Raw genomic sequence first — 72,089 nt, 5'->3', positions numbered from 1 at the left:
ATACCATCCTGACAATGAAATATTGATGAGAGACATGAAACATGGATTAAAAAGCTTACCAGCACGGTGTGGAGTCCTGCTCTCTTTGCGGATAGAATGTTCCTAGGGCTGTCATCAAAGAAAATCTACAAAAACAAACCCAAAAAATTCGACCTTAAATTCGTGCCAAAATTTACAAACTAACACCCAAGTTTCTACAAAATCAAAATCAAAATCAAAATAGAATAAAATCATGTAATAAGAAAAGAGGATCACCGTTCTTTGGGGATCAATATTGGCAATCCTTAGAGCTTCATCAAAGGCATCTATAGAGGGCTTGCAAAGGATAGGTGTTTTAGGCAACTGAGAGAGAGAAGATGGCTGAGATGAGAATTGAAGAATGTCAAAGGGCTCATTCCTCGAATGATTAATCTCTCTATCGTCTTCATCTTCGTCTTCATAGTTCTTAGAGGGATTCAAGGTCTCAAAACATATAATCCCTTCGAAACAATCCTCAACCCCAAGCATGTTTAGTGCTTTTACAGCATGGTTCTTATCTGCGTTTGTGAATATCTGTTGCACCAAGTAATGATCAGCCCTTAGAGAGAGGTGTTTGTTTTATAATCTATGCAACATTCTTAAGGCCCATTGTAATTTTCTTTTGAATGGAAATTCTCTAAGGTTTAATAGGCTTTATGAAAACAAAGTAAAATGGAGGTTCTATAATAAGGTTTAGGTTTATGAAAACAAAGTAAAAGCCTCATTGGAAAGTAAAATCAATTTTCAGCACTATGATTTCAAGCTCAAAAAGTGATACACATCATGATGTGAACACTCATTTTTAGAGCAAAATGGGGCCGTTTAGATAATATGTTATAATATACATTGTTTTTAAAGTTTGAAATTTTTTTTTTTTTTGTTTTTCTTTGACAATCATAATAGTCGAGACCAGATGATCGATTTGAAAGTTTTTTTTAATGCTGACAAGCTTCGATGAGTTTTAAGGTGAGAGACTTTATTATTTTGATAGGACTGCAACACTATCAAAGCATTTCGCTTTTTCTTTTTACCGTTTAGGGTAGAGACCATCGTCAAATTTGTCCTTTTTTCATCGATTGAGAAACACAACCAGCCTTGCGCTATTAAATTAGGACACGCGGTGGCGGTGCAGAGAAGAGGGGTCCAACCATCTTAATTTCATTTGTAAAATTTATTTTTCTAGCGAAGTAAGAAATAAGGTGTCATTATATTTAAAATTAAATATAATAACAAAGAAAAATTACTCACAAGTTTTCTCTGGGGCATGTTGAACAAGAGGTTTCTGAGGATGGGATCAGTCTTGAGATTGTGATATGGTAACCTTCCATGTACAAAACTGCAAAATTGAACAAATAAGATGAAGCAAAAAACAAAGAAGTAAATAAAAATCCAATTAAATAGTGTCATCTTAAAATTTTAAATAAAAAAATAAAATTGCTAAAAATTGTCAAAATACAAACCCGTGATAGTCGTCGTATTCGAATTCGTACTCGATAGCCTGCATAATAATAATAGGAAGCCATCTTCATCATTAGAGTCTTATCCCAACCATTTAAAAAATAATGATAAAAAATAACGAATTTTAATATAAAAGGCACAATATATTCAAAACCTCAAGAAAAGTTAATTTTATTTTGCAGTAGGGAGAAATTATAAAAGAAAAAGAAATTTCACCCTTAGGCCAGCCATGGTGGTTCCATAATTCTTGTAAAGTAGATCACACAAGGCAGGGACTTTCTCCTTCTCAATTCCAAGCTTCTTCACCATATAATCTGACAAAATACAAAAATAATCCAAAAAATAAATTAATGAAATTTAAAATTGGACAATGGAATTATAAGAAACAGGGTCCACATAATCTTAAAAAAAAAAAAAAAAAAAGATATGCCCTAAATAAGAAAAACAAAATCACAACTGGCTCCTAAATCAGGAATAATGGAGACCATAAAATCTAGAAAATAGCAAAGTTCATGCAAAAATAAGAAAAAGAAGAAATAAAATTTGAAAATTAAATATGGTGGCCTACCTCCAATGTTCTTGAGGACTTCCTTTGCCAAACCAGAGCTCATAGGATAGAGAGTGTCGTCCAGATCTAAAAAAATAAAACAAAATAAAATTTGTAATCAACGGAGAATAAAAATAATTCCATGAAAATCCAGAATTTACATAAAAATAAACATAAAATAAAAAAAAGGGGCTCACCGAAAAGGAGGCAATCGAATTTGGGCCCCTGCCCTTGTCTGTAACGATCTTCAAATTCCATTTCAATCTGAAAAAAAAAATGCCACAAAAAATGCCTAAATAAAATAGTTCCAAAATTAACTGTGCCTGCGATTATTTGTATTTTCTATTTTTTTATTTTTCTTCTTTTTCATTAAAGTAAGCCCAAAAAAGTTATTACCCACAATAAAGAAACAGAGCCTTTTTGCACTTTTCCATCAAAGAAAACTCAAAAAAGAAAAACACAACGTGAATATAACCCACCTTTTAGCAGAAACAACAGAAACAGTTGTCTTGAAATCAAACAAAAAAAATAAAGCGACTTTCCACAGAGCTTTCTAAGAACTAAAAAAGAAGCCTTTTAGCAAAAAAATATGAAATATTTCTTTTAATTGGGTCAACAAAAATAACGCCATTTTCCCCATGATAAAGTAGTTTTGAAAGTTTTATAGGAAAAATCAAAAAAAAGAAAGAAAGAAGGTGAAAAAAGAAGAGAGAATAGGTAGAAAATATCAGAATATGAAATAATAGACGCCATTTCCTGAAAAGAAACACCTCAACAAAGAATAGTAATCAAAGAAACTGCTTCGACATTGAAAAAGGATTCAACGTTCCCGCAAAAACCCGAAACATTCAAGCAAGCAGGATTGAGGTATCCAGATGAGGTGTATAAAAATCGTACAATACATTAAATGAATATAGCATTAGGGCAACAAGCTCTGCAACTTTAAGCACCAGATTTGATGGAAAATGGAGAAAGAGAGGGGAAAGAGCATATGTGGAAGAACCCGAATTTCTCAAAATGAAGAAAAACCGAAAAAGAAACGTAGGTATAAAATGGCTTCGCCATTTAACACAAGAACCTGCAACTTGCAGACATACCTTGGAGAGATCTCTAGAGAGAGAGTGGTGGAAACAGGGTAAAAGAGAGAGAGAGAGAGAGGGGTAGATCAGATAAAAAATGCAGAAGAAGGGCTGAATGTAAAGGAACGATGTGTATTTGAAGGCCAAACGGAAGAAGCTTGATGGCAAGCGAGCCCTTTTTATAGATGGAAACCGTTGGTCTGGAATTATTTAAACTTTTCCCCCAAAATTAATAAACAAAGACTTCGTTAATATAAAAAGGGATTACATTAAAACGTGAAATAAAAATAATAAAAAAATGAAATTAAATAATTCGTTGGGTGGGAAGGGGCAGATGCGTTTCCATCATTGGAATCCAATGAAAATGAAGTCTCTTAGGTTCACGGCTTTCCTGCCTCTCGGTTTTTTCCCTCTGTTCCCAAATTACCCTCTGAAATATTAAAAAATTATAAAATATACGGCAACTTATAGCCCCACGGAAAACGGGGTTTCAAATGGAGCAAAATTACAAACGAGGGTAGCGGACCTCAATGAATTGGAAAAAAAACCATGATGATGGGAACTCTATATTGCATTTGCTATTGGGTTTGTATAATTGGAGGTATTTTATTTTTTGATGAGGTTTCTATAAAGCTTAGGCTTTATGAAAAACAAAATAAAGGCTTACCTCAAATCTTCGTGTACTTTTGGCAACGGATTTCTGTAAGGCTTGAGCGGTAAGAAACACAAAATAAAATCTCACCTGAAATCCTTTGGTGCTTTTGAAAATGAAAATTTCTATGATGGCTTTAAATCAATTTCCAACACCGTTAATGAAATTCGTAATTAAAAAAATTGTACAGATTGTGCGGATCTATAAACACTTATTTTTAAGGTGCAATAAATAGTTCAGATTATTTGTTACAATATACACTATTTCTAAAGTTTGAAATCTTTTTATTTTCATAACCATAATGTTCAAGCTCATATGATCGATGTAAAAAATTTTTAATGCTTGAATTGTAATTTGGATTAATTATGAGGAGATACTTTACTTATTTTGATAGGATTACATCCCTATTAAACCATTAGCTTATAAAAAAATTCGAAATTTTTTTGCTTGAATTTGTGCGTGGTCAATAGCGTATACTCTCAACCTTTCGATTTCAAATCCAACAATCAAATAGCATACACTCTCAGCCTCCTGATTTCAAATGTAGCAACCTTAAACGATTGTTACTTCCATATTAAAAAGAAGGTAGTCTCATTGCATACATTGAACACAATTTTTATGTATGGGTTAGCGAGAGATTGCAGAGACCTACCGGTCTAATTTTATGGACGGTGGAGATTACAGGGTCAACTCCACCGTTCAACACTTTACCATCGAACTTTATTGGACGGTAGAGATTTCAAGGGCATACACCGTCAAAAGCAAAGCTGGAAGGGGTATACATGTAACAGTAATATAATAAGCCCCACTAGAAGCTGGGTTACTTTTGACACAACAGGGATTAAAGAGAGAGACCTGGGCATGGCACCCTAGACTACTTGTGTGGACATTCTTTTAATGTGGGAGTCTAAGATTTATCTTTTTAATTTTAACTTAATTACTTGTATTAAATATTTGAGCATGATTTATTTCAGCATATAAATAAAAAATGTAGATAGAAAAACTCCATATTTTAGATCATACTTTATTTTAGGGTCTGCTATATGAATCATGTTCTTCCATTCTTTTCTATCACGGGCCATACTTTCTGTAAGACTAAAATCACTATTTTTTTTTCTCACTACTTCCATCCATGCCTTTTTGAGCATTTCTCTCACCATTTTTATCTAAACTTAAGAGTAAATAAAAAATAAGAACCATGTTAGATGCCAGGGGGAACTTTCCTCTATTATGTATTTAGAAGTTTTATATTTTTTTGAAATCCTAATTCCTTATTACCAAATTTTAATCATTTTATTTTGAACAATTATGCATATTTGCTAATAATTGGTGCATTATTTGAAATCCACATGGCACGTAGGGATGGAGTCAAAGCACAAGTGGTTAGGGTGGTGGGTGGTAGGGATCCTTTTCCCCACTGGTCTATCTAAAAGAGAAAAATTTCAAATGTCACTTGCCTCTTTTGGTAAAGTATAAAACTGGTTTTTTGTTTATAGAGCACGTACAACATGCTCCAACAAGAACATGTACATTTCCCTCAGTCAAAAGACCTACTTGAAAAGATTTTTCCATATGAACCACCTAAAAGCACACTTGATTCATTTCAAAAGAAAAAGTTTTCTAGTCTCAAATCTCGTCATTTGCTCAATCTTGAGAGATTATTGTTTTCAAAGTGCATAGATTTTTCAATTGGAGCGTTTATACATTTAAATTTAAGATCCTAAAATTATTCCAAAATTGGGTTTTATTTGAGGGAGTAATGGACATATTTTTTTTTGGTGAGTAAGTGGAGAGAGGGCCCTTACCCTTGGTAAGAATTGAGCCTAGGACGTAGCATTGTAAACTGTCAAGCGCTAATCAATTAACACAGTTTACTCTTATGGGAGCATAAAATCTTTTGGCATCTCTACAGCGACTATGGTGTAATCTTATTATAGTTCCGGTTCGTCCACTGTGACTAAAATGCGATGGCCTGTCATTTCCATCATTTGGCGTTATGTTTATCGCCCTTTATCTACATGACAACGCCAGATATTTGGAATTGGCCTCTCTCTCTCTCTCTCTCTCTCTTTCTCTAATCCGGATTCTTCTAGGACCTCTTTTGTCCCTCCATGATGTATGTGTCTGATTCCTTGTATTTGCTTTTAGAGATGAGAAATTAGGTTGAGTTTGGAACTCATATGTATTATTCACCTAATATATTTTGCTTGTATTTGTACGCAATCACACGTGCATGTTTATCTAAAGCCCAGTCCGGGTGGATCATTGACTTTATTTGAAAATTGGTTTAATAGAGTTGCAGTGTCCTATTAAAATAAGTAAAGCCTCATTTTATAGCTGTTCGGAAATTATACTTCAGAGTATAATAAAGTCTTTCTTTCGATCATCTTTATTTGCATATTATGGTTGTGAAAAAAAAAGGGATTTCAAGCTCTAAAAATATAGTTATTGTAACAAATTATCTAGATTGTACATGTCACCTTAAAAATAGATGTGCAAGATCTTTAATATTTTTTGCATTTTGAATTTCATTATCGGTTTTGAAAATTGATTTTAGAGCCATCATGAAGATTTTTGTTGCCGAAAGTGCTTTTTGAAAAAAAATTTGAGGTGATGTTTTTTTTGTTTCTATAAAGCCTAGCCCTTATAGAAACCTCATCAATTTTATTTTCACTATACTCCTTGTGGAACACTTAGACAAGATGTTAGTCTTTTTCTCACTTTGGGAAAAATAAAATAAAAATTTGCTAAAGTTCGGCTACAAGAGTCACACGTGGCCAGCCCTATGAGGATCAAAGCCGAGGCTTGGTCAGGCCTGGCTCTGCTGTTGCCAGGCCTAGTCACATAGAAAAACTTTATTTCACATTGGCTCTTGATTTTAAAGTAATCAAGTTATTTAGTCCATCCAAGGCTGCCCTAAAATTGCGAAATATATTTATTTGTGAATTAAGGAAATGGGGAATTTGCTTACACATAAAATTCTATTCGAAATGACACATGTGAAACATGGCTTTTCTTAGTGAGTGAGCAAGCAATAGTATTAGGAACTGTCTCAGGTTTATCTAAATAGACTCAATGTCTATTAATTGATATGAATATACAAATTTGGCTTACAGATGACACTAATAGAAACTAAATCATAGACACTTAAACAATATACAGACTTACCATAAAATACAGGGCACAATATCCTAACCCTTCTCATATTTACTGATTACAATGTACACCTTCTATATTAACTGGATATACCACATGTATTTTTTTTTTACATAAGAGTGGTGCTTAACATATGCATCCTTTATGTCTATCCATATACATAAGGAATAAGTTTATATAATGGCGAGGCCCGAAACAATCAAATTAAGGTGCACCTCAAATCGGTAATCTCGACTTCAATTTTTGTAATGCAGTTTCTGAACCATCAAATTTTCAAGATTTTCAAATGTTCATGGATCAGCTTGATATACATTATTCTTGAAGCTTTAAATTTTATAATTAGAGATAAAAATAAATTTTCAAAACATAACAAAGATTTTCAATACTGAAACATTATCTTTCGATATTATTTGAAAATGCGCCTTACTTTGATTGTTTAGGGCGTCAGACTTAATACAAACCACACCCAATACATAATAGAGTCTCTTCATAACGGTGGTATTTGGAAAATAGGAAATGGGGTGCTCATATTTCAAGTTTAGTTGCGTTTAAAAACACCCTTTCGTGCCGTGTGTTGTTTTGTTTTAAGAGAAGTTTGTATCAAAACCACTCAAGAAATGAACTAGTTGGCATCTCATCATTTTCCTTTATTTTGTTTCAAAAACCATCTAAATATTCATAATCGCAAGTCACGGTAGTTGAAACTTTAAGCATGTTCTGACCAAGTTTAATAAAAAGAAAATCTTTTTATACTTCTCCGTCATATATATTTTATGAGTAATGATCATATAGGACTCTCCTTCACCCATGTATGTTGGACTCCAAAAGATCATCATTAAAGTTGATACAGATCTCTAAAAAAAGTTATAATATGGTGTGAGACTTGATTTTCTTAAAAATCCGTGTCAAATTTAATGGTGATCTTTTGGGTTCTTGCACACTTGTGTGGAGGAGGGTCATATAAGATCATTTCTCATATTTTATATACTTCCTCCTTCAACCAACCATCCGATATGATCAAGTTTAATAAAAGGGAAAACTTTCTAATTTATTTGAATGGATGGTTAAGGTGGCCCATTCACAATATCATGTTTATGCATTATTTTATTTTTAATCTTTTTTATATAAAATATTTTGGCACCAAATTTGGGGCATCCAATCATCTCTCAAACTTGCACCTGTAAAAAAATATAAAACAAATATTCTTGATAAAATAAAATGATCAAAATACCCCCGAAAGTTTTAAGGGTATTTTAATTATTTTATTTTTTTTAAAATATTTTTTAATATTTTTTTTAGGTGTACCTTATTGAGATGATGACACATACCAAATTTTATGTTCATATTATTTGTAGAAAAGAATTAAAATAAACTATTTTATAGCATCAAATATCACACAATCATAGGCTTGCTTCTGACATTTTAATACAAGTAACTTTAGCTTTCCATTTAAATTGGTAGCTTTCCATTTAAATTGGACGGCTAGATAGGAGGAGAAGTATATAAAATGTATATGGCTGGGAAGTACATAAAGTTTTCCCTTTTAGTAAAATATGAAATAATCGAGCTTAGGCCTAATTTATTAAAATTTAATTTTAAATATGGTTCGATAAATTTTCCTCCACTTTCCTCTACCCTTTTCGTTTGAAGTAGTGATTTAAAAACCACATAATCGGCACGGAATCTCCCGGTCTGACTTGGGAATTGTTCACCTAGTGCCTATCTTATCAATATATAGGAAATCGTCAAGGTCTAAAAGAGAACCAACTATTTACTGCCGTAAAACAACGTTTTGCTACAATAAAATGCTGATTCACCGATCCGGACCGGTTGTTGACGGATTCACTGTTTTTGCACGTGTTTTTCGCCAGTTCACAATTTTTTTCACACAGTAAAAAGTGATTCCGAATTATTTTTTACTATGTCCGATCTGAATCACCGATCCATTTTTTAAATCACTTGTTTGAAGACATGGTCTCTAGGGTAATGAAAAATGTGCTGTACTTAACAAGAAAACTGTAATTGCTAAAAGTGGAGCACAAGATATTCCCAAACCCTACTTCCTTAATTATATGAGGAACATTGAGCCAAGAGAAGGAGCGAATGGCGCTGAGGAACAAAAATGCGTCGTACTCCGGAGCAGGCGTACGAGCGCAGGGATAATTAAATGGAAGCTACTACTTAAAGAATTGGCCAAAAGATCACATGCTCCTGCGCGAGCATAGTTGTACTATATATAATTTGTATACATCATGTATGGATCCTATATTATATTATATCACTACTTAGTTGTCTTAGACAATGACATACAGGTCACAACTCATAACTGTCAGATAAGAAATTAGATTACAAATCAGATATAAAATTAGATTACAATCATATTGTTTTCTATACAAAATTTGAAAAGCCAAAAGATATTATACACCATCAGGAGTATACTGTTCATTCACTCCTTAGGGTAGAACCCTAGTTAATTTAGGACCCCAAATTTTGGGGATATAACATCTTCGGCTCAAACATTAACCTCAATATAAAAACCAAAAAAACAAAAAAAAATCCTAATTGCACATTCTACACACCTGAAAAAAAATAATGTTTCAACATTGAATAGATACTGTCCAATTTTTAGAGGGTGAGATCTAAGTGCTAGGAAACTTAAATTTCAAATTTTTATTTTGAGAATAATCATCGAGAGATTCTTAATATGGTTCCCAAAATTTAAAATTTAAAAAATCCTCAAAGTGTGTGCCCTATAGTATACATGCCCTTTGAAAAATGGAATTCTAGGCGAGACCATGGCATGCCCCTTTGAGTGAGAGAGGGAGAGACGCATCTCTTATTTGGGCATATCATAGCATGGCATACATGCTTCTATATCCTTGGGGGAATCTCTATGTCCTTAGAAAAGCAATCTGTTTGGAGCATGACAAAGTCTCATTTCTCCACTCTGCCTCTGGCCCGTGCAATGAATTATAACCTCACTTATTGATGACATTCCTCTAAATTACCCAAGCATTTCCGTTCCACCTAATAAAACAACCCAACCATCATTCTCTTGGAAATTTTAGGTCAATACTACAAAATTTAGGTATGTAAGCTTCATGATAAACCCTAAAATTTCCATATGAATCTCCAAATCAAAGAAAGCATATCCCTTTATCAAATAAATAGACGAAAGGAGCAGGCCATGGCTTTGGTGGTAGTACCATTGAGCCTCTTGATAAAGCCTCAAACTCTATTTTTACCAAGAGTGGGGGCCCAAATCCCTATTGATCACCCCCTCCCCCCCTCTCTATTTTTCAAACACAAATACATCTACACTTAGAAATAATAGTAATAATAATAATGCTGAAGATGATGCCAATGTTGTCGTTACAGAAGATCAAAAGGAGTGGATCTTTGCAATGACTAACACGACTCCTAGATTCGACTCTCGACCTTTTATGCTAGGTTTTGCCGGTCTCTTAGGAAAAAAAATTATAATAAAAACTCAATCAATTCAGTCTGATCTCTAAAGAGAGAGGCATTATAGTATTTTCCCCATTCTATAACTCTCAAAAAGAAAAAGAAAGAGACAAAAGGTCATTTTTATATAATCAAATGAAAAAAGAGGCTAGTTTTGTTGCTTCCATTGTTGTACTTGTGGTTCTAGAATTGAGAGAGGATATTTAATTGTGATTTGTGTCTCCCACCACCAATAATGTTGTGTGACGGGGTTTCTATGTCAACTATGACCGAACCCATTAAGAAATATTAAAGGGGTGGGGAATAATTGGCCCTCAAAGCTTATAAATTAGGAAAAGAGATTTATATAAGGTGTCAACCTTATACTGTACGAGTAAGATGCACCTAAAAAACCCACTAGAGAAGGTTGTTTCTATGCTGGAAAACCTTTAATCGATCATCTCGACCTCGAGATTTATAGACATGAAAAAAAAGGGATTTCTAGTCCTAAAAATAGTTAATCTTCTAACACATTATCTAGACCATCTATTTTCAAGATTTTCAAGTGTTTATAGATTTGCTTGATCATCAGTATTTTTGAAACTTTAAATTTTATAATTGGGCGTGACAATAAATTCTCATATCATCGCGAGGCTTAGCAGAACCGAAACTGCAATGTCAGCATACTTTTGCAGTGGACCTTACTTCAATGGTATAAGACTACCACCTGATACAAACCTCACGCAATAAATTAAGCTAAAAAGAGGGCCAAAGTTTCTAGTTTTGATGCAAAAGCCCAAAGGGGAGGGTGGGAGATGGGTTTTGTTGCATTCACATTATATTTTAGGGGGCCATCGCATCATTGGAGAGGTCCATTTCCTTTGTGTATGGCTCAATAATTTTACATTCCATTATTTGAATGTTGAAGTTGAAAGGACCCTTTCTAATTCTCCTTTTTGTTGGGAGGGTTGCGTTTGCTTTATTCAATCTTGGTGTCTACCCCTCGTTCATCCCGTGCCTGACTTAGTCTCCTACATGTAGGACCATCTTCTTGGCACTATATTCAGGGTGCCTCAGTGGATGACAACTCAACCCAATGCTCTTTCACTATTGTTATATTTTGACATGCACGGCATATGGCTATGCATGACAAGGGGTTAGTTGGTAGGAACCCGTGAGGGAGCTGTTTGATGAATTGGTTGAACATAAATTTGAGTTTAAAAAAAAAGCCTAGTCATTTCATAATCGCCCAAATCGTGGTAGAATTGTGTGTTTGATGAATTGGTTGAACATAAATTTGAGTTTAAAAAAAAAGCCTAGTCAATTCAGAATCGCCCAAATCGTCGTAGAATTTTGTGAACGGTTAAGGTTTTGGGGAACCTTGGAATCACTTGATTTCCCTTGTTTTTGTTTTTTTAATGCTATATCCGTACGATGATCCGACTTAGGAATCTCCTGAGTCAGATCAACTATTTGGGCTAGTCCCTTGTGATTCAGGGTCAGATTCAATTTTTTAAAACCCTTAACATATGTGCTGATCTATAGCGAACCACCATTTCAAACAAGAATTTAGACAGGGTCAAATAGAAAATAAAAGATTTCATACTCTTATTGGAGTATACTATCCATTTATTCCCTTGGGTAAAACCCAATCTAAGAGTAGTTTTAAGATCCCAAATTTTGGAGATGTAACCTCTTTGACCCATAGAATGACCTCAACAATTTTATTTTATTTTTCAAATTGAACTCTTTAATGTGCTTGAAAAGAATAATGACTTACTGTTGAACATCGATTGTCCAAGTTTTAGAGAGTAGGATCTAAATACAACTTTTTTTTTTGGGAATAATGATCTAGTGATTCTTAGGTGATTCTCAAAATTTCATATTGAAAAATTCCTCCAAAAATGGTCTTTGTATCTGAGAGACTAGGTGTATGATATGCTCCCGCGGGAACATAGCATATGTGCTCCATAGACAAAATCTATATTACGGGGGCCGTAGACATTGAAAAACAGGCGTCTATGGTCTTGGTCTCAATGTGATATTCAGTCAATTCGACGTGTCAACTACGGACACGGCAAGTTTTGTACTTAATAACTCCTTGGACTTTTGAAGGGGGAAGAAGAGAACCTCTAAGTTTTGTTGATTAAATACAATTTAAGTTACAGGAAAATATTTTAAGAAGAATAAAACCCCTAAATTCTGTTGATTAAATACAATTTAAGGTACAGGAAAATATTTTAAGAAGAATAAAACCTCTAAGTTTTGTTGATTAAATACAATTTAAGGTACATGAAAATATTTACGAAGAATAAAACACAAATGTATTGCTATAATACTTACATACACTAGTATTATTAGATTGCATAACTCAATAGCTTGAGGAGAGTGTTGATGATGCAGTTGAACAAACAAATGATTGAAAAGATCCCTCTAAGCTAAACCCCAAGTGCTTAAAGATTGGATTGAGGATCCCACATTTGTTGCATTTAAATTAATATGCTCAATTCCTACCGTTGACTCACCAAAATAAAAAATAAAAAATAAAAATTATCCCCTCCCCCCATCCCTGTTGTATTTAAATGAAATGAACGGATGCTCAATGTATGTGCATGTCATCAGATTTTGTTTGATTTGAGGTTATTTATCAAGAAAAAGAAAAATTGACAAGATATTTTCTTTGGGTAGATTAATAAGAGGGATACACTCACTATTTGTGATACGAGTGGAACTCAAGACGTCATTTTGTAGCACTCACCATCCTAACCATCTATGCACATAGTCACTTCTTACGGGTTTTGGAAAATAGTTCCTAAACACGAGTTTAGTGATTCACATCTTTAGGGGAAATAACTCCTAAACGCAAGTTGAGTGATTGTTCTTTCCACTATATTATATGGTGAATTTTGCTTAAAGAGGAATGTGCAAAAAGGACTTGTACTTATCCTTAAATAAAAGGACTTTTATTGAGGTGTTTGTACTGGCAGGTATAATCATTATGTTAAATTAGCTAGTGGACTTAACATAATATTTGTGTTTAGTCACCCTAATCTCAGTTTTATAAAAAAAGGAGAGTAGGATCTCCAAAAATGCTCCAAATCTATTCTCAAAAATACAAATTGTATCATTTGAGATAGATATATAAAAAATGCCAACCCTTAATTAACCCTTTTAGGTAGTAAGCATTAGTAAAAACAAAAACAAAGGACCAAGGGATTTTAGGAGGAATTAGGAGCATAAATATCTAAATGTCAGATGTACATATCATGTTAATAGTGTGACAACATGCGCTGAGATGTACTAAAAAGCCATAGACCCAATGTTGACGTTACTTGGCTGGCAGGGACAATGAATCTGGGGTTCAAAAAATTTGACAGCACATACGAAGTAAGTTATTTGGACCCAGGTATGAAAGGATGAGGTTTTTATAAGGCCTAAAAACAAAATAAAGCCTCATCTCAAATCCTCGTCCGAAAGTATTTTCGGTGACGTAAATCTCTATGATGGCTCCAAAATCAATTTCTAATACCAACAATAAAATTTGATACTAAAAAAATGTTACAGGTCTTGCAGATATGTGAACACTTATTTTTTAAGACTAAAAAGATATTCTAGATAATTTGTTATAATTTTAGAGCTTGAAATCCTAATTTTTTTCACAATCATAATTTTCAAGTCGAGATGATTGATGTAAAAGATTTCCATTGCTTGACTTGCAATTTTGGATGAGTTTTGAGGTAAGGATTTACATATTTTGATAGGGCTGCAGCCCTATCAAACTATTTTCTTGTAAGAAATAGTGTTAAATTGTAAGAGAAAAATACTCTTATTATTATTATTATTATTATTATTTATTTATTGTTATATATTTTTTTGTGAATTGGACATTCAAATAGGATATGAAAATCTATAGATCAAAGAATACCCTTATATTGTTTGGACTGATGGCTAGACGTCTTTATTAGGTCGTCTAGCCATCTTCCACCCTATGTCTTTATCTCCTTCATCACCTTACCTTGTGCTTTCATTTGATTTTATTTTTTTCTCTCTCTTCTCCCAGTTTTCTATTGACCTATCTTTTGCTATGGAATTTTGGTCAGTGGTTGTAAGTCTATTCAATTGGGTATTGTTTATGAAATTACTTGTGTACCAAGCCAACCCAGAAACAACACTAAAGCTTGAGTGGTAGACATCACAAAAGGATAGGTGTCCTTGGGATGTCTAACACTGAAGCTTGGGTGGGCAATAAAGGTTGTGCAGTGATTGTCATACTTTGACAGTCCTTGGTGTGATTTAGTTGGGCTTTTAGGCAGTTTGTGATGGTGGATCAATCTAGGGTAGGGTTAGGATGTGTTTCACAGTTGAGTTGGTTCGTCTTTGAAAATAAGGGGTATTATTTGTATTCTTCTGTTTCTTCCTCTGTTATTGCGGTACTACTTTGGAGCTTTGCTCTTACATTTAATGTAATGAAATTTACTGTTCATGATTAAAAAAAAAAAAAAAGAAGAGAAAAAAGAAAAAGAAAAAGACAACCTTATAAGGTGGTAATGGAATTATTATTATTATTCTTGTTTTTTTGAGGTGTAGTCTCAAAAGTTTGTCTAATGATTTTCTAAGATTAGAGTGCTCACTAGGCACAGGCTCCTCTGGTTACTCTAACAAAATAGGAAAATTCACCTTCAACTTTAGATATTTAATGCTTGGTGTACACTCTTTTGAGCCTTTTGAGAAAAGCATTAACTATGAATAATGTATCTGAGAATGTGGACATATTAACACAAAAAAATGGGTCTTCTTAAAGGGCTAGGAAAGTGCTTAAAGGTAGATTCCTTTTTAAAAAAATTGCAAGGAGTTGTTGTTCCATTAGGTGTGTCACAATATCATCTTTATGTTAACCCTTCATGGGCAGTTAGGTGGGGTACTAAAGCAATTCATGACAACTCACCTTCTCTCCTTTTTTTGAAGTGTCCTGTGTGCTCATATTCTTCATGAAGCTTTGTCCATTTCTGCAAATTACAGCTGCACAATTGTATGAGAGAGAGAAAGAGAAACATATGCATGTACATGCATACACATTCGCCACCAACATTATAAGAGGAGTACTTTGCGAGTTTCATGACAAGTTTCATACGTGAAGTGGCCTTGGTAAGAAGTTGGAAAAAGACTTCATCAAAAGGTACCTTAAAGAAATGAGAATGCGACCATTTATCTTTGTTATGGAAGAGTTTATATTTACTTCTAGTCATTAGATATCAAATTGGATTTGGGGTGTATTACGAAGTTCGATAAATTTTTTTTTGAACTTTGAGTTTAATCAATGACACTCTTACAACCATCCGATTTGAAATCTGATAGACAAGAATAACATCCTTATAAAAAAAAAGTATATAATCTCTTTATATATATTTTCTAAACAAATATATAGTTCAAGGACAAGTGCAGATTTTTCCTATAGCTTTGATGTGTATCACCTTAACATGATACAAATTTACCGCATTGTGATTTGTATGTTTACATAGCTCTCAAATATCAAACTTTTACTCCTTTCATCCTCTATAGCATCATGGCTAAACTCTAAAAGGTGTTGCGATTTCTTTTGGGTGCGTTAGTGGGGAGGGCCTTTACTTTTGGTAGGAATTGACTTTAGGACGTAATCTTACAATTCGTCAAGTACTAACCAATTAAGCTCGAGCTCTTTTCTTAAGGGTAACTTTATAATTTGTCAAGCGTTAACCAATTACGCTCGAACTCTTCTCCTATAGGTGTTGTGATTGATCAGTAGGAACCAGGGAAGGGTAGCTATTCCTTTCTATAATTGTTAAACGGTGCAGATATGACATTCCGTTGTCTTGTGCAAATTATTCAATCATACAACATGTCATTTGTCCATTACGCACCAATTTAATAATTGAGGCTATATATCATATTACTATATATTTATAATATTAGCTATCTTTGGTATTAGAATGTCACAATCATTTCTAGTAGTTAGCTATGAATTTGGTAGCTTGGGTTGTGACTAAATTTGATTCGAAAAATTTCTCTTGAAACTTTTACCTCAATCTATGAAACATCTGCAACCCTCGAAATTCACATTTAACTTCCTATGATAATTGTGACCTCTTTGTACAAAAAAAAAAAAAAAAACTGATTATGTATTTTTCATTGATATACCTAGCTATTCGATCTAGCCATAAGATCCTCTTAAGTGGAACAGTTCACATTTCCATTTTCTAGGAGAGACTCCTAGCTGCCTTAGCCACAGGCGCCATGGACCTAGGTCTAGCCCTAGCCCCGTGCATTACTCCCAAATCTTTTTTCTTTTGACTTGTTAGTGTTTAGTTTCCATTAGTGTATCAAACTTTCGGCATGTTTGGTTATCATTAAAAATCCAGTATTCAATTAATCCTTATAATGCAATATATGTTGTTTGACAGTGTTCACGTAAAGTTAGCTAAATGAACTTATAAGCAGTTTTATATATAAGTTTATTTTTAAAAAAATTGTTTTATTTTATTCAAAGTAATTTGTTGAAAATTACATATTTTTTTCAAAAATAGCTAAGAATAGTTGAAAATCATAAAAAAACTTAAATAATATTATACATCATATAAATGTGTACCAAACAGCTAACAAAATATTATCTAGAGTATATTAATTTTAGATAAGATAATTTATTTCATATAAAATTAATTATCATACATAGAGGCGTAATGTACGAGTGTACATTTATTTCAACTCTTAGGAAAAGCTGCCTTTTTGTTCTCTCTCTCGTCTCCCTAGGGGCACTTCGAAAATATTACTTTAAAAGATTATAATTGAGCTACTTTAGTGTCTAATAATAAAAAAGGAAATGAATTGCTAAGGGCAAGTCACATGCCTCCATATTAAAATTGTATTAAAAAATTTAATGGACTGAGGAGAGCATTGGATCCCTTAGACAGGTATCGGCCCCCCTTTGTATCGCTCACTTCATTTGGATGGATGGATTGGCTCAAAAAATCAGTTAGAAAATGGATGGGGATTTTTTTTTTTTTTTAAAAAAAAGAACGGTAATGAATGGGGATATGCTATCAACCTACTTTTTAAGGAGAAACATTTAATCTAGAGGTATAAAGCATCCATCTAAAAACAAATGTAACTAACCATCCAAATTTTTTCTTAATATAATTAGTATTTCTAATTTTCAAATTTTTCTTTTTTTCATGTTCATGGTCTCCATGTTAAAGATTATATATTTTCTAAAACTTAAGATCAAATTATATTTAAAAAATAGATTTATTGCCAAACCCGCATTTCTACAGTATGTTGGTTGGCCGCATAGAAACTGTGTCCATCTATTAATACATAAATTTGAAATATAATGTAACACTGCAAAAATACTGTTGTCAAGTTTTTTTTAGTTGTTTTGAGGCTTAGTTTTGTCTCCTAAAACCCTAGAATGTCTCCTTATATTGCTCAAAGGCTTACTTATAAGCCAGTTTTTCGAGTAAATGAGAAGATTCTCACCAAAATACCACATATTTAATTTCTTATATAGATACTAAGGAGGAAATCAAGGTTGATTCAGACAAAATTATGCCTCAGAATGTTCGTAAAGTTTTTAATTTAATTTTTTTTTTTTTTTTGGACAAGAGCACAACATTTTTATTAATGAATGATAATTTTTAAATTTGCACGATGGAAGTGCTATGATTGGTGGGTGTCAGAGACTGATATTTGACATTGTATCAACTTACTCTAGAAGAAGAAAATGAGTATTAAAGACAGAAAAAATTTTATATAAGGTTGCAACCTTAAAATGTAGAATTACATATGCACCTCAAAAATCCATTGCAAAAGGTTGTTTTAATGTTGAAAAACCCTCTAATTGATCATCTCGACATTGAGATGTATGAACACGAAAAAGAAAAAAAGTTTGAGTCCCAAAAATAGTGCATCTTGCAACATATTATCTAGACCGTCCATTTTCAAGATTTTCATATATTTATAAATCTACTTGATTTTAGCCATTTTTGGAGTTCAAAATTTTATATTTAGATACAAAAATATATCTTAAGATAATCTTAAGAATTTTTAATTACAAAATTAAATGGTATGATCAAATTTGGAGGTGCGCCTTGGATTAAATATCCTCGAGGTGAATTTGTTGAAACCAATGGTTTAAAAAACGGATCGGTGACCCGGATCGGGCTCTCAAAAAGCCGATCCGGATCGGCGAATCGGGTGAATTGGTTAGAATAAAGCTTCAAAAAAATCCGAAAAAATTATTAAAATTTATTATAAATATTGTTTTTTAGGAATTCAATAAGAAATGAGGGTACTCCATTAAGAGTTTTCATGTTTTTGAATGAATATGCGAATATTGATATGTTCTTTCCTTGCATGAACCGCCATTCAGCATTTAATTTACATCACACAAAAGGATAAACATAGAATTATCATGAAATAAGTATATTAATATACATGGACCACAATAAAGCATAAAATTAGTAACATACGATCTAAAAATAAAATGATAGACGACGTTGTTGTTCTTCTTGGTCACGCTGGTGCCATTGATTGAATTCGTTTGACAATTTATTGATTCGATCTAAAAACGAATCATTGATATTAGCGGGCGTCTGACTATTCCCAAATCAGTCATTCCAACTAAAAAAATCCATAAACAACAGATAAAAAAAATACAGTTTTGCATTAAAAATATAATAACATGCATTTTTTTGCATAAATAATCCATCAACATACAATTTTTTCAACAAAAATTTTAACAATAAAAATTTAAAATATGGTTTAATACCTCATGATAATTAAAACCTTGTCACGATTTTCACATCTTTTCGGAAAATCATCATTTTTCAAAAAATTCGATCATGGAAAAAAAAAAAAAAAATTACAGTAAACTCAAACAATAAAAATTAAAAATTGGGTTTAATACATCATGATAATCAAAACTTTATCACGAGTTTTCACATTTTTTCGGAAAATCATCATTTTTCAAAAAATTCGATCATGGATAAAAAGAAATAAAAAAAAAAAGTACAGCAAATTTTCAAAAAATTCGAGAATGGATTACAAAAAAAAATTCAATCATGGATTAAAAAAAAAAAGTAACAAATTTTCAAAAAGTTCGATCATGGATTAAAAAAAAAATCACATATTTTCAAAAAATTCGATCATGGATTACAAAAAAAAATTCGATCATGGATTAAAAAAAAAAATTACAAATTTTCAAAAAATTCAATCATGGATGACAAAAAATTCGATCATGGATTACAAAAAATTCGATCATGAATTATAAAAAATTCGATCATGGATTACATAAAATTCGATCATGGATTACAAAAAATTCGATCATGGATTACATAAAATTCGACCATGGATTACATAAAATTCGATCATGGATTACAAAAAAAAAAAAAAACATAAAAAAACAAAAAATTCGATCGTGGATTACAAGAACAGAAAAAAACAATTCGATCATGGATTACAAAAAATTCAATCATGGGTTACAAAAAAAAAACAAAAAATTCGATCATGGATTACAAGAAAAAAAAACAAACATTTCGATCATGGATTACAAAAAAAAAAAACAAAAAATTCGATCGTGGATTACAAAAAAAGAAAAAAACAATTAGATTATTGATTACAAAAAATTCAATCATGGATTACAAAAAACTTTATCATGGGTTACATAAAAAACAAAAAACAAAAAATTCGATCATGGATTACAAAAAAAAAAACAAACATTTCGATCATGGATTACAAAAAAAAAAAACAAACATTTCGATCATGGATTACAAAACATTCGATCATGGATTACAAAAAATTCTATCATGGGTTACAAAAATAAAAAATAAAAAATAAAATTCGATCATGGATTACAAGAAAAAAAAACAAACATTTCGATCATGGATTACAAAAAATTCGATCATGGATTACAAAAAATTCTTTCATGGGTTACAAAAAAAAAAAAAGAACAAAAAATTCGATCATGGATTGCAAAAAAAAAAAAAAAACAATTCGATCATGGATTACAAAAAAATCGATCAAGTATTACAAAACATTCGATCATGGATTACAAAAAAAAAAAAAAAAAAAAAAAAAAAAAAAAAAAAAAAAAAAAAAAATTCTGTTATTCACAGAGCCATTTTACATAAGCGATTTTAACTCAAAAATCCACCTCTAAGTGAATAAATTACATCCAATTGAGTATATTTTCTGATAAACAACAATATAAGGAATCAAAACCCTAAATTTTTAGCACATTATTTCTAATATATCATGAAAACAATATCAAAAGGCGGAAAAAAAAAAAAAAATAGCGGAATTTTGGTTCCGCAGACATCTCAGTGTTCATCTCAAATTTCATGCTGTAATTGACCAGATTACATAAAATTGAAAATTTTAAATCATACTAGACACAATAAAGATTAAAAACCCTAATTATTGAACTCATTATGTTCAAAATATGTCGTGAAATAAATCAAATGGCGGAAAAAAAAAAAACCCAAACTTCTTACCTGATTTTGTGAATCGAAGCCTTCAATCTCCAAAAAACTCTGTTTTTCTCAACGATTATCACAAATTAGTAACAAAAGGTTTTGATTCACAGCTTTACGATCAAAATGCCTATAAATTTTGAAAGATTCATGCCCTATTTGGCATGAAACTTTCAGAAAAGGCGGAAACCCTAAAAAAGCAAGTTTCGTGATCCAAAAACACCAAATTTTTCAACCATTTAATCCTTGAAAAAGCTGAATAAAGCTGTTTACAGCCTGCAAATTAGATCACATGCCAAAAAAAACAAGAAAAATGATAAAAAAATGACAAATTTCAAAGAATCCCGTGAAGAATACTGTGCAACCCGTGTTCTTCACGGACTCGCCGATTCTGCACAGTGACTCGGCTTTTTTAAAACACTGGTTGAAACCATGAATGGTTAACATAATTTGCCTTAAATGTCCCATCAAAAATTGGAGAAAAGAGTATTCTAGTAAATTTTTTCAAAATAAATTGTTTTGGTTATTCGGCAGGGTTGGGTGCTGTGGTTCTAGATCAAATGAGTCCATATACAATTTCAGAAAATATGTTGAGTTTTACTATTGAAAAACAGAAACGATTAGTACTCAGGATTTTACATCATTCAAAATGAGAGTCAATAAAATATAAGGAAATTCTTCGATTACAAAATCATGAAAAATAAGTCGCAACTTGAATGGGAACAAGAAAAATATTGAGTATCAAGCAAATTAAAGGGATGTTTTTAGAAGTCGGGTCGCAACTGAACAATAAAAGAATTGAATAATGGTTGTGTTGAACATCCCTTAGAAAAATGGGATAAGGATTCTCCTATGCCTAATATCCTAATCATACAAATATACCAGTTAATTGTAAACCTATTAGAATTAATAAAGATGACGAGGCGGAATTAAAAGATCAAATAAATGAACAATGGAATCATAAGGCCATCACAATCTAATTATTCATGTGCTGCATTAATAAGAAATACAATGAGGAGAAAAGAGGGTAAAGTCATAATACTGATAAATTATATCCCTTTGAATTTCAGAATAAACATCAAATGGTTACTTCCTAATAAATAAGAGTTGATATAAAGGGTAGCTGAAAAGAATTTTTTTTTTTTTTAAAAATTCAATTGCAAATCGAGGTATCATGAGATCAAGATTTTATAAGAAGATATTCAAATGTAATGCCATTTGGGTTGACGAGTACTATCTCCCATGTTCAAATGACGATGGATTCCATATTCAACCTATAGGAAATTTATTGTAAATTATATAGAAGGATTTTTGGTTTTTTTTAATAATGTGCAATATATACAACATTTAAATATTTTTTCTCAACAGTTAAAATACCACAGTATCGGCCTTTCCTCCAAAGACAATTTTCAGATGGCTGTAAATTTAGTCGATTTTCTTGAAGTATATTTATCAGAAGGAAAAATTATTACACAACCTCATGTCCTCCAAAAGATATATAAATTCCTAGACCAGCTGCAGGAAAAATTGCAATGCCAGATATTTTTGGAAATATATAAATTATGTTTGGGATTATATTCCATTCCTTTTAGAAAAGGGTGCAGTTGGCATACTGATGCATCCGTAGCTGTAGAGGTAAAGTGCACCTTTAAGTTTTATCGTGGTATATAATTTTGATATAAAATGTTCTTAGGATAATCTCAAAATCTATTTTTATATCTAATTATAAAATTTTAAATTTTAAAAATGGTTAAAATCTATAAACATATGAAAATCTTGAAAATGGATGGTGTAGATAATATATTGTAAAATGCACTATTTCTAAGACTTAAAATATTTTTATTTTTCATGGTCATACATCTCGATGTCGAGATGATCAATAAAGGGGGTTTCAACATTAAAACTATCTTCTCCGATGGATTTTTGAGGTGCATCCGAAGTTCTACATTATAAAGTTTCATCCTTATATAAACTTTTTCCTTTAGAAAAACCTGGCACATTTGGAAATGCATGAGTAGAGAACCCTTTGGATGGGATGAAGATGCAACCAAGGGGGTAAAAAAATTAAAATTAATCGCAAAATATCTTTTTCCATTGCATCCTATGTAGCAGGGTCCTTTTATATTAAGCACACATGTATCTTCTAAAACATGAATAATGGGAGGCTCCAATCGAATGGTGGGTAGAATGGGGGGAGAGAAGAATAGACTGGACAATGATAGGGCTTGTGAGGAATTAGAGAAATACTAGAATAACGATTATCAGAGACTTATAGGGAATTTTGGAAACTATTTAAAATCTGACTTTTTTTAAAATAAAATTTAGATTATAAGTATAAAAAATAGCTGAAAAATTGGCTATATTATATATATATATATATATATATATATATATATATATATATATATATATATTGAGGAATGTACATCTTAATTTGCTAGTTTGTAGATATTGACTTTGCCATATTTATTTTTTTAGTTCGTAGAGATTGACTTTGCCATATTTATTTTTCTAGTTTGTAGAGATTGACTTGACTATATTTGTTAGTGCTTGATTACCTTCTAGTTTGTAGAGATTTCTTATTGGAAATCCCCACACTCAAAGGATATTGCTGTTTATTGTTATATATAGCCTCATTTAATAGAGAAATACACCAATTTCACATTTTTTTCCTCCAATTACGAAATTTATGATATATCCTTCCATATTTATAGTGTGTCCTACTTCATGTACATAATTTGGATATTTTGGAGTGGGTGCCATAATCTAATTTAGAACTAAGGACTACACTATCTGTTAAATGGTAAATGCTTCTAGAAGTAATTATGGTATACACAGATACTGGTAGTATATCAATATCTTCTCTTTTTATACTAGAATTTAACTTTGCAGCATTTTCTCCTCCACCATCTTTCTCACCAAAAATGGGAGGTTAAGATCTGTCTATCTCCTCATCAAACTCTTCGTCATCGTCGTGCCAATCTTCATTAAGAATATCATTAAGAATATTTTCTTCTAGTGGATGTTGAAGCTTGAGATGTTCCTAATCATCTATTTCAACTCCTTCTTTATTGAGTTAGATGAATGGATCTAAAAACTGGAATATACCTGTCATGGTGGTGTAGTTTGTAATAACTGTCTTCTTGGTAAAAATTATAGAAAATTCTTCCCATTGTAATAATTCTTTCATCAATAGGAATCCATACTAATGATCCTCTAATTTCATGGGATTAGGAATAAATAGCTGGCTTCATGATCCCCGAATATTTTAGGAGCAATGAAAGAAATAGCACATCCTTCATTTTCATATTCAAAATAATTGCAATTTTTCATCTTGTACTCCTAATTGGAATATTTTCAAGAAATTTTTCTTCCAGGTTAATAGCCTGGCCTAGGAACTACTTCTTGCTCAAAGGAACCTAGTTGTTGAAATATTGAGCTATGAGTTTTTCTTTTTTTTTTTAGATTTTTTTATTTGTGATTAAAGAAAAGGCTTTTTTTGGATGGGTTTTGAATGGGGGCTATAAGAACTATGAGTTTGTTTGAAGGAGAAGTTTCTATTTCAATGGATTCTCTCTAAAAAATCATCTTGGTTTTTTGTTTTTCTTTGATCATCAAGGGGTCTGGTTTTCTCTCAAAGTCCCCTAGTTTTTTTTCCATTATCAATGGCTTATCCCCAACAATTGAAATGTCAATTGCTTCCATCAAAAACTTCAAATCTTAGTTAACAAAGAAAAGCCATAGACTGGATCATCAATGCCGGTTTGAGAGAAAGAATAAAGGTACAGAAGAGTTAGAAGGTAAGAAGGGGTGGACATGAAGAAGTGATAGAAGATATTCCATAGAACCAAGCGAGCTCGCTCAGTTGGTACCAGTGAACAGGTGGGTGACCCGTTAGGCCATGGAGTTTTTTGTCAAAAGATTGCATGGCCAAATAGTAGCACATTGTCAATTAACTCCCTTAGGTAAAACCTAATCTAGCGGGATGTTTAGCAACGGGAAGTTGAAATCAAATTTTAAAATCTACAGTTCTGAAACTTAGGTGATAGAGTTTTTAGTATGGAAATTGTTGTGTTTGGTTAAATCTTTCTAGAATTTCAAGGATTATGAGAAACTGTGTTTGTGTTTGGTTTAAGTTGGAATTTTGTAAACCTAGAGTTCTAGGAATTAGCTGATTTTAATCATTCATTAAAGTTCTCATTGGTTGGAGGATAATGCTTGTTAAATGAGTGAGATTTTGAAATCATAGCTCAATTATGGTTTAAGTCTTACAAAACAAACAGTTGAGAGGTAGCTTTCTAAAATCACATAACAGGCTATGTAAATTTTTTACCCTGCTCTCTAACTTCTATTATATATAGGAAATAAGAGGGAGCCCAAAGTTTTGTTTCTCAAGGGGAACAACCTCATGAATATCAGGAATGAGCTTATCCTCATCTCCGATGACAAAACTAGATAGATAGCCTCAGACACCAACATGAAATACCCTGAGCAATCTGAGTATTTCAATTTTATATTTTTTTTCCATAAATCAGATTCAGTTGAAGCTTTGGGAGTCCATCCTTTTACCTTCACACATTTGTAAACAATATTAAATAATATTTTTATAATAAAACTACCAAAATGCTCTTAAAACTCCAAAATTTTACTATCCTCTTGTCTTGATTGGATGGTTTAGAGTCTTGGTCTTCTGCATCCATTTTCATTATCAAATTTACAATATTTTTAAGATTTTCTTCTTTGTAATGACCCCATCATCCAAATAGAATTTTGGATGCCACCTTTGAACTGAGGTTCATGGGAGAGGGTGAGAGAGAGAGATGGGGGGGGGGGGTTAAATGGCGGCTTAGAGAGAGAGAGAGAGAGAGAGAGAGAGAGAGAGAGAGTAGGACGGAGTCCACATGTGATGAAGAGTGCGAGAGGTAGCTTTTCTAAGGTTTGGACATTGGATCATTAAAAAAAAAAAAAGAAAAAAAAAAAAAAATTATAATTTAGATAATAAAAAAGATAAGAAGGGGGGGTTAAATTTCCTTTCTTTTAACTTGGTCAGGGTCAATAGGTTTTTCATATACTTGAAGGGCTATTCGGCATTATAATTACTGAAAATGGGGTATATATCATTTTATCTTTAATTTTTCTCTGGTGCATTGGATTTAGCTGAAATGTAAAAAGTATTTCTAATAACTAAAATGACTAAAATACCTTTAAAATTTGAGGGGTAATTTAGGTATTTTGCTTTGTTTAAATTATTTTTAAATTTTTTGCATATGTACCCCGATAAGGCTCAGATACTCTCCACCTTTTATCTTGGTCTGAGTCCAAAACAAAATAAAAAAAGAAATGTCTCACATTTTCAAAATGACAGAATGGTCTAAAAATGAGAAATATGCTTTTGCATTTTCTCATAAATTTAGTCTTCCATGGAAAACCACATTTCTCATTTTTGAGAATGTGGACCTTTTTTTTCTAAGTTGCCAAACTAGACATTGCTATAATGAATTGGAAAATTTGACTTCCGGTGTTTTTTTGAAGTTGAAGCCCTCTTGGATATTTTTAAGGAAAAAGTTTATATAGAGCCGAGGCTCTAAACAATCAAATTAGAGTCCATCTCAAAAATTTCATAAGAAGAGGTTGTTTTGATGCCTAAATGTCCTCAAATCGATCATCTCGACATCAATATGCATGCACATGAGAAAAAAATTGATTTCAAGTTTTAGAAATAATGCATCTTGTAACGCATTTTTTGACCGTCAATTTTTAAGATTTTCAAGTTTTCATAAATTTGCTCCATCTACACTATTTTTGAAGCTTTAACTTTATAATTAAAGATAAAAATACATTTTAAAGCGATTTTCAATATTGAAGCCATATTTCTCGATACTATTTGAATGTGAGGTTTACTTTGATTGTTTAAAGCTTCGTCTCTATCCAAACCGCATCCTATTTTTAATACCCAAAAATTTTGGGGAAACATTTCCAACCTAAAAACTAACTTTAAAAAGTAAAATCTTCAAATTGCACTATTGTTCGACCAGTTAGATCTTTGGCCGTTGCCTTGGCTGGTTTGTCTCGAGCGTGAATTTTATTTCGTCATAAACTGGCTAAAACAGGTCTGGTTTAGAGCATAAAATAGGATTGGGTTTAGTATTTGACCCATTCAACTGGTCTAACCAATGGTTTTGATCAGTTTGACCTACCAAACAAAGTGGGGAACTTTTTTTCTAATATATTACTTACCATAATATTTTAAAAAACGGTCAACCTGATAGTCAGACTAGTTTTGACTAGACCAAACCTCTCAACAATTCAGTGGCTGGTCTGATCCTTATAACATTGCTCTTGCCTAAAAAATTAACACCCCAAGATTGAATAACGATGGTCTATTTTTTGAAGGATGAGAGAAGTAGAAGAATCAACTTTTATATTTTAGAAAGGAAAACCTTTACATAAGGTTGCAACCTTATACTACTAAAGTAAGTTGAACCTTATAACTCTTCTAAAAGAGAGTGTTCCATGATGTTGGAGAACCTTCTAATGGATCTTGATTTCAACATGTGTGTATATGAAGAGAAAAAAAATTCCAAGTTCTAAAAATAATGCATTTTGCACTAAGTTATTTGGACCATCTATTTTCAATTATTATTAGATTTCTCAATCTGTAATATTTTGGCCATTTTAAATTTCATAACTAAGGATAAAAATAGATTTTCAAGCCATTATAAAGTTTTTTAAATTGGAACTACATCAAGAAAATTTTAGAGGCATGCGTTACTCCTATATAAAGGGGTGAGATTGCATAAGGTTGGAGTGGTAGCAGTGTGCTGCCTTGCCCTAGAAAATTAGGGTTGGGCCACAAAAATATGTTCGAGGGCCAAGCCACCAGAGCTCAAGGATAGGGCCAGGCTAGACAGTGCTAGGGCCAGCCTGATTTTGCTATGATCCTTTTGTTCTTTATATTTTTTTTTTAGTTTTTTTCAATTATTTTTCCATTTGCTCCCCCCCTGCCTAGCCCTAGCTTTGGTAGGATCGGGCCTGCCCTAGGCCAGGGCCTTTAGGGTAGGGCCTGCCCTATGGGCATCATGGCCGAGCTAGCACCACCCAAGCTTAGCATATTGCCAGCAATAAAGGTTGCCTCCTTATACCGTAAAAGTAAGGCATACCTCTAAAATTTGCTTAGAGATGTCATTCTAGTGTCAAAAACCTTATGATGACTAGGGTGGGTGCTACAGGGATCAAGGCGGGGTTAGGGCTAAGGCTGGCCTGGCTTGGCCTAGGCTTGGCTTGTGGTTGCCTCCTTATACTATAGAAGCAAGACACACCTCTAAATTTTTAGTTAGAGATGATATTCTAGTGTCAGAAATCTTATGATGGCGTAAAATATAATTTAATCCCTAGTTACATTTTTTTTTAAAAAAAATAAAAATAAAAAATGGTATGGATCAAGCAAATCAATAAACATTTGAAAACTTGAAAATATAAGGTCTAGATAACTTATTACAAAATGTATTATTTTTTTTATTTTAAATTTTTTTACTTCATGTCTATATATCCTGAGGTCAAGAAGATTAATTGGAAGGTTATATAAAACAATCTCTTCTACAGGATTTATGAGGTATACCTCACTTCAATAATTTAATACTGCAACTTAAATGTTTTTTTAATTTATTTAAAAGAAATCATCTTATAATTTTTAAGTTGAGCTCCATATTGAAAAAATAAAAATAAAATCTTAATGTAGGTTGAGGGTGATCATTGCCAAGGAACTAGGCCGAAACTGGATCGAAAATTGTCGGGGTTGTTATGATTATGCTAGATATTAGGCACTCGTTGGCTCCTTTTTAAAAACCAGCCAGTTCTGACTAGTTCTCTTACGGGTCCACTTTATTTTTGAATTATTTATTTTAAAATTTTTTATTGTCTAACTTTTTTTAAAATTTTTATTCAAAGTTCACGAATCCAAATCGCCAATCCAAACCGATTTTGCGATCCGAATCCCCGAACCCTGTTTTTAGACCTTGCGCGGAGGCACAAACTGCAGTGTGAAGCCGCCCCAAAACTCCAACGCAGATCCAAGATTTGAAAGAGAGCATCGAGGAGGGAGAGAGATGAGCGGGGCGGGAGCTCCCGATTTCTATTACAGGGAGGCTCAGCGCCTTGGCTACGTGGCACGCTCCGCTTTCAAGGTTCCTTACTCCTCGTCCCTTTCTCTCTTGTTTATTTGTTTGGATTTATATGATAGTAGGAGAGTGTTTTGTTGCAGTTGTTACAGATGCAGAAGCAGTTCAAATTGATAACTCCTGGAGCTTCTGTCCTTGATCTTGGATGCGCTCCTGGGGCTTGGCTCCAGGTACTCTCTCTCTCCCCCCATTCTCTTTCTTATATTTTATGTCTCTCTACTCTTTCATCGTATGTCCCCCCCCCCCCCCCCCCCCCCCCCCTTCTTTCTGTCGGATGAGTAATTTCATGGTTTAATTTTGAATTGAAATGTCATCAGACTGATCAACCTCTTTCTAAAGATGATCAGTATTTCTTAAATTTGATCACCATTAATGGTATATATTATTCTTGTTTTCTTGATGAATGATCATATTAAACCTGCACTATTGTACTCAGATATTCCTTTTGTTGGAAGGTAAGCAGGTGGCGGAAAATGTGAGCGCTCCACTTTGAGTTGCTTCTGCAACTTAATTTTAGCTTTCCTGAAAATGTTTGCAAAATGAACTGCACTACTTCTCATTGCATTTAGTGAACAAATGTTTCAATAGCCGAGTCTGAGGTGAGTTACTGAGCCTGCCAGTTCAGGAGTTAAATAAAAGTCAAAAATAAAGATTCGATCCTCAAGACTACCCAATTTTGATGAGTAGTGTCGTTGGACTTTAGTTTGCAGAGACCTAGTGTTTTGCTAGAACTCTCAAACAGGCTTTCATGGTGGTCATTTGTGACCCAGTTAACCCTATTTTATAATGGCTGCACAGTGGCCTTTAAAATATGAGAGGGTGGCAGCTATCCACTAACCGTCTAGAAAAAATTTCTCTCTCTAAAAGGCCTTTATAAAATAAATATTAAATGACAAATTTAGTAAAAAAACTTTAATGAAATAACTCAAATTATATGTGGCACGTATGAGGCCTCTTGGCCACATACATACCAACATCTCCTTCTTGGTTAAGTGGGCTGAATACATCAATATGCCACAAAGTCTGTTGCCACTTGGGCGATTTATCTTTTATGTGCATATACTCCTCATGATGCTTTTCATTGATATTGCCATTATACTTCTCATAACCTATATTCATACATAGATATGTCATAAGGTTTTTCACAGTTGTGGCTTTTCCCCAATGACTGCATTTTACACATAATCATGTCATGGGGTTTTCATACTATCGCAATTTTTCCTCTCATGACCAAGCTCTCAAAATATTTTTTTGGGGAGTTTCTGACTTATATGTTTCTAAGTTCTATCAAATTTACATGCAATGAAATAATTAAACACTTAATAATCTCTTTGCCTTGCCAAAAGATCTGTAATCATATCAGCTGGTGATAAATAATTGATAGTTACTTTATCCTTTTCAATGATGCTATAATTTATAAATAATGATATTCGATTTCAATGTGCTTTCCTTTTGAGCTATATGCTCTATTTTTAAATCCATGAGATGATAACCTGATTATCACATAACATTTGAGCTGGTTTGTTGGCTTATATCTAACTTCAAATCCTTTATGAAGCATCAATTCAAATGGCATTAGTAGTAGCAATGTTAAAACCAACCGACACGGCTTCCATATACCGAGTTGCACAGCCTTGTTTCTTGCTTTAAAAAGAAATACATCCACCTCCAAATAGGACTACAAATCTGGAAATCAATTTTCTATTATCCGAGTCTCCTCCAAAGCTTGCATCACATTACCCTCTAACGTAAATTATTAGTTTGAGAACACAATTTTTAATTTTTAGTTTCTAAATATAGCTGAGTATCATTTTTATGGCTTGCCAATGACCCATCCTAGGGATATTTTGGAATCTACTTACAAGACTGAGTACATAACTCAAGTTAGGTCTTGTGCATAGATAGCATGGTATATATTATATACCCTACAACTTGAGCATATGGAATTCTTTCCATCTTAGCTTTGTCACTAGCACTTGATGGATTTTTTTTTTTGATAATTTCAGACATTTACAAATAGGTGTATCTATAGGCTTATAATTTTCCATCTTAAATCTCTTTATAATTCTCTCATTTTTTTTGTGAGGTAAGCATAGAAGTCTTGAACTCCTTATTCTCTCCCATGTCCTTCATCTCAAGGGGAGGGGGGGGGGGGGATTAAACCTTGATTTAGTATGACAATCATACAAATGTCATTCCAGCTAACAAAATATTATCTACATATCAAAATAAAATAACAAAATTGCTCCCACTATTCCAAACATATACACAATTATTTAATCTTATTGGTTGTGTAACCAACTTATGTGTCTGCATTACGAAAAACAAAGTCCCATTGCATAGCAAGACTGTTTTTCACCATTCGAAGACTTCCTAAGTTTGTATACTTTGTCTTCTTCTCCTTTAATGACATATCCTTCTAGTTGTTTCATATAGATAGCTTCTTTTGATTCTCCATTTAAGAAAGCTATTTTAATATCCATCTGAAATAACTCTAAATCATAGTATGCAACTAATGCTAGAATAATCCCAATGGATGTGTGTTTGGCTGCTGGAGAAAGGTATCTACGCAATCTATACCATCCTTTTGGATAAACCCTTTACCTACTATCCTAGCCTTAAATTTTCCATAGATCCATTTACATCAGGTTTTTTTTAGGACCCATTTGAGAATAATGACTTTTCTATCCTTAGGGAGGTTAACTAACTCCGAAACTTGATTCATCTTAATGGAATCAATCTCATCATTTGTGGCGTGAATCTACTTTGTTGAGTCATGTGACATAGTGCCTTGATTGTAGCTTTAAGGTTCATCTAATGTATCCTTATTTATTGAAGAATAATTATTTTCATTCATTAGCGCATAATATTGATCTAAGGTGGAAGATGGGGCTTTATTTGGTCTATCTGGTACACTTGGTTCTAGGGACTCATTAACTTTAAAGGGAGGCTCAGGAATAGGGTCTTTGAGATCTTATCTTTCTCTATTTCATATTAGTCAATGGATTTCTTCAAGGCACATTCATCCTCTATGTATTCTAAAAAGTGAATATCTCAGCTCTCTACTATGGATCTAGTATCATGGTTATAACTATATAACCCTTAGAGTTTTTTAGTGACTTATAAAAGAGCATTTAATAGGTTTTCTTTGTAGCTTATCTTTATTTTGTGGTGGTATAAGGGCTTGTTCTCAAGAACCCCAAATTTTTAATATGCAACATCCAGTTTCCTACCAGTCCATAATTCATAAGGTGTTAAGTTTATGACTTTGGTTTGGAGACAATTAAGAATATATATTTCCATGCTGATAGCCTTACCCGAAAAAATGAGGGGATAAATATGCAAAGCTCATCATAAACTTGACCATGTTCATTAGTATCCTATTTCTTTTATCGACTACACCATTTTGTTGTGGTGTGTATGATATGGTGGTTTGGTGAGTTACACTATGCTCCTTACAAAATTAGGCAAATAAGTCAGAGCAATACTTACCTCCCCTATCTTTTCTAAGAATTTTGATATATCTACTTGACTGATTTTTTACCCCAAATTTATACTCGTTAAGTATTTCTAGTGCATCTGATTTTTTGTTAATAAGATATACATAGCCATACTTAGAGAAGTCATCTATAAAGGTGATAGAATAATCCATTCCATGTGTTTTTATGTTTAATGGCCCACATATTTAGAGTATACAATGTTAAGTTCATCTGACCATTTCCCTTTGGGATTTCTAGTTAACTCACCAAATATACATGGTTTGTAAACTTACTTGAAATTAATTTCTTCTAAGTTATGGAGTAAACGTCTTTTAACAAATTTGTCCTTTTTGTCTTTATTTGTATATTACAATCTCAAATGTCATGTATATGAATGATTCACATCAACAAGAACTTCAAAAGAAGCATCGATATAAGTACAATAAGAATAATTTTCATTGGTGTTTAATTAATACAAATGGTCAACTTTTGTTCCCCATGCCAACACTCAGTGATATAGGTACAATAAGAGGAATTTTCATTAATGTCCAATTGGTGCAAATTGTCGACTTTTGTTGCCCATGCCAATACTTAATGATGTTTACCAATTGTGACCCGACTTGACCTAAACTTTATCTCACAACTTTTCTCATCTGGCTTTGCAACAAAAATCAAATTACTTCTTGCATAAAAAGTATCAGTGAGTAGGAGATTTGTTCATCTAGGCATACACAACTTGAAGGTTCCGATAGCAAGTACATAACAATAAGTGTCATTTCCTATGTATCCGCTGGTTGTGGACTACGATCTCCCTCAGCTCTATGAATCCATACCTGGTCCTCAAGAAATATCGGGTGGAGGTTGAGTCAATCTACCAATTGTTTAGGTCATGGTCGGTACCCAAAGATTTTGAGAGAATTCAAATCTAGTCTTTCCTTTTATTTATTATGAAGAGCATTGTTATTATTCTGATTCTTAGATTTATTTATCAGTTTGGGCCTTGATGTGTCCACATTCCTTACAATAGAAGCATGCCCTATTAGATGAATTGGGAAAGGCTTCTTTTGATTTTTAAAGTTCTTTGCCTTCCCCTTATATCTCTTCTTATTATTCTACCTTTTATATTTAGGTTCACTAGGGTTTTGGGCAGTTAAACTTTGGGTAAAGTGAAATTCATTCGACTTCTTCTTAGCTCTTCAATTTCAATGCTAATCTGTATGGGAAGGTTTAACATGGTAATGTTTTGTGAGTAATTGTTCAAAGTAATTACCTCGGGTTCCTAAGATTGGGGGAGACTGTTTAGATCAACAGGCACTTACCTGCAGTCAGTGATTGGATTTTTGGCTGCATCAAGGTCCTTGACAAGCATAGTCATTTTGTTGACATGCTCGGTGATTGAATTCATCTATTTCATCCTGCAAGAATTTTAATTTTAAAAAATGAGCTGAACATGGGTCTCAAAAGTAGTCCCTTATTTTTCTGACAAAGCATTCATCATATTTTGGGCTGTGATGTGTTCCTCAAGAACACTAATTAAGTCATCCTTCATAAAGTAAGTGTTATTGTCTTACATGCTTTGTCATCTTCTAGCCATTTTTCTGATCTTCTTCTAGCCTGGCTAGTAGCATCAGGTTTTATGGTAGGTGGGTCTGACTCATGAATATAGTCTACTCTCTCGTGGAGAGAATATAAACAGTCTTTCTGTTGCACACTGGAAAGCCTGTTCCATTCAATTATTTTCTATTTTGTACAAATCCACCATTACTAGCTTAGATGCTGTTGTTCTTTGGGTATGTTAAATTGGCTATAAGTCTAGAGCAAATACACAAAGACAACTAAAGGCAAGCAAAGTAATCTAGAAGTTTTAATTTAGATTTAAGTTGGAAAGGATGGTCTGCACGAGTGGAATCAATGAGTTACAGCTTCTTTGGTTGCTTTTCCTGAGATACCCGAAGCTAGCTATGATAGTTGCTGTTGATGTCGGTGTAGGCTAGGACCAGTGACGGCTTGACAATAGAGACTAATAGTAAGATATGGATCTTAAAACTGTCTTCAGATCAGCAACAAACGCTAGCCCGGATTAACACAAGAACAGCAGTAGTTAAAGAGTTGTACAGCAGCAAATTGAGGTTGGAGTAGACCCCAAAACTGCCTCATATACGAAGGTTGAATAGCAGCGAAGTGAGGCTCAAATCAACCCAAAAACTGTTGCGCACTGGAGTCAATTAGCAGTGAAGTGCTCAAATCAACCCAAAAAAGGTCGCAAAATCGAGGAAAGTGAGGCTCAAATCAACTCAAAAGCAGCAGCGAACTTGCGATTTAAATAGCAACAAAATGAGGTTCGGATCGACCCAGAATCATAGTAAACTTGCGAGTCAAATAATGGCAAAGTGAGGCCGAATCGACCTAAAACTACAAAGTGAGGCCCGAATTGAACAAAACACTAGTGAACTTGAGGTTCACTTTTCGTATGAAAACAAAGAGAGAAGAAATCATTAAAAAATACAGGGGCTAGAGAGATAAAGTCTTGAGGGCTTAGGAGGATATGGGCTGTTTCTCTGGTTAGAATTTCACCAGGAGAAACGTGAGCCCCTTTCTCTCATTAAGAAATGATTTTTAGTCTATTTTGAGAATTGATTGTCCGCAAGAATAGATTGATAGGTGCGATACCTTGTTATAGAACTCATGCTTCATCTAAATATCAAACAGAGTCGACGAATGAATCAGCTTCATTAACAATTCCCAAATTGGAAGTGGCCAAAAGGAAAGCCTCGACTTCCCTGCCATATCTTGCATCTATAGTTTTTCTGCCCTGGGGAATTTCAGAGAGAGAAGGCTTAAAAGAGAAAGGAGCAGCTCTGAAACCACTCTTGTTTGAAGAAATTCAAACAAAAAATTGCTGGAAAAATCAGCAGTAGCATCTAAAACAGGGTGCAGATGACATGAAACTGCAGAGAAGCATAGAAGCAAACTCTTGCCATAAAGAACTAAGAAAACAGAAAATAGTAAGAGAACCGAACTCATGGCCCCGGACCTTGCTCTGCTACCAATGATAGAAAAATAGAAGAAAACATTGGATCCTCAGGATTACTAGACATTAATGGGAAGTGTCATTGGACTATAGATTTTGGAGTTTGCTTGAACTCTCAAGCAAGCTTTCATGGTGCTTTTTCAGACCTAGTTAACCCTATGTTTTGTTGCAGTTATTCCAATATTCCGATGTGCCTAATATCTCCTAGAAAGTGGCCCTCAAAAACTGGGAGTCGTGTTATCCCCTAACCGTTTGGCAGAGATAGTTTCTCTCTAAAAATCCTTTATAAAGTAAATATTAAATATTATTTTTAGTAAAGCAAAACTTTAATAACACAAAGTTAAATAATACGTGGTCCATGTGAGGCCCTTGGCCACATGCATACCAGCATGGAGGGCCCCAACTCGGTTTGGGCCCAATCTGTAGCTCAACTATCCTGAATTGCTACAGTAAGTCAGGCAAGTTTGAGTTCGACTCTGGTGGGTTCTCCAGGGTTTATGGAGTCTGACCTTTTCTTAAATATGGAATGGGGAGAGGGGACTGGATTCTGACCCCCATTGCTTGCTTGTTCTTGTGCCAATCACCATGAAAATTCATACCTAATCTTATCTCCTCTATCCTCTATAAATTCCAAATCATATATTCAATAATTTTTTTTTTTAAAATCTTAGATTTGCAAGATTTCTAATTACGAACAAGGGTTTAGCTGACCCCCTTGCTTGTTTCTCTCTACCTTAGCTCCTTTCATGGCAAAAAATGGTCCTAAGGCTTAGTTTTAGTTCTATGTCAAATCCAATGCTTAGATTGAACAACTAACACTCAAAATATTGGATTTGTGAGGCTTGGAATATAGAAATAAGGTTTGGCCATTTTTAATAATAAAGGGGTTTGACCGAAAACTTCAAGAGCTTTGGATCAAGTAGATCTGAAGTTGAATTAAGAAATCTAGTTTAATATCTTTATAAAGTTTTTGCCATTTTGCGACTTTTTTAAGGAAACCCACGCTGGAGTCCCGTTTTGGTCAGTGAGGGGGACTCCAAAACTGATTTCTCTTGGGCCTCAAGGGTTGCGCCCTATCCATGGAGACTTGAGCATGTTTTTGATGAAATATTTCACATTTTCAGGCCTATGCACGTCTTATGGAGACATATTTGGCATGAGGGCAACTGAATAGCCTACAGCCTCGCTAAAGAAAGAGCACTACAAGACAGCACATAGGGGACATTTTTGACACCTTTTTGAGCTATATGCCTCATTGTATCTAAGGCTATCTCATTTTTTGTTATTTAGCATTTTTTGACATACAACCCTTTTTGCATAGAGCACCCAACCAGTGGGATGCCTTAACTGCTGCTTTTTCTTCTTTACACTCAACACAAATGTTAACAGTTTCAAGAGGGTGGGAGGGGGGGAATCCATCTTGTCTTTTTTCTTGTTAATGTTGTTGTATCTCCTTTAATTCAGTATTGTAGAAATCATGATTAAACTTAGTTGTAGCACTTAATGAACTCTTCACTTTAATATATGTCGATTTATGACTTTTATTAGTCCTGTTTTTCTTGAATTTATAGTTAGCTTTTCTGACACCACATAATATAGATCACTAGCTGGTTTCTCATATGTCCTAAACATTTGAATTTTGTGCTTCATAAGTTGAGTAATTTCTCATTCTTCTCTAAAAATTTCTCATTCTTCTCTAAGTAACAAGCATAAGCGTATGTGTGATAGGTAGCTTGTCAGAGTTTGGGTCCTTTGAAAAATGGTGGAGCGGTTGTTGGTGTTGACTTGAAGGTGGGAATATGATCTTGTAATTAATTGACTATGTTCTACGTTTAATGCTTGATGCCATAAGTTTATGACTTAACACGTCTTTCCATTTTGAACTTTGGTTTTCAGTACAGAAAGTCAAGGTCCCTCAGCTTCATTGTGATGCTCGAGTCCAAACTGTTTGTGCAGATGTTATGAACCTCATGAGGCCCCAAGCCAGAGCGCTCTCTCCTAAGGTTTTGCCATGACTGGCCCAATCACTTTTAATTTGAATTTTGATTGCCTTGCCTTAATTTCTTGGGTCCTTTGACATATTGATGAGAAATCAATTAGAAAGAAAAACACATTTATAAAACAGTAAGCGGTTAATAGTAGATTGATAAGAAAAGAAAGAAAGTAGAAAAGTAAAAGCGAAACATTATTTGGTTTAACTCTCTCACGCTGAACTAGTTCACACAGTTTAAATAGTAGAGTGACACGTGGCATATTGGTGGAGATGCTGATTTCTAATTGGTCCTAGGATTCTTAATAAAAAAATATCTAGCCCTAATGGTCTTCTAGATAAATCTCAAATATGTGCCAGTGTGTGCACGTATGAAAATTAAAACATCATGTGCTATATTACAAAATTAAGTCACATAACGCAACATACCACAAACACAAATAATTGACAAACAAACATCATACTAAAGGCACGCCACCCTCAGCCAGCATCACCCACATGTCATCAACGTGTGATGTTGTGGAGTCCATGGTGGTGCCATGTGTTAGGTCATATGGGTCCCATTGGCCACTTGGGCCCCACTTGTCATCCATGTGAGTGTTCTTATTTGTCATTTCTTGAAAACAAATTTTGAAAAATCATTTTTGCCTTTAAAAAAAATCTCAAAAGGTCTCCAAAAATCACTAAAACTCATTTCTAGGTATATTTCATCATCTTGAAATGATTTAGGATCTCATAACAATATTTGGAGGGGAATTAGGATTATTTAGGAAATGAAACTAGACAGCCGGGCTAGTCTTGGAACCCTAAATCATTTTCTCAAATTAACCCAACAAGCCCATGTCCAATTGACTTTAGCAGGGGCTCATGCCTGGCTTATCAAAATGAACTTAATAGATAGCTCGGCCCTAGACTTATAGTGGATTGCAGGTGCGCCACTAAGGACACAAACTCTTGTAGATCCGGGGTTCTCTCTCTAGTACATGTGCATAAATATTTCAACTAGATCATATTGTGAAGGAGTGGCTTCCCATTTGTGATTGTATATGCACATGCTGTGAGAAGGCTCGAGGCTTAGAGATTTGGCTTATGTCCTCCCGAAGCCTATCCTTCTCACACATGGCTCCTTAATTCTCGCAGTATGGCTAGAGCTACATATATTCTCTCATCCATTATTTCACACACAGTAATACACCCAGGCTTATACGATAATGAGGCACTTTGATACCGTCCCTGACAAGGGATAGCCCTCAATCCTCATGATCCAGGGTTTTGTGACTATAAGGACGCAAACTCCAGATATATTTCCTACAGATCAGGTAAGTCACGGGGTTCTTGTTTACTCTTGCTGTGAATGAGAACCATGAGGAAATATTGTTGTCGAGGCCTCGAAAGACCACAACTCCAATAGAGAACTCGGGTAATTCCCCAGTTTGAGACCATCTGTGCCAACTTGCCTGATTCTGAGTTTTCAACTACTGATGCCAACCATGACCATGAAAATGAAAAACAGAAATCGTTTGTAGGTGGTCATTAGCTGGAAAACCTTTTAAAAGAAAAAAATAGCACAAAATGAAAGATTTCAGGTTCAAAATTAAAAACTTGTGAAACTTGGGATTGATATCCTCAAAACCAGGATTTTGCCCCTAATTTTTAGTAGGGTCACGGTCCTCTTCTATTAGATCAAGATTCCTTTTAATTAGGGATCAAGACCCCTATAAGATAGGTGGGGGGGGGGGGGGATTTCAATGGGGATCGTCACTCCCCAACCAGACTCTCCTCATCTATGAGTGAAATGCTTTAGTTATCCATCAAAGAGCCTCGATGGAGTATTGGAAGAAAAAATGCAGGGTTACTAAGAGAAAAGTGTTTGTCCAAATATATTGAAATTGTTTAATCAAATGGAATGGGTACTAAATGTGGTACAGCTTATTGTCATATTGCTCCCCTATGAACCTTGGAGATTGAACAAGTTTTGGTTCTAAAGGTCTTTGCAGGACCTCATCGTGTTCATGATTTCCTTAATATGAAGGCTAAAATTCTGCCAGATGCATGTTTTTTGTGTGCTTGTTTGACCATTAATAGTAGAAGGTGACCTACCGGGGATAGACAAGATACACTTCCCTTTTGGAGGATTCACTGGCATGTTCGAAGAGAGTCTCTTGATTGCTATTGGTTGCATCTCATTGAGGGTATCAATATTCAGAAAAACAGAGGCGGGTGCCTAGGCGGCCAGGGGAGTGCCTAGATACTCCTTCGCATGGGGCGGGGAGGGCACCTTGGCGATAGGCTATTTATTTCAAACAGAGACTTTTTTTTTGCGCTATGGTCTATTTATTTCAAACTAATATCCCATTCACTTCAAATGCATACATGAAGGAATATACACAATATTTTTTCACTTTTTCACACAAATTCTCTTTTGCGCTATAGTCTATTTATTTCAAACAGTAATAATATCCCATTCACTTCAAATGCATACATGAAGGAATATACACAATATTTTTTCACTTTTTCATACGATTTATTTGTTGTGCAATATGAAATGATATACTGCACTGATCCGTAGTCAAATTCTTTATAATTTTTTATGGGGTTTAGCCAATTACTTATTTTTCTTATAATTAATCTCCCATTCAACCAAAACATGCCACTCACCTCAATTTTTGAGGGTCCCTTCCACATTTAGTTCCAAATATCATCTAGACTGGTCCTTTTCTGCTTCTTGATTGGCTGTTTCCACCTCATGATCAGACCTCACCTTTTCTGCTTCTTGATTGGCTGTTTCCACCTCTTTCTTGAGATGTTCAATCTCTGTCTTAGCTTCATCCAGCATTTTCATATATTTCTCCTTGGTGGCTATAAGAACGACCTCTAATTCTGATTTTACCTCTAATTCTGATTTTACCTCTACAAGCTGAGCTCGAGTTACTGTGAGTTTTTCCTTTGCTTCTCGATTCTCTGACCTAACGATCATTTCAAAATCATGTTTAAAGAATGCCATCTTTCTTAATAATCAACGGAAATCACAACTCAATTCCTTAGGGTGTGAAAAGTACTCTTTTGTCCTTGTCCCCCCCTCCCCCACCCCAAAACAAAACAAAAAAAAAGGAAAAAAATTTCTGCCCTTTTAGGGTGTGAAAAGTACTCTTTTGTCCTTGGCCAAGGGCCTTTTCTGACCTCGGCCAAGTTGTTCCAAGGAGCTGCCTAGGAGCAAGGACACCCGCCTAGGTCCCACCTGGCCGAATTTTTGAACATTGGAGGCTTCCATTTAGTCCCTTGATTCTTTGGCTATCCTTGAGAATCTCTGATCTACTTTTTGTACCTTGCTGTGTTTGTAATGTTTTCTGCAATTAATAGAAATTACTTATCAAAAATGATAAAGGGAAAATGCTAGGTGTTATTCCACATCTTTCATGTTGATCATGTGCAACATGGTGCTCATGAAATGTTGGCTGCTTGTGACAACTGCATCACGTCCATTTTTGAAAACTATGATTCTTCTTAATTAAGCCTTAGTTCATGAAATTACTGTTCCTGCATTTTTGTTTGAATTTTCTCAATTGCTTTTGGATAGTTGAATATTCATTCAGCATATAGGAAAAAATATTTCACTATGTTGATATCTACCACTGATGATATGTTTGATTGAACTATGGGCTTGTTGCGACTACGGTTCAAAATTCATGTGTTTTAGAATAGTACTATAATCAATCATAATGCCTTCTTGGGCCATTAACAAGTGCAATCCACTGCCATCTATCTGTTGCATTTACTCTTGTTACCCATCTCCTTTCATCCTGTTTTCAATTGAATCATATTATGGTACCTTCCTCTATTTCAGGGAAATGGGTTTTCTGTGATACTCTCAGACATGTGTCCCCCGGTTTCTGGGATCCATACGAAAGATGCAGTTCTTTCCAGTGAGTTGGGGATGCGTGCACTTTTCTTGGCAATGGGCAGGTGCAGTATAACAGATTCCAGTTCTCTTGTTAGTTCTGAAGAAGTAATGGACAGTTCAGATGATGATGAAGATGGGGTCCTTAAGCCTGGTGGTCATATCATAATCAAGCTTCTTGAGAGTGAAGTGAGCCAAGGTAAGAAGTGTCTTAAGTATGTGCGTGTATGTGTTTTTCAGGTGATGGGGTGGGGGCTTGGTGGGTTATAATCCAATAGGACACCACTGCCAACAAAGTGACAGACAGTGCTGGAGAGGGGAAGGCTCACAATTAGGTTCATAGTTTGTTCCGGTAGGGCCCACTCTCTTCCTCCATTTTTTGCATAACTTTTCAATGGATGGGAGAGCTAATGGATTATGCCTTTGTCCATTGGGTTATAATATGTTCCCTTATATGTGTGGACTCTCTCTCTCTCTCTCTCTGTGCACGCATGCGTGTGTGTTTGTGCGTGTGACTCGAGCACTTTATCGAATTTCACACTTTATCGAATTTAAGGGGTGGTGTACTTAAAAATAGGGGATTTTTTTTCTTTGAGCTGTTACTTAAAAATAGGGGACTTATAGTAAACAAGGTGTATATCTGCCGTCCAAGGACTTCTCATAGTTAGTGCCGACCTTCATAAGATCAAGGCTACGGCTTTGCTTAATTTGTTTTTTCAATTAAAACTTGTGGCTTTCTTTTGAATGGCTTTATGCAGGGTTTCGCCATCTATGCAAACCTCGTTTCAAGAAAGTATCATGGTTAAGGCCGAAAGCAACAAGGTCTTCCTCTAGAGAAATCTACTTGATAGGTCAAGGCCTGAAATAGCATGCGATGGTTGTGTATCTACTCATGGACTTGGGTATTTTGGTATGGTTAGGGTGCTTGATCATTCGCTGATTGGGAGGTGCATTCTGGTTTTTGGAGCTGTTGATCAGGCATCCACATGAAAAGCTGCTCAGGGTATCCATTAAATTTGGCAGTCTAAGTGCAGACGCGGTGCAGCATGGTTCAATTTTGATAACACTAGAACACCATATGCATCAAAAGCAGTATGATGGGCTGAAATTCCCTGTGATATGTGTGTGTGTGAGAGAGAGAGAGAGAGAGAGAGAGAGAGAGAGAGAGAGAGAGAGAGAGATTATATTTGAAGAAATCTGGCTTACCTTTCATGGGGATTTCATGTGCATTATTCGAACTAAGATTACAGGGATCTTACTGGTTTACAATCCCTTTTATTTATTTTTTGAAAAAATTGGGCATCTAGGTCATACCGCAGTCCACCCACAAGGCTAGATAAATTTTAGTAAAGCTCAAAATCTCATCCTTGGTGGCAAGGGCTTAAAAAGGAGAGCTAAAAAGTAGAGCAAATCACAGCCATCAGTATTGGCAGTTTAAGATTCTGACAAATTTGTATTCGAATTATGAAGGAACACAGCGCTAAATAATTTTGATGGAAAATGTTATCCACTGAAATCTTGGGCATTATATAGATTGTACCATCCACCACCATCTCAACGTTATCATCTGGATGAGAAACTGTATTCATATAGGATGTCCATGAAAAAATATAGTTGATAAATTTGGCATTGATCTTGGATGCTATGCCGTTCCGTCCATGGCGTGATATATTTTCTAGGAAGCAAATAACTCGAGAATTTAGACAACCAATGTTTAAACAAACAGATGCACCCATCCTAAAGACCAGTCAGAATCGGCGGATCGGTTGAATTTGGCCCAAACTGGCCTTAAATTTTTTTAAAAGCTCACTATGGCTTTTTATTAATCTAGCCTTTAGGTTTTTGAAAGAAAATGGTATAGTATTATGTATTTTTATTATTTTATGGAACATATATAAATATGGAGAACTTGTTTCATGTGCATGACTATTTGTTGATCACTATGTTGATTTTATAGTCAAAATGGAACTCCTTGCAATAAAATGGATCTCTCTACTCAAATTATTTTTTTCCTTGTATTTTTATAATCTCCCATGTCGCTTGTGCTTATAGAAGTAAGGGTTTTGCCTACCTGTTTTTTATTTTTCTATATTCTCAAAATTGATTTATTAAATTAATTATTTATTTTCATTCATATTTTTATTCGTTTTATTTCTCTAGAGGTATTGTAGTTGTTCCCATTTGTATTCAATTTATCTATCATTACATGATTGAAAAATATCAGTCTCACCTGCTCTCATTGATTTATAGCTTAGATTTTCTTGTATGGAGTTGGGGCACAATCACATTAAAAAAAAAGAACTAATAGAGTTGGGAATGTATCTCTCTCATCCCCACATTTTCCCTTGAGAATGCCCCTCTCTTCTTTTCATCTCTACAAATTCTCTCCTTTGGGAGGATTTTTTTCCTTGATCCCCGATTCTCTCCTTACATGCTTTCTTTCATCTGAACTCAATTTTTCTCTAGATGACCTCTCTATTTTCTCATCCTCACATACCCATATGCTCCCTCTAAGTGGTCGTTTCATACTCACAGATTCACACTCTCTCACACCAAATAAATTCTTTGGTGTATAGATTCTCTCTTTTTCTAAACTTCACGTACCCATATCGTCTCTAAAAGTTCTTGTAATATATATCTCTTGTACCAAAACAAATACTCTCTCTCTCAAGTCTCAGTCTACCTGCTCATTTCCTCCCTGAAACGCTTCAAGGATTCATAATCCATCTCTTGCCTAATTGCAATAGAGGCGGAGAGAGAGGGTGAAAGGGAGAGAGAAAGAAGGGAAAAAGATATGGCAAGTTAATTACTTCTAAAGATACGACTTGCATTTTTTGTGGGTTTATTATGAAAGTATTTTGATATTAATATAAAATTTCTTTAATTTTATTTGTCTTGTTCTCTTTTGGTATCAAGATGCCTATTATGCAAGTTTCTCTTTCAAATCTTAAAATCTACTCGAACTTTTTATTTGTAATCTTATTGTTTTAAGTTTTTAAATCGAGCCCATAAAAGCATAAAGACATTTATTTGAAGTATGATCGTTTTAGTTATTTTAGATCGAGCCCAAAAAAGTAGAAAAACTTTTATTTTAAGTAGGATAGTTTTTTTGCGTCTTTCAGGTGGGGTACGTGCTCGTAGCCCGCAAAAGTACAAGTTTTAAACAAAGATTTAAGAAAGGTCGGACATCAATTAACTATATATAAAATACCACATGGGAGGAAAGTATGTGTACTCCATTCCAAGTAGTGGTGCGGGGCCATCCACATAGAAATGTGCGACTTCTAGTAAACAATAAAAGGAATTGTATATACTATGAGACCATCTACTCTTGGACAAGGTTTTTATGAGTCCATGTAGAAATGAGCCACCTTTTAAAAATCTATTTTTGAGATTCATTTTTGGACTTAAATTTTAAAAACATGTAATCTCTAACATGGAGAAAATGAATATGAAAAAAGAAAATTTTTTTTAAAATTTAAAATAATAATTCTTCTAAGAAAATATTGGACTGTTAGTTTCGATTGTTTTTAGATGGACCACCTATTTCTTTTACTTTTTGATACAAGGATGTCACAATTATTCTTGGCCATTGGATATGAATTTCGATGAATTAAGTGTGCCAAAACAATCGAAAAATTTTATTTTAAACTTTCAACCTTGGAAATATCTCCCACAACCTAATTTCACAGCTAACCGGTCAATAGTGATTGTGATCTCCTTACAAAAAATAAACAGTTTTATTGTTTGCATTTCCATACTAAAAAGTAAATGAAAAACACATGGGAAATGTTGGGCCTCTACTAAATAAAAATTTAAAAGTAAAAATTCATAAAAATAAAAAATTACATGGAATTGGCCTGTCTCAATTGGTCCATATGGCCATTTTTGATATTTAGACGGAATTGGGTTGATTCTCTGAAAACCAATCTAGATTAATCCAGATCAACAATTTTTTAAAGGAAAAAGTTTATATAAGGATGCTACCTTACATCAGAAAAGGTAGTTTTAATGTTGAAAATCCCTTTGATTGATCATCTCGACATCGAGATGTATGACTATGAAAAATAAAAAGATTTTAAGTCTCAGAAATAGTGCATTTTACAACATATTATCTATACCGTCCATTTTCAAAATTTTCATATGTTTAGACATCGAGATGTATGACTATGAAAAATAAAAAGATTTTAAGTCTAAGAAATAATATATTTTACATCGTCCATTTTCAAGATTTTCATATGTTTATAGATCTACTTTATTTTAACCATTTTTGAAATTTAAAATTTTATAACAAGGTATAAAAAATAGATTTTGAGATAATCCTAATAACATTTTACATCAAAATTATATATATCATGAAGGGCACCTTACCTCTACACCCGTCCGTATGCCAACTGCACCTTTTTTTAAAACCCTTCACTTTTTTCTGCATAAAAGGAAAAAGCATATTATGATGAGACTTTAGTTTCAAATAATAAGTGTGGTTGGATATGTACATGATGCCATCTGATGCCAAACTGAGGCGTGGCAGCCTTCTATCAGCACATAAGGTGGGCTAGGTGCAGTGACTTGTACACTTCGTTTACAAAACATACTACTAGTCTTTTAAACCTGAACTCTAAGAAACTGCATCAATAAATTCCCAATAATGAGAATTGTCACTTGTATCACGGGTAAAATGAGAAAACTAGAAACAAATTTATTGGATATAAGTTAACCAGCGGTACAGATTCTTGCCCCTAAGGTCATCAGTCCAAACAATGCAACCACAAATTTCTTGGATATATATTGCACACGCATAAAACAAACTATTAACACAATGAAATAATAGTGATTTTATTGGGGAATCCATTGTTTCGGATGCTTGAAGAATCTGTGTCACCGAATATGCGTTCGTCCTAAAGACCAAATTCCAGTGTCACGAACAGGAGTCTGGCAAATCAAAGAAAACCCAATTGGTTATATTTCTCCTTAGTGGACCAAACATGCATTTTGAAGTGATCGCACAAGGAAAGCAGATGTATAATACCTGTGTTTTTGCAGAAGGAAAGATATTCCAAAATCTTAGAGTCTCATCACCAGCACCAGTCACAATTGTCTGCAAAAATTCCAGTATGTGAAAATCACAGTTTTCTGTAGCCCACTGACAATGTATAAAATACATATGTCATACATGCATAGAGATAGATACAAAGTTATATACAATATTTGTTTTACCTGTCCATCGGGTGAAATGGCAAGATAGAGAACTCTCATGCTGTGGCCTGTCAAGGTTGCAACCTGTCCACCAAACAAATGTCTCAGTTCCAAATTGTGGTACTAACCATCCTTTTCGGAAGTAACTTAGGATAAGACATTCTAAGTAGCAATTTTTTACATTGTTGCATCAGTTCTAATTCTCCTGAAATCAATTCAAGGAACTGTTTTCAACATGAGGAAAACTAGTTTTATTAATATGCTTCAACTTCAAATGTAAATTCCAAGATATGAATGTAAGACCAGTTTTATTAATATGCTTCAACTTCAAATGTAAATTCCAAGATATGAATGACCAGTTTTATTAATATGCTTAACTGTAAATATACATCCCAAAGTGTATGACTATATCATGTGGCCAATTTTGAAATAGACTCTACATTAACGGAACTTGCAATATATAGTTTTTCCTTCGAGGTCCATGTTTAAACATTGAAGTTCAAGGATGTTTCTGAATCTCCAGCCTTATATGAAATTCTGGTCGAACTTTGGGACAAGTTCTTCTATCTAGGTCAAGATAATAAATCATTAATGGAGAATAACTGCCAAAACTTGCTCAAATTCAGTCAACATCTCCATTGTCTTTGACCAAATTTTGAGATCTAATTCGGTCTTAGCAAAATATTATGGTTTCTTTCAATATTTACCAATAAGGAACCACCATTTGAAACTAGAATTCAAAGCAATTTAATGATCCAAAATAGAATCCCAAACAAACAAGCATTCCATACCTTCCCCATCGTGGGGTATTTCCACACCATGATTTGGTTCTGGGAGTATCCATGAGCGCTCACTAGCTCATTCACATTCTTACACCACGCAAGGTTGCAAACCTGCAAAATTTCTTCTATAAGACAGTATTTTGACAGGTAACTTGGGAAAAAAGCACAAAAAAGTGTATGTGCCTCCAAGTATCCACTTTAATGGTGAATGGTGTTAAATAGAGAATGGGACCCACCATTTGGAGGGCATGTCTTTCTGGCAGGTTCCACTCTTTCTCCATGATCACCACCACATCAATGGATGGCGATGACCCAATTTTGATTACGGTTTTTCATAGACTGTCTCAGATTATATAGCGTACTTTTTCTGTCAAAAATTAGGACCTAACCTGGCTGCCTGTGTCCACTGAATTTAATAGAGTACCACTTGAAGTGTTCCAAAAGCGAATACACCTATCTGCGGTTCCACCTCCAGATGCGAGAAGGCCATGCTGGTGAGGTGACCAAGTAATGGCTTTTACAGCGGCAGTATGCTGTGTAAGCTTCAAGACTGGCTTTGTCGATTGTTGATTCCAAACTAATAACTGAACCCAATCCAAAGAAGCCATTGTTAAACAAGGGATTGAGATTCTAAAAGCTTTCAATTTCTCTCAATCTCTATTTTGCTGAAGCGCGTGTGTGCACAAGAGAGAGAGAGAGAGAGAGAGAGGTCGGAGTATTGAAAGGGTATGATGCTGAAAGGACAGAAAGTGTAATTTACCTGATTATCGTTTCCACCAGAAGCAAGTTCTCGATCATCATGGGACCATTTCAACCCACAAACCTGAACAGAAGCATATAGAAAATCTGAATAATGATAAACTGAGTATGGTTGTCAAAATCTTTCTGTATGTATCAAATCAAATTATATATGCCCTCTCTCTCTCTCCCCCCCCCCCCCCCCCCCCTTTCCCCCCCTTCCCCACTCCCCCACCACAAACCACAAAAAAAACAATGAAACACCTAATTTATATCCTTACCTCAGATTTATGACCAACGAACTTGCTAACAAAGTCAGTGGAGACACGAAGATCGTGTTGTAATATACTCCTGTCTCTGCTTCCAGAAGATAGTATGCATGAACTCCAAGCCAGAACTCCAGATCTCGCCTGATGACCGCCCATGTTCCTAACCTTTTTGCAACGGGCACTGTCCCATATCTGTCAAAATTGGATATATTGTCAGGTCTCAATTAAGCTATTAAATGGTTAAGCCATCTCAACCACCTAGAGATTGCTAGTTGAATCCAGAAAAAGAAATCACAGCAGCGAATCTTTTAATGGGAGTGTTTGATTTAAGCTTAAAACTCGTTTTGTTGTCCTTGTGACATAACTATTAAGCAACTGGATATAAAATTCACAAAGTTTATGTTGTGGGACACGCTAATGGTGACACATGAAGCACCAAGGGTAATGTCCTTCCTACCCTGAATTTTTTTTGTTTAATGAACTCTCCCTGCATTTAAACTACTCTCTACCTTGACTGTTCATAACGTTTATATTCCCCTCCTAAGGTTGCAGTCTTTTGGTCTCAGATTGAAAGTGTATGACCTTTGACAAGAGTTTCTAAATGCACAAAGATTCATAGCTTGGAATTAAAAGATATTCGAGGAATTACATCAAATGAGTTTGACAAAAAAGGAGAAATTGATGAATAGGGCAAAGGAAAACCTTGTATGAGCAAAAATGAAAGCCAGAAGATAAATCTTTTCAAAAGAAATGAAAGCAAGAAGATAAAATTCAAGTGCATGGTACAAGAACAACTCATTGCTACTAGAATCTCCTTGCTCCAAGAAAATCACTCATCAACTACTCTGAGACAATTTAAGGTGTAACAGAGGGTTCAAGGCAACTTGGAGTGGAGCTGAGGAGATCTCAATTTGACAAAAAACAGGTGTCAACATCTTTGACAAAACTTGTCGAAATGCTACAAGACTCCAAAGGACTTGTAGTTCCCAACTATATGCTGCAGGTCTATAAGGGTTCCGCTACAAGTATTTTCTTCAAACAAACCAATTCTAATGAAAATAGAAAATTAGTATGACATTTAAAACTTAACAAAAGTTCAGATCCCTCAAGTAATGTGGATCAATATGTAAAACATAGGAGAAGGCCTTGAAAGCTCTTGAATACCATAGATTAGAGTAAACATTCCAGAGGGGATTGATAGTTAGTTAGAGAGAACCTAATCTTGCAAGCCTTTACATGATTAGAATAGTTCACATGTGAAAACTCAAATACAAGACAGGGACATTGCGCATGAAAGCAATTGGGGGAATAAAAAAGGACAGCTCATAAAGAAAACCAGATCTGCCAATCTGTCAAGGAATAAATACCCAAAAATGCTGACATTCCTGTAACATCACAATATCAAGGAGGAGCTAGAGCATTTCTGCATCATGTGTGGAATGGCCGACAGGTGGGATCAAAACCCAAAAGCATATTTGGAAAAGGAATTTGGAAAAGGAACTAAGACTAAAGGAACTGAGACTATGTCTTGAATTCAAACTTCACAGCATTTATAGCAATTGTATCTCTTTGTACATGCGTTTTTATCATTATATACCAAAAACATAAGGCACCAGAGAAGTACAATGGTGCCCACTAACTTTCATATGTATGTATAGCCATGCAAATAGAAGGCCAGCATGGGAACATTGGCTAATTGTGCACGTGCTGATGGTTTTGTTCTATCGTAAACTAGCCAGATTCATGCAACCAAGTAGAAAACACACACTAAGCTTCTCAAGTCTCATTCTTCAATATCGGAAAATGCCAAACAAATATCTTTATAAAAGTACACAATATTTTCAGCATCTTATGAATCCTTCAATCTTAGTCTTCACTAAGAAAAAAAACAGTAAATGTAGTATACGAAAATGTGGATTTTGAATAAACTATTCCAGAATTATTTCCACAAATTACTCTAAATGGAGTAGAAAGATGCCACAAATAGTTTTTACCCATTCAAGTAATGAATACAAAGCCATGATTTAGAACTATAGATGTATTTTTTTATTTTGATGTCCGTCCCATGCTGCATGGGCATGGAAACCTATGTCAGAGTCAAACACGGGAATGAAGTGACTGATGCCTCATGAAGAACAAAAGAATCAGTGCTGGTATGTATGACGGTATGCACTTGACATGGGTATGGAACCCAAATTGGAGAATCCATGTAGCATAGCATCCATATTATTCCTGATCTAGAATAGTATAGATGCATGGTTAAACGTTTACAACTCCGCAGAGGAAAACGACTATACCACGACAAAGTGAAAATACTCAAAAGGAGAAATCTAGCTTTTAGGGAAGTGTTCAAGATGATGTTTTATATGAGTAGAGGCCATCACATCATCACTTTTCCATTACAAGATATTCGCAAGGTATTATGTCAATTCGGGAAACTTCTGCTCCATATGTGTTTCTCTTTATGAAATTATTATTCATTGTTCCCACTATTCACTCAAAGTATTCCCTACAACAACCTTCAAGATCAACTAGGAATGTCCCTATCATTTCGGTGCAAGATCTGACAAATTTTAGAACAGGGTATTCTCTTTTGTTGGTCTTTAGTTTAGAGCCTTTTGCATGCCAACACCAAATTTTGACCGCCGCTTTGGGTGAATTTTTTTGCTCATCGTCACTTTTTTCTCTTGGCATTTGGATTATTTTTAGTATAGAAGTGGTCTAGCCACAACTTCTCATGTACTCTCATGTAAGAGATATCAATCCTTACCACCTTTCCATATTCTAAAATGAACCCTCCAAAGACCCTCAAGATTTCCATACAATGGTCTCTCTAAACTTCTAAAATCTACAATTACCCATTGCAATCAATGAATCAAATGTTATACCTTTCAGGATCAAACTAACCTAACACAGGTCTAGTGATCTCAATTGATCGATCCGTTGTCCTTCCAATAACGAAAAACATTATCCAAACTTTGTTTAAATCTTGATAAGTTGTTGTCCTCTAATTGTAGACATCTGACCTAGGCATTGTTTAAGCTACATTAACTCTCGTGCACACTTCAGCATCATTTTCCAATGTAATTCAGATACAGAAAGAGCAGGAAATTCTAGAAAAAAAATTGCAGGTTAGCGCTAATAGATTACCTGAACGTCCCCAGAAATGGTGCCAATGGCGAGATAAGATCCTTCTCGAGTCCATTGCACGGCACATACACTATCACTCGGGCCCAAGTCACACAGCTTTGTCACCTGTAAATGCAGAGATGATAAGAAAATTTCAATAATACGAAATGGGAAAATTACACAGAGGAGTTGGTCTCTCTCTCTCGATGATTTTACCCTCCTTTTCTATACACAAGAAACATCTCTCTTTCTCTACTGCATGAAGAATTTGGTCATATTGATGGGAGAGAGAGAGCAAGAGTACCTTGCTGGTAGAAGCACTCCATAGATAAACGCAGGTGCCTAATCCAACGGCCAACACATTCTGAGAGGACCAATCCACCAGGTTCAGATAAAAATCGTCTTGAAGAGATGGGGCGTCCAAAACCTGCGACCAGTCAATCCCCACCGTTAATCAAAGTGGGTGCAATTGTTCAGTGAAGCACGTATACATGAAGCAGTGTCTCTAGTAGTTAGCATGAAGCAGATAAAGTGTATGTGCTCTGCCAATTCTCTCTCTAGGAAAGAAGGGGCTCCTTGAAGGTGCCATGTGTACGGACCAAAACATCCTAAGCCACCCTAGGAGCCCCCGATCCCGTTCATTTTCCTGTGATAAAAAACATCTACCCTTTCCAAAGATCTCTCACAGCTCTCTCTTGAATTTATCTCTCTTCCATTTCTCCCTGTTTCTCACCTCTCTCTCTCTAAAGATTCATCTCTCTCTCACATCTCTCTCCCTAATAGAGAGAGACGACAAAGGGCGAAGGCATATACCCCTTTTAGAGAGAGAAAGAAAGATGACAAAGGGGGGGCAGATTTCTGCCTTCTTTTACAGAGAGGAGAGAGATGAAGTGGCCAGACTTCTGTCCCCTTTTAGAGAGAGAGGGGGAGAAAGAGGGAGAAAGAGAGGGGGGAGAGAGAGATGAATAACTTGGGGTGATACCCCCTCATCAGCTCACTCGGACGAGACTGGTTGGGCTCGGCTGAGTCTTGAATCAAAGATTCAAAGTTCCAGAATAGCCAGCTGAGGGAACGGACCTTGTTCGGCGTTTTGGGGATTTTCCTCGGGGCCTTAGGTGGAGTAGGAGCTTCGATCCAATCGGCAGGAGACTCATAAGGTGAGCTCGGTGTCGAACCTCTAATGGGATCAGCTTTAAACCTAAATAAATTCTTGCTGGGGCTAGCTGGCGAACCCAACAAAACCCTAGATGATCTTCCTGAAAATTTCTCAGGCGTTGATGGGGAGCAATCTGAACCCAAGAGCTCGCTTCTTAAAAGATTGCAGTAGGCCTCGTTTCCCCCTTCTTTTGATGGAGATGCCTTCTCATTTACAGAGAAGCAATGGAGCCTCGAAGAAGATCGGCAAGGGATGAATCGATCGCTGTAAATTGTGGGTTTCGAAGGGGAAGAAATTGTGGAGAGGGTGTGAAGGGACATGCCAGAAGGGAGATTCAAGGTAGTTTTCCTGCCATTGTTGCCGGAATCCATGGCTCTCCGGCAAGTGTCCACTGAATTTCCAGCAGATTGATGGCTGGGTTCTGCTCTGCTGCTGGTTGAGAGGAGAAGCTCCAATGGGGGGATGAGCAGCAGAAAGCTTGTGAATGGAGGAGGAGGAGAAGGGTTTTCAAATTTGAAAACAGGAAAGGAGGGATCGATGAGCTCAGCTGTGTTTTGTGAAATGGAAAATGGCCTGCTGTTTGACCGTTAGAATTCGGACGTCCAACGGTCACTAGGGCCCCACACGTGGACCAACCCTCTAAACTCTTTCTCTCTCTAAAAGTCCTCTCTCGCTCATAAAACGACGCTTCCCGCTCTCTCCTTTTTTAAGGAAAATTGTTTCATGCGGGCTGTACGGCATTTCTACACATGCGGTCCAAGCGTAATGAGATGGATGCAAGTAGGTGTTTTTATCTTAAAAACTTAATGAAACTGATTGTCCGAATGTTTTTTTATTAGAATTATTATTTTTAATTTTTAAAATTTATTTATTTATATTCATGATATGTATATTAGATATTATATATCTTTAAAAATTAAGCCCTACAATCCACCTCAAAAATATATTTATTAAAACGCCATCATTTCTATATACACGGGCATGGCCGCATAGAAACCGGGTCCCTCTTTCGAAGCCTCTCCGCACTCTCTTTATAGGGTCAAGCTCTCCTCTCTCTCTCTCTCTCTCTCTCTCTCTCTTTTGTAGCCCTACCTATTTGTTATCATATTTTTTTTTTCTAATGTTTTAGATTGGAAATCTTTCTAACTTTTTGTATCTTAGATTTATATTTCTCTTATTTTTTGAAAAAATTTGAAAAAGTTTATATAAGGTTCTGACAACCTTAAAGAATTAAGGTGCACATCAAAAATTCATTATAAAAGGTTGTTTTGATGTTGGAAGAATGTCTAATTGATCATCTTAACATCGAAATGTATGAATATAAAATTGAAAAAAGATTTCAAGCTTAAAAATTGGGTATATTGCAACACATTATCTTGACTGACCATTTTTAAGATTTTCAAGTATTTATAGATCTACTTCATTTGAACCATTTTTGGAGTTTAAGATTTTATAATTGGGATTGTATAGAATGAGACCATTTACTTTTGGGAAAAGCTTATATAGAGTCGAGGCTCTAAACAATCAAATTTGAGCCTACATAAAAAATTTCACTAGAAGAGGTTGTTTTGACGTCCAAATATCTTTAAATCGAACATCTCAACATCGATATGTATGGACATGAGAAAAAAATGGATTTAAAGTTTTGGAAATACTGTATTTTGTAACACATTTTTGGCCCGTCAATTTTCAAGATTTTCAAATTTTTATAGATCTGTCAATCTATATTATTTTTAAAGCTTTAAACTTTATAAATAAATATTAAAATATATTTTAAGGCTCTCACAAAGATTTTCAATATTAAAACCATGTTTCTCGATACTATTTGAAGGTAGGCTCTAATTTGATTGTTAAGAGCGTAGGCTCTATACAAACCGAACCTTTTACTTTTTATTGGAGGTGATCAAGTACAACCATTCGATACAAAATTTGAAATTTGATTGCTTGTGTGTGTGTCACAAAGTTCGAGAGGATTTCTTTTGAAGTTTGAGCTTGGTCAATATTATAAATGTAGTCATCTAATTTCACAATGGTCAAGATTAACTGTGACCACCTTCTACCAAAGATAAATAGTCTCATTGTATACTTTTTTTTTATAATTAGATATGAAAATAGATTCTCAAACCATCTTAAGGTTTTTTACACCAAAATTATATTTAAGATGGAATTTGGAAGTGTGCCTTAATTTGATTATTTAAGATTGCAACTTTATACAAATCATACCCTTTATTTTTTTTATCTTTTTCAAAATGCTCTCACTTAGGATTTTTAGTGTTCACCAAACTTGGAACGTTAAACATCATAATTGAAAACGCTTCGAACTTTCAAGGACTGAAAAGTTGGGACTTCGGATCATGAAAGTGAATTGGCAAAAAAAAAAAAAAAAAGGTTCTGAAGGCAAAATAGAAAAAATGGGAGAATTTTATAATAATCTATTATATGTGTAGCACTAATGGGTTGGTAATTTCTGCATTTCCCCACTACCTCAAGGTGACACCGAAGGTCTTCCTCCTTTCGTGCGCCCTCACCTCCTCCATGAGAATGATCCACTGGATTCATTGCAACACCCCGAACAATGGGGCCTCTGCCTTATGAATACTCTTTGTTAAACATATTGTGTTATAATATTCTAAAACAAATGACAAATATGTGTAAAAAAACAGTATGATCCCTTGGGTAGATACTCCCTTTGATAATATTTTGTTTAGGAGGTGTAAAATTAATCAAAATTTTATTTTTACTTTTAAACATATTACTTTAGTGGATCCTGGATCCCAAACTTTTTATCCGAAAAACACCAAGTGGTAACGATGGAGCAAAAGGAGCATGTAATTTCCAAACAAAGGGGTTAATGGGAGCCTTTAATAGAAGCCTGTTCTACAATTATTTTTGACGTTTTAAAAAACAACCAATATCTTAAGGGTGCAGTTGGCATTCAGATGCATCAGTAGTTGTAGAGGTATTGTGCACTATCAAATTTAATCATGGTATATAATTTTGATGTAAAATGTTCTTAGGATTATCTCAAAATCTATTTTTATATCTAATTATAAAATTTTAAATTTCAAAAATAGTTAAAATCAGGTAGATCTATAAACATATGAAAATCTTGAAAATGGATGGTGTAGATCATATGTTGTAAAATGCACTATTTTGAGACTTAAAATCTTTTTATTTTTCATGGCCATACATCTCGTTGTCAAGATGATCAATCAAAGGGTTTTTCAACATTAAAACTACCTTTTCCGATGGATTTTTGAGTTGAATCCGTAGTTCTACGTTATAAGGTTTCATCCTTATATAAACTTTTTCCATATCTTAAAGGGTGCGGTTTGTATAGAGCCGAGGCTCTAAATAATCAAAGTAAAGCACACCTTCAAATAGTATCGAGAAATGGGGCTTCAAAGTTGAAAATCTTTGTGATAGCCTTAAAATATATTTGCATCTTTAATTATAAAATTTAAAGCTTAAAAAATAGTGTAAATCGAGCAAATCTATGAAATCTTGAAAATCTTGAAAATTGACGGTCCAAAAATACGTTATATGCATTATTTTCAAATTTTGAAACCATTTTTTTTCTCATGTCTATGTATCTTGATGTCGAGATGATCAATTTGAACATATTTGAGCATCATAACAACCTTTTCTAATGAAAATTTTGAGGTGGGCTCTAATTTAATTGTTTATAGCCTTGGCTCTATAAACTTTTTCCTGGCTTAAATGCAATGACAAGATAGTTCACTATGGATTTAATAAGGTATCCCACTAATTTCAAAGTTTCTAAAACATAATACCTTATTAAAAAAAAAAAAAAAGTTGAATTGGAGCGTAAAACAACATATCCAATTCAACCGTTCAAAAAAAAAAAAAAAAAAAAAAAAATCCAATTTACTTGAGTTTCACATTCATTTTATTTTATGAGCATAATGTTAGAAACTCATATTTTAAAATTTCATTAATAAATCGAAACAAATTTTAATATATTATTATAACTAAAATTATAATTGAGCAATATTTCAATTAATATATAAATAAATTCAAAATTATAAGTACTTTAATCGCTGATAGAGTTAATAGAGTCACTAATGTTTTCAATTATGTACTCAGCTCTATAAGTGACCAAATTAGTAGTTAATTTTGAAATCAATATTGTTTTGAGTCGAACTAGATTTGTTTGAGGTGAAATGGCCCCTGAATTGGAATGGCCATCTCAGTCTCGAACTATAGGACTTAAAGTGGTGCATATACGGCATGCAATTAAATATGAATTTTTTTTCATGCGGGCTGAACTGTATTTCTACATATGTGGCATCCCTCTTAAAGATGGATGCAAATAGGTGTTCCGTCTAAAAACAATGAAAACCAACGGTTCAAATATTGTTTTACTAGAATTATTATTTTTAGTTTTTTAAATTTATTTATTTTTTCATATTCATGATTTCCATGGTAGAGATTACATGTCCATAAAAATTAAGTCTTAAAATCCATCTCAAAAATAGATTTATTAAGAAGCCCACAATTCTACATATGCGGGCTTGGCCGCATAGAAACCGGGTCCATTAAATATCTCTTGTATTTTGGTTACATGAATATGTTTTCAATTATCCTAAGTAAAATAAATTTGTACTCCTGTGGGATTGAATTGGTCAATTATTACCTCGGGCAAAAACCAAGCCGTGGGCATTTTAAAGATCCCAAATTTCGGAAGGTATCATGTACATGCTAGATACCAATTCTTTGAGAATGGGATTGGAGTCGTGGTGGTAGCATCACTTGTGCCTTAACTAAAGTTTAAGCTTCCTTTCTCAAATCATGCATTAAAAAATAACTAAGGATTTCAAAAAACCGGTAAGGGCATGTCATCCCCACTGAATTATCCAAATAATAATAATAATAATAAAACTCTAAAAAACAAAAAAAGAAGCTATTCATTAGCTAGATCTTTTCCCTGATAAGTTTAGTATACAACTTGTTTCTTAGAGTGCATATTCGGCCTTGGTTTCAACTCCAAAACTGGAATTTGATGCTACACAATATACACTCAAAGCTCTAAAGGCACTTAAACAATTAATGCAATTTAATGCTATAAAGGTTAGACAAGATACTTTATTTATTTTGAATTCAATATCTTTATACCAAAAGACAATTTAATAATTTAGCACTCTAAAAAAATATTTCATAAGTTTTGTAATAACTTATTAAAAGAAATACCATATTGAATTAAAATTGACATTTATTCTAAAAGTTATAAATTTAATTAAACGCAAAAAATACTTGAAATGCATAATTATATCGTATTTTTAATCTTTTTCCAAAGTGATCAATCTCTTTATACCAAAAGATAAGTAGTTTTTCTTCAATCTAATAAAATACTTGTTAATTTGGTAATTTTGTACGAAATACTAATAGTTTCTTCAATTTAATAACATGTTTCATTAAAAAGGCGCACCTTGTAAAGAACAAATTTATTGTATGATAAAATAATATATTTCAATTAAAGTAAAATTTGTATTTATATTTTCTAAATATTTATTTTAAAAATGTAAATATCTCATAACAATAATTTCAAAATGTCATTCTTTTTAGAAAATTTAATAAATGAGTTTATAATTAAGCAATATCCTAATTCATAAACAAACTTAAATTTAAAGCATAAAATTTTATTCTTAAATAAAATTATTTTTTATAGAAGGTGTGTATAAGATCACCCACACTTTCATTTATTTACTTGACACTTTGGTGATCAAATTAATAGGTAAGTTCTCATTAACAAATGTTAACTTTAAATCTTTATTAACTATTTATAACTTTATAACTATAATACCAACTTATCAATCGAATGAGACATATAGTAAATCATGACAATTAGAGTATTTTTTAAGCCACTTAGAGTTGACACCTATGATACCTAATCTCATGACACAAGTTGAGCGGGTAGCACAACATAGTACCACCACAAATATAAAACATTACATGCAAGCCGCAGTTTAATTAATATGTGAAAAAAAGCAAAAAAATATCGGGTTTTAAATTCAAAAGAGAAATCTCAAATCATCAAAAAGAACGGAGAGAGAGCGATTCGAACCCTCGATACAAATAGCTTGTACAACGGATTAGCAATCCGATGCCTTAATCTACGCAGCCATCTCTCCCAATTGGATTGGAAAAGGAGATTAATATAGAAAATCATATTTTAATAAAAATCTTATGCTCTCTCTTAGAAGACTCAAATCGCGTGTGAAGCATGTTCACTTTGCTATTAGATATTTATGGAGACATGAATACAAATTTTTCACTAAATTATCATCTTGTCTTAGCATAATTTCTATAGTACTCTCCATCTTTTAGGAAGAACGCGCATATTATGATCCATAAGACTACGCAGCATTTGAAAAACCCTATAGACCAAGCAAATCAATCGTTTAGGAGACCAGTCCGAAATAATGATTTGGTAATCCGGATCGATGGATGGATTAGGCAATTCAATTTTTTTTTAGAACTTGTTGTACATATTTTTTGGGTTTAAAAAACAGTGGGGGTAATGCATTATGGATTTCATTATTTTACAAAACTCGTAAATATTGAGAAATCGTTTTATTTTTTAATGTCAGTTGACCATTACAATTATTTTACAATAAAAATAGAGCATACATTTATCATGAATATAACCTAATAGAGCATACCATTATAAAGATATAACCTAATGCCAAAACATACAACGACGTTCTTTGTCTTTATTACGTTAAACTCATTGGTCAAATTGTTGAGACAAATTAGTGAGCCAGTTGATATGACTTTAGGGGTTCAAGCTCTTTAGTATCTGACGGACAAGATAGTACTTTGTTTAAAGACTTACAATATTATTTTCACAATTGTAATTAAAAAGAGAATTATTAACATTTTATACATTCTATTTTTTAAAATTTGAGATTTACAATTTACAAGATAGTATTTTTTCAAAAACGTTTGTCACCATTTGTTATAATAAATATAGTAGTTAGAGTTTACAATGATACAATTACAAATGGGATTATTATTATTAAATATTGTATATGTTCCATTTTATAAATTCTATTGTTATATTATATAAAAATTATAATGTACAATATAATAATTTTTAAAAAGAACTATATATTTTATTGTAATAATAAATAAATATAGTAATAACAAACCTTTTTAAGAAATTTTATTTCATAGTAAAACAAAATAAAAATATAAAATAAAGTATAATAAATATAGATTAGAAAATTCAAGAAAAAATAATATAGACCCCCATAAAACAAAAGCCCTGACAAAATTTCTCATTATAACCTCCAAATATATTTTTTTCCCAAAATGTGCGATCTTTTATCTAAAATATGAAAATCGAGCCAAAAAAAATATATATTTATAAAAAAAAGGGAAAAAAATCTAATTGTTAGCATTAATCATTTCTAATAAGATATCTAGTGGAGCCCATAAAGGAAATTTATTCACAATATTTTTTTAAAAAACGAGCACTTTTTTGGGAAAATCTACATCCAAGTAGTTTTGAGGCTAGATCTAAATAATAATAGGTTTGTATCCATTAAATTGGATCAAATAGAGATGAATGAAGATTCATTTGAATAAAATTTGAACAAATTTGGTTAAAAATTGAAGAAGAATTGGTGGATTTTCAAGAACCCCATGATTACAATGAAATCCTTTTAAAAATAAAATGAAATAACAAAATATAAATTGAAAATTATGGATAACCAATATAGAAGAAATCAAGCTCCTCGTAGATCATAACCCCTAATGTGATTTGCAGAAATACAATAAAAGAATTGATCTTTGGCAGATTTAAAAAACACAGATGGACGAAAAGTAAAAAATTTTTGGGCTAGATCCCCAAAAAAAAAACGGGACTTTATCAGTCAAATGGATTTTCTTGCCAAAGAAATCCATAAAAATTATCATAAATCTATACAAATTATTTTAATAATTTTTCGTCAAAACAAATCATTTTGGCATTGATTAAAAATATTTTTAAATAAAATTAAGATCATTGGAGTTGAATTACAAAATGGAGCACTCCACTTGGCTAGATCTAAAATTCAAAGCCACATTTTTGGATTGACCCATAATGTGTAATCAGGGGCTCATGATTTCATTCTATCAAAGTCAAACCAATGTGTGATTTTGAATCCCCGAGTTTAGGCAGATTTTAGGTGCACCCCTTAGAGTACATGCACACAAAATGCGGGGGTTCCTCTTTTGGCACATGTGCATAGCTCTATCCAGTGGATCTCTGGAAGAGCAGCTACCCATACATTGCGAATGTATATACATATGCTGCGAGAGGTTTGTAGGTGTCAGGGATTTTGGCAGATGCCCTCTATTGGCTCTGACCTTCCATACATGACTTTTAGTCATCAAGCGCATACATAAACCATATTGCTTTTTTCTATCACTAAGTCATGAGGCACAAACATAACAACTGAGTTTGAAGTAGAGGTAATCCTCAACCCTTTTGGTACCTCCCCTATATAAATCCTTCTCATAACATAATCGGGGTTCCATGACTCTTGGTCCTAGTGCACTAAGATCCGAGAGTCATGTTCTCATACTCTTACTGAAGTAACGAGTAATTGAAAATGAAAGAATTTAAAGCCTTAAAGGACATAATTCTAATATTGTGAGAGAGAGAAATTAATCAATAGGGTCCAACCAAATTGTTCTCTCATGATAGCACAAGTGACAACCCACCAAAATGGGGCAAAGAACTAGAGAAAGAAGAACCCCTAGAAGTCAACAGGGTGTAGGGTATGTCTCTATTAAGGGGGGCATCCCAATGTTAAGAAGATCTACCTGATGGCCTAGAAATGCCCACCGTCGAAGAAGACTCGATGGGGGCATCCTCATTTGGTGAATCGATGGAGGCGTCCTCATCTGGCGATAACGAAACAATAAGAGAAGTAAGTGAGTTTGAGGCCTCATCTTATGTATCATAATCCACCACATGGCACAGCATGGCTCTCCTCATCCAAGGGTCTCATCATGACTCGAGCATTGAGGACGAGCCGATGATAGAATTAATTCTTCAAAAAGCAACTTGAGGTTTATAAAAAAGATCAACGAAAGGTTTTCAAAGATCCAAGTGAGGCATTTACAGCCACTTAGGTTCAATACTCTAGGGCATTAAAGACTGAAGTAACATTATGCTGCAGATAATTAAAACTAATCTTTAAAAGATGCACCAGCACAATGGGATCAAAGACCATCTTTCTCGGTCCCATGTCTTTAGAATCGTTGATCCAAGCATTATCAGGGATTTAGAGATCATGGAGCTATAAATAGGATGGTGCATGATATCTTCTAAAAGCGCCCCACACACACTGTTCTTTTAATATTCTTACACATGGGCAGTTAATCTAAAATTAGTTTAAGATCCCAAATTTAAATTAAAACATGTTGAAAAGTATGAAAGAAGGACATGTGTGATCTAGCTGGAGTATATAATAAATTTTTTTGTTTTTTTATTTTTCAATTCTTTTATTTCTTCACGGTCTAGATCACTCACAAAAAGTCTTTTTACAATATAACAACCCCAAATAAAGTAAAAGAAAATAATACAACTAGGATCTCTAGAACTTGAAGTCATTCAAAACCATATTTTTCATTAACAAAGAAAAGGCACAACCTATGCTTAGAAATAAAAGATATGATAAATAAATATGGAAGAAACAAAAGAGAGCGCCGAAAATTACCTCAACCGGGCTTAGTACACCCTACGATACGTCTCCTCCTTCCGATGGTGCTCGGGATCTTTGATCGGTCTATTGATTTCTCATTCTTATGAAAAAACCCAATCATTGCGCATGGATCTTGATCTAGAATCACCCACCTAAAGCCTCAATGCTTAAACCTAATTAGAGCCCCTTGGCTTGATCCTTATGAGAGATAGAAATCAAGAAAGGAGGGAGAAAATTGCAAGCTAGGGATGATCATTTTGCTGCCCATAAAATCACATAACTAAAACCTAGCCTGATTTATAACCCATGAAAGAGATTCAAGCTTAACCTAGCTTAGCTTGGGCGTGCCCCTTTAGGATAGTTTGAGAGAGAGAGAGAGAGAGAGGCATGCTAAGGTGGGGTGTGGCCCTTTAGGTTTCTTGGAGAGGGAGAAAGAGTGTAATCTATGTGGGGCGTGCCCCTTAGAGAGGCCAGAGAGAGATTTTATTTTCGAGAGAGTAAGTAAGTGGTGTAGAGAAAAAGGAGGAGAATGATCTATTTTATTGATTTTTCATGCATTAGGGTTTGCTATAAAATCGTAAGAGCAAATTTTAACCGTCAATTTAAAGTGACTTGTGGGATGATAGATGTGAGTCATCCATTCTTTAGATCCACCATCAAGATGCTAAGGAAGATGCTAGAACCTTATCCTACCATTCTTAAACTTATTCTCATCAAATAAGTTAAATAAAAAAAATATTTCTTTACTTTATCTAATAGTAAACATTCATTTCTTATTTCTCAATCAAACCTTCTTGATCATCAAGATTTTCTAAAACCATATATTTTATTCCTTTATTGCAAGTAGGTTTCTCACCACAAAAAGAGAGCCAACTAGCACGAGATGCCTCTCACAATATTTAGCAAGAAAAGATAATCCCCTCTGGGTGTGGCATGCCACCATTTGGTGTCTACCCATGAGCCCCACCCAATTGTCCCATGTAATTTAAATGGGCCTCAATAATTATGGAAGGTCTCACATATTTTTGAAACAATAAAAATTGATTTTTAGATTTTTTTTAACCTCTTAGTTTATTTAAAACTTTAGAAATGAATTTCTCTTGATATATAAATCTAAATGACAAAATTAAAATATCAGAAGATTCATAAAAATTCAAATAAACATTCTAAAAATCAAATAACATAAAATTAATTAAATTAAATTAATTTTGATAGGAATCAGATCTGAATAGGTCTAGGATTTAATCAGCGCATAGGAGCACTCCACCTTCAATTGTGGACCATGATCCACACTAGCTTTTTCAAACTGACCCAATAGTTCCCATGACTCACAATCCATTACAGGGGCTCATGATTGGACTGCCAAAGTTAATCAATGGGTTAGGGGACATAATTTCAGCATGTGGATTTCAAGTTCTCCCCTAAGGACAAACCATGATCCGCTAGACCATGATGCAACAATGACTCTATAGTACTTAGTGGTAATCTCTTGCACATGTACATGTTTCACCTTCAATGATAAATTACTATCTTAGTACGGCTATCTATGTATATGCCATGTGAGGATACAATAATGATGTTTTAGTCCTATCTCTATAGACTATTTATTATATACACAAGGGTCACACAGTCTTTCGGCTCTCATCTGGGTATACTTCAGCCTCATCAAGGGCTAACCAACTAAACCCTTATCGATTTTATCTCTATGCCCAGGTACCTTGGGTTTTTCAATTCGATTGGCTAAGCACGTTAAGCCAAGTTTGAGTATCGGCAAATTGCATTTGCCTAGTATAGTCCACAAGAGAACTATATTCCCATTAAGTTTATATTTCACTACATATAATGTTTATACAAGCTTTCATAAGGCTTCTAAAGGCCACATAAACACAACAAAATATTCATATTAGGGAAATTAACAATTCAAGCCTTTTTAAAAGGGAACACAAAATGAGCTCAATTACCTGAGCAAGAGATTAAAGGACTAGCAAATTGAATGTGATTCTAAGTATGAATACTTGAGGTTCAAGTAGAGTGGTTCAAATGGGATTAAAGGGAAAGTTAGCTATCACCATTAAAGTAGTAATCTAGGGGCAAGGGTGATTTGAGGATAACAAAGATTATAACCTCCCTACTACTTGAAGAATGATGAAGGAATATGTAGATGTCGTTACCTTGTTCAATAAACCCAACCCCCCCTAAAAACAAAAAAAAACAAAAACAAAAACAAATGTGAAGTGGAAAAGAATGAAAAAAGGAAAACAAATTATATGCGAGGTTAAATATTTGAAAGGGACCTTGAGCAATGAAAGAAAAAAAAACAACAAAAAAAGAGAGAAAGAAAAATAAAGAAAGAAAACGTAAAAAGGTGGCCGGAGTCTCATTGACAATTAGAGGGCAACCAGGGTTCCTCAAAGCTAATATCGGTATGGTGCCCAATGAGTTAGTTTTATAGGTCATGGTTAGGACTCCCTAAGTAAATTTGAAGGACTTGACTGTCTGAACTTCAAAGGATTGGTAATAGAAGTACCAAATTGGAAGTCCAAAGAGATCCCAATCATTTAGGGGTAATATCTCATATTTTCCAAGTCATCGGTTCATTTGAAAAGCTCGAACAACTTCTCCTTGATTGTGACATGAGGACTAAGTTTTCTAGATGAAAGAGTACTTGAAATTTTCTAGTTCCAAATGACTCAAGCAAGAGCTGGCCCAACTCATAAAATAAATAATACATTCGAGCTTTAATTCATACCAAAAGGGATCATAAGTTGCTAAAATGTAAGACCAACATTCAAAAAAGGTAAAAAAAAAAGAAATAAAAAAAAAAAAAGAAATAAGGAATTTAAAAAAATCTCTCATCAAAACTTTTGAAAACCTTTTGAGGAAATTATCTTTTTTTTTTTTTTGGAAAATATTCTTTATTTTATTTATAAAATCTACTAAAGAAAAATTGCATCAGAGGAGATAGCTAGAGTGGACAAAGAGGTCCCCCTTTTAGCCAGAAACTCAGCCAAGGAATTTGCCTCGCAAAAGACATGACAAAAAAAAATTTTAAGTGGAGCCACCAGATCCAAAATCTGCAACCAGCTACACCTTAGTTTTCATGGAATACGCTGCTCCTTCTTACACCAATTAATTGCGTTCATTGAATCTTCTTCAATAATGCAGCTATTCCTGATATTTTTAGAGATAAAATTTTTTAACCCTTGCAACAAAGCCAATAACTCCAATTGGTTAGCCATGGTTATACCACTAGGGCCAGCATATGAGAAGATGACCTCTCCAAAACCTCTCGTACCACACCCCCAATGCCTGCCAAACCTGAATTGCCTAAAGAGCTCCCATCAAAATTTAACTTAAATCCTCTACTCTCTGGTACCACCCAAATACTAATTGGTCTCATCTTTACTCTACCCATCAAAAACAAATTTGGCAAATTCAACAGAAGATCTGATTGTGAATCCCCCAACCCTCTTTAGTAAGTGAGAGCCAAGACCAAATAGATAGTTTGACTTTACTCAACAGTTTTATCCTTAAAAAATCCGTCTATTTCTTTTTTTCCATAGTTCCCATAGAGTAACCTCTCTCACTATTTGCCACACCAAAATACCCTCGGAAGGTAAATGATTAAAAGCCAACGGTCACGCTAAACCCATCACAGATTGGGGCAGTAAAACTTGAAGCCCAAGTAGCCCAAATAACCAGTATCAAATTCTTGAGGCAACGTGGCAGTGGATGGGAAGATGCCCCCTAGATTCCTCATCCGCTTTACACATCAAACATATGTTAAGTAAAATTTTACCCTTCTTAATCAAATTATCCACCGTTAGAATCATATTTTGGATAACTAACCATAAAGACATCTGCACCTTATGGGGAACATGCCATTTCCAGCAAAGGCTTATGGTGACATGAGGTTAAATTGTAAACCTCACCGTTTTTCAAAAAATCTATCCCTCTTTGAAATTTTCTAGTATTCCATTTTTTATTTTCCAAACTTCCATCTTAGAAGCAATCGTGATTTGGATAGTTTCAATTTTTTTGTCTTGTGGTTTGAAGAACCTTAATTTTTTAAGATAAAATTATAAACTAGGCAACATGCTTTATTTCAAAATTTCTCCCTATTTTGAAAAACTCTCACTTAAAATATTTCAAAAATAAAAGAGTTGGAGGGTTCACCAAAAACCGTTTGGTCGAGAGACAATTTAACGCCTAGAAATGATAATGACATTCCAAATTTGTGATGCAGGAGGAGATCTTGGATTACTCGAATCAGAGGTAAGTAAACCCTTTTTAAACCCATTTAAGAAAAGCTAACCATTGAATCCCACAGCTCTACAAAAGTCTTAGGAGCTAAGAGTGTAATGGAAATTTAATTAGCCAAAATTTTCTTACATAAATATTTTGAATTCACATTTATCTAATTCAATTGAAAAAATAATACCTAGGCCAATGAAAATTAGGCGATAATTGATCACCTCGAAGTATTGGCAGTTAAGGGCCAAGAAAGCTGAGGAGAACTGATAACAACTGATCATTGGCCAGAAGAACTGGCAGTTGGGGATCAGAACATCGACGACTATTGACTATCACCTTGAAGCTTCAATTGTTAGGGGATGGAGTAATTAGGAGGAGTTTGCCTCGCAGCAGGCATTCACCATAAATCCAGGGTATGAAGCATTCAAGTGAATAACTAGTCATTTTTAAAAAAACTCTAGCATCTCAGGTGTTTACTTATTTACTATTCACCTATTCCTCGAAGAATAGGGAGTCCAAAAAAGGACAATTGTAGACACTTCCTTTGAATTTGGCTACAGAAATTCCCTGAGAACCTGTAACCTTGAACTATAATGACCATATTAGTGTAGTGAACCTTGGTATACCATAAACCTATACTCCATAGCTTATAATCTCAAGGAAATCCTTAAGATCATAAAACTGTTGGTCTTATTCAAGTTAGTCTAGATACTACTCCAATTTGACTAAGAAAGAAAGGAAATGGTTAGCCGAAACCCTTGAAGGGAATCACAACTGGGGCAAATCACCACTAGACAATGGTCGTGGGACTGTGGAACTGTCTAGGGCCAAATGATGCAGAGCATGTCGCTGGGGGCCCCATGACACGTGCTGCGTTACTGTGCCCTTTGGCCTTTTGGAAGCTTACAAAAGGTCGGTCGACTCTTGGACCCTTTTTGATACATATTAGATATATCCCGAGCCCATTCTTGGGGATAATTTCTGGAGATTTGGGAGTTATATAGATCCTAGAATTCTAATATTTGATTTTCAAATCCTAGAAGACCTAGAAATAGATATAGGTTTCCTATTCCTAGTAAATCTAAGAATCAATTAATGCTTATATAAACTCCCTCTGGTGCCTTTTAGAACATTACCGACCTTAGAAACTTGCAGAAACCTTGGGTGCCTCATAATTCAAGTCATCCTTAAATTTTCGCCTTTCAAATCTTAGAAACAATAGGTCCTTAAGCCTCAGTTCTTTGCAATTGTAGCAACCATGAAACCTTAAAATAGCTATTGAAATCTAAAAACCAAATCCTTAGGAAGGACATGCCGTAAGAAAATCATAATACAAAAGCCATAGAATGAACATGCCCTAAGAAATCATAACTTAGGAAGAATATGCCTTAGGTAACTTCCTTGTTTCAAGAGATCACTCTATGATTGAGGACAAATATGCTTCAATTGCTTGTCTAATCATGCTACTGACTCTGGGCGCTGGGCTTGGGGGGCTGGCTTCCAAGCAAGTAAATTCTTTCGTTTTTCAATTCATTTTCTTTTTATCTGTGCTCTTTTGAGCTTTTGATGGTTTCTTTATGGGTTTTTTTACATGATTCTAAAAAGGTTATGCCAATGGTATATGAGGAAAAGATCTATTCCAACGGATTGACTTCTCATATGTTATAATTCAACGAATCCCACTCTTTTCTACTGGGTTTTAATTGATTTAGTTTAAAGTATAAAACACAGAGGATTCCATTCGAGATCTCCCAAAATTTGGCTGTAAATGGTATTGTAAGCTTCAATTTAGATTTTAAGTCAAGCTAGCACTATTACCCCACTAGAAATAAATAGCAATTAAAACTGGAGTCCATATTTTGAGGTAATTACCTATCACATTTCTAACTTCGTTTTTAGTTATGTAAGGGATCCTGACATCAGGTTCTCGTTCTCTTGTCTTTACATTTATTCAAATCCCTCTATTATTGAATCGCAATGTACGATCAACATTGTTTTATTTGTATACAAAAGGATTTATGTGGCCACAACTATAAAATAAAATGGATAGTCATAGAGTGAACGAATCCTGCCTTGGATCTTGATAATATGAAACAATGAGTTGGAATTGGAATAGGTTTGGCAGCGGATCACGAAAGCCCTAACATTTCACTCCTTACCATCAAGAGATTTAATCTAAGACCAAAACGAAAGCCTAGGCAATTGAAAGAAAAAATGGATAATGCATTTATAATGGATTCTACCAAATTGAAGCCAAAAGTAAAAATGAAATTGTCAGAGATTGACCCACTTAAATTTAAATAGGGCCTATTGATGGGACAACCATCCTAAGCATATTCTCCGGTTTATGAGCAATCAAGCTTTTGTACGAGAAGGACATTTAAATCACAAAATGTTATGGCTATGGTCTCATTCAATGTGAAGTTCCAATATGTACTCATTGGATCAGAAGGATTTGCCATTTGATACACATGCATGGCAATATGCACTTAGCAATATGCATTTAAATATGTACATAGAAGGTTATAAATGTTAAGGGCAAGCTTTCTATGCTTCCTCTACAACATAAAATTTATATATTTCTCCTTATCCATCCGTCCATTCTGAATGGAGGGCTAAGATTGCCCCAATCACAATGTCACGTCTCTATATTATTTTATTTTTAATTTTTTTTACAAACTATTTTAATACTAAAATTTTCACGTCCAATCCTCTATTAAACTAGCACTAGCAAAAAATAAAAAAAAAAATATTTTCAATAAAATAAAATGACTAAAATATCCCTGAAAGATTTTAGGGGATTTTGATCATTATATTTTATCGACAAATTATTTTTTAATAGTTTGTATAGGTGCACCCCAATGAGAAGATGGCATGTACCAAAATTTTCATATTCATACAATTTGTATAAAAAAAACTAAAAATAAAATACTTTGAGACGTCAGATCTAAGATCAAACGGTGAGTAACTATCCTGATCAAACTTGTACGGCTGGATGGTAGGGGAAGCATAGATCTTCTACAATGTAGAAGAAGTATAGAAACCTTTCCCAAATATTAATGATATTTCTTTGTAGAGAAGTACTTTGTCAAATGTGTTTGGTACCACTTGAATGAATCCATGATCGGTTCCACTCCTTAATGCGCAAGAGAACTATTTAAGTATTGCCATTCATCCTTGAGAAATGTTAATAGAATGCATTTTTGGTGCGTCGAAGCGAAACCATCTATCCTCCAAACACCGTTAATGCACAACGTCTGAACACATGTTAAAATTGTCTGTATTCTACATAACTTGATGTTATATGTAAAGTACAAACAATTTGACCTGCATGTGCTTAAAGATGAAATTGAGCAAGTCATGGGGGTAAGGGGCAGCGCAAGATAGGGTTGATAGCGAGTAACAACTAGAAATAGAAATAGAAATGCTAGGGAGTAGGTCACAATGGGATATGGATGAAGGAAAATGGATGGAATAGCTAACTTGATGTGAAGTGACGATTAATCTCATATATTTATTTTGTCTTTTAAGTAGAACTTGAAAGAATTGTATGAGAAAGCACAATTTGCCTAATTCTAACTGAGATATTCCTTGTTCTTATGTATTGGCTCATATATGATTGCTGATAATGTTTAGGGATTTATGCATATCTATTGCTAATAATTAATAATTCTTCTTAATCTTAGTGGTTTTGGTTAATATGAGACATTACTTAAGGTTATTGCCCCAAAACAAATATGGAAGGATTACATATGTGTGTCGATTGTTACAGCTATAAAAATCAATTCTATCAATCTAAACGTTATTGGTAAATAGAAATGGGAAAGCTTTCTATGTTTCTCCTACAACGTAGAAGTTCTATCTTCCCCTTATCCAATCATCTATTTTTAAATGGAGTGCTAAGATTGTCGCAATCACAATGTCACGTCTTTATATTATTTTATTTTTAATTTTTTTCTATAAACTATTTTGACACCAAATTTTGGACGTCTATTCCTCTATTAAACTCGCACTAACAAAAAATATATATAAAAAAATATTTTCAATAAAATAAAATGGCTAAAATACCTCTGAAAATTTCAAGGGGTATTTTGATCATTATTTTTATCGAAAAATTATTGTTAATATTTTTTATAGGTGTATCCCAATGAGAAGATGACACGTACCAAATTTCATATTTAAAAAAATTATATTAAAAAAAACTAAAAATAAAATGTTTTGAGACATCGGATCTAAGATCAAACGGTGAGTGGTTCTCTTGATAAAAAATAGATGGCTAGATGATAGGGGGAGGATATAACTTCTATGTTGTAGGGAGAACATAGAAAGTTTTCCCAATAGAAATTAGAACTGAAAATAGACACACCTTGATGGAGCTAGTAATTGTTCTATATTTTATAGGTACTCGCCTGGTTCTGTCAGGGAACTAGGTAAGTTTGTTAGGGAATTGGGTAATTCAGATTGATTGATCGGTCCAATTTCCACCTATTTTTTATTATTTATTTATTTTTTAATTTTAACTTTTAAATTTTTTAAAATTTTTTAATTTTTTTGAGAACTAATTATCACACTGGAAAATCATCCCATTACCTCAAATAAACATTATAGATTGGTCCAGCCAGTATCACACCCTACAAGATTCTAGAAGAATTAATTGCAGATGGCATTCATCCGATTGTACTTGCTTTCAAATCGTGTACTATTAGATCAAGCAAGATGTGAATTTGTTTTCTGATTTCAGAAAAGTTTAGAAAGATCCACAAGAGAGCGAGAGGTACGGGCTCAATCTCACCTTAAACTTTTCTTTCAAGATTAGTACACATTTCTGTTACAAGTAGGGGTAGCAATGGACCCAGATCTGACTCGAGAACCGATGGGTAGACCCAAATCTGATATGAGTGTGGGTCCAAAAATTGGACCCGGTAGGTCGGGCCAGGGTCTAAATCTTGGATATGAACACTATTTGGATCCAGGTCTGTGTCTTATCAGGTCCAGATCGCATGTTATATTTTTGGATTAATTGTTTAGTCCCAATATATGAAATATATTTAAATATAGGATGCAATTTCTATAAGGCCTAGGCTTTATAAAAACAAAGTAAAGCCTTACCTCGAATCCTTGTCTGGAAAGGAATTTGGGCATCGTAAATCCCCATGATACTTTAACATCAATTTTCAATACCAATCATTAAATTTGAAGCTAAAAATATGGTACAGATCTTGTGGATCTATAAACACTTATTTTTAGAGCGAAATGGACGGAGATGATCAACTTCAACTTTTTTCGACTCCAGAACTATAAATTTCAGTGAGTTAGAGGTGAGGCTTTACTTATTTTGATAGGGGTGCAGCCTTATAAAAATATTTGTTTTAAATATAGATATTTTGATTCTTGGGCTAGGTCTGAGTGGGTCCGGTC

At 34.0% G+C, this 72,089-nt stretch overlaps 3 protein-coding genes and 1 long non-coding RNA gene across 14 annotated transcripts in view; 1 reads left to right on the top strand and 3 right to left on the bottom strand.

The window, feature by feature from the left end:
- The window catches only part of LOC18436170 (uncharacterized protein C24B11.05), a 3,589-nt gene extending 431 nt beyond the window's left edge, over positions 1 to 3,158 (bottom strand). Inside the window, exons 1-8 of one of the 4 annotated variants that reach the window (XM_088874737.1) lie at positions 2,503 to 3,158; positions 2,221 to 2,287; positions 2,045 to 2,110; positions 1,693 to 1,790; positions 1,479 to 1,516; positions 1,267 to 1,354; positions 256 to 552; positions 60 to 125 (exon numbers count right to left, since the gene is read on the bottom strand). In XM_088874737.1, the coding sequence (XP_088730863.1) occupies positions 60 to 125; positions 256 to 552; positions 1,267 to 1,354; positions 1,479 to 1,516; positions 1,693 to 1,790; positions 2,045 to 2,110; positions 2,221 to 2,281 (714 nt within the window). In that variant the 5' untranslated portion in view covers positions 2,282 to 2,287; positions 2,503 to 3,158. The remainder of the gene's footprint in view (positions 1 to 59; positions 126 to 255; positions 553 to 1,266; positions 1,355 to 1,478; positions 1,517 to 1,692; positions 1,791 to 2,044; positions 2,111 to 2,220; positions 2,288 to 2,502) is intronic. The other 3 variants (XM_088874736.1, XM_088874735.1, XM_006846193.4) reach the window with 3 other exon arrangements.
- Positions 3,159 to 28,819: 25,661 nt separating this feature from the next.
- On the top strand, positions 28,820 to 42,703 carry LOC18436171 (FtsJ-like methyltransferase family protein). 7 transcript variants are annotated; one of them, XR_016061489.1, is made up of 7 exons: positions 28,884 to 29,039; positions 29,117 to 29,203; positions 37,272 to 37,334; positions 37,445 to 37,546; positions 41,378 to 41,496; positions 41,672 to 41,783; positions 42,190 to 42,703. XR_016061489.1 is itself a non-coding variant. In XM_088874733.1 (6 exons), exons 4-6 carry the CDS (start codon positions 37,505 to 37,507, stop codon positions 42,297 to 42,299), a joined length of 405 nt encoding a protein of 134 aa, XP_088730859.1. In that variant the 5' UTR covers positions 28,820 to 29,039; positions 29,117 to 29,203; positions 37,272 to 37,334; positions 37,440 to 37,504; the 3' UTR covers positions 42,300 to 42,703. The 7 variants fall into 7 exon arrangements, 4 of the variants coding, with proteins under 4 accessions (XP_088730859.1, XP_020523945.1, XP_011624119.1 ...); XM_088874733.1 differs by lacking the exon at positions 41,672 to 41,783 and having other exon boundaries at positions 28,820 to 29,039; positions 37,440 to 37,546; positions 41,378 to 41,630; XR_016061488.1 differs by having other exon boundaries at positions 28,824 to 29,039; positions 29,126 to 29,203; positions 41,378 to 41,783.
- A 3,407-nt stretch (positions 42,704 to 46,110) lies between these two features.
- On the bottom strand, positions 46,111 to 53,466 carry FZR3 (FIZZY-related 3). 2 transcript variants are annotated; one of them, XM_006846196.3, is made up of 10 exons: positions 52,623 to 53,466; positions 51,850 to 51,972; positions 51,567 to 51,671; positions 48,429 to 48,608; positions 48,170 to 48,232; positions 47,799 to 47,993; positions 47,419 to 47,520; positions 46,649 to 46,711; positions 46,461 to 46,529; positions 46,111 to 46,363 (listed from the first exon to the last, which is right to left on the bottom strand). In XM_006846196.3, exons 1-10 carry the CDS (start codon positions 53,070 to 53,072, stop codon positions 46,310 to 46,312), a joined length of 1,404 nt encoding a protein of 467 aa, XP_006846259.1. In that variant the 5' UTR covers positions 53,073 to 53,466; the 3' UTR covers positions 46,111 to 46,309. The 2 variants fall into 2 exon arrangements, with proteins under 2 accessions (XP_006846259.1, XP_088730857.1); XM_088874731.1 differs by lacking the exons at positions 51,567 to 51,671; positions 51,850 to 51,972; positions 52,623 to 53,466 and adding an exon at positions 49,581 to 49,699.
- Positions 53,467 to 61,330: 7,864 nt separating this feature from the next.
- Positions 61,331 to 62,622, bottom strand: LOC148780755 (uncharacterized). The gene is made up of 2 exons (XR_016039732.1): positions 62,433 to 62,622; positions 61,331 to 61,614 (listed from the first exon to the last, which is right to left on the bottom strand). It is a non-coding gene; the product is annotated as an uncharacterized LOC148780755 (long non-coding RNA).
- Positions 62,623 to 72,089: the final 9,467 nt, after the last annotated feature.

Source organism: Amborella trichopoda, chromosome 8, assembly GCF_054954075.1.
Source record: "Amborella trichopoda isolate Santa Cruz 75 chromosome 8, AtrichopodaSantaCruz75HAP2 v2.0, whole genome shotgun sequence".
NCBI lineage: Eukaryota > Viridiplantae > Streptophyta > Magnoliopsida > Amborellales > Amborellaceae > Amborella > Amborella trichopoda.
The sequence above is the reverse complement of the archived record's forward strand: the minus strand, read 5'-3'. Positions and strand labels throughout refer to the sequence as shown.

Excerpts from the sequence above, each read along its gene's own strand:
- LOC18436171 (XM_011625817.3), top strand. The coding sequence starts at position 28,962 with ATGAGCGGGGCGGGAGCTCCCGATTTCTATTACAGGGAGGCTCAGCGC. Across the intron at positions 29,040-29,116 it reads TGGCACGCTCCGCTTTCAAG|TTGTTACAGATGCAGAAGCA; the intron begins GTTCCTTACTCC and ends GTTTTGTTGCAG. Across the intron at positions 29,204-37,271 it reads CTCCTGGGGCTTGGCTCCAG|GTAGCTTGTCAGAGTTTGGG; the intron begins GTACTCTCTCTC and ends TATGTGTGATAG.
- FZR3 (XM_006846196.3), bottom strand. The coding sequence starts at position 53,072 with ATGGATTCCGGCAACAATGGCAGGAAAACTACCTTGAATCTCCCTTCT. Across the intron at positions 48,233-48,428 it reads TCGTTGGTCATAAATCTGAG|GTTTGTGGGTTGAAATGGTC; the intron begins GTAAGGATATAA and ends GCTTCTGTTCAG. Across the intron at positions 46,712-47,418 it reads AATACCCCACGATGGGGAAG|GTTGCAACCTTGACAGGCCA; the intron begins GTATGGAATGCT and ends TTTGGTGGACAG.